Source organism: Geospiza fortis, unplaced genomic scaffold (genome assembly GCF_000277835.1).
Source record: "Geospiza fortis unplaced genomic scaffold, GeoFor_1.0 scaffold54, whole genome shotgun sequence".
NCBI classification, from domain to species: domain Eukaryota; kingdom Metazoa; phylum Chordata; class Aves; order Passeriformes; family Thraupidae; genus Geospiza; species Geospiza fortis.
In genome coordinates, this window is record NW_005054301.1 from 9,710,047 (window position 1) to 9,777,309 (window position 67,263).

The 67,263-nt window shown below is 36.6% G+C and overlaps 1 protein-coding gene across 1 annotated transcript; it reads right to left on the reverse strand.

The window, feature by feature from the left end:
• Positions 1-20,585: 20,585 nt before the first annotated feature.
• ARHGAP5 (Rho GTPase activating protein 5) lies at positions 20,586-60,583 on the reverse strand. Its single transcript, XM_005417494.3, has 7 exons — positions 60,462-60,583; positions 53,032-56,931; positions 43,425-43,572; positions 31,462-31,539; positions 30,369-30,500; positions 28,617-28,722; positions 20,586-24,384 (listed from the first exon to the last, which is right to left on the reverse strand). Exons 2-7 carry the CDS (start codon positions 56,752-56,754, stop codon positions 24,054-24,056), a joined length of 4,518 nt encoding a protein of 1,505 aa, XP_005417551.1. The 5' UTR covers positions 56,755-56,931; positions 60,462-60,583; the 3' UTR covers positions 20,586-24,053.
• Between the last annotated feature and the right edge of the window lie 6,680 nt (positions 60,584-67,263).

Sequence of the window (67,263 nt, forward strand, 5' to 3'; positions counted from 1 at the left end):
AATATTAATCCCCATGTTTCAGGATAATCATTTCCAGGGCTCCAGAAGGTCAAGATGACATTTCCTGCACAGTATATAATTGCTCCCCAATTAGTACAAAGATTTTTGTCTAAAAAGTGCTTGTAAAGTCAGAATAGACAAAGCAGTGATAAGATATTCTGTTGCAATAAAAAGATTTTAGGTTTTAGGTTTTAATTTTGAAAATTAGAACCATCAGACTTTAAGAAAATTAGTTTTAGTTTTCTTTTTAAATTAAGTGAAAAGGAATTTTTTTAAAAGTATTTTTACTATTACTGATTGATTTTGTAAGAATCTGAAGCAGCCTTTTCTGATAAAGGAAAAAAATAAACCAAATACTTAAAATATTTTCAGAAAAAAAAAGGTTAAGAAGGCAGACAAATATTGTTGCTGATTCAGGAGTAAGTTGACAAAAATATCATCTGGGAAAAAATATTTTCACTAGAAAAGAAAACGGAACAAGAGTGCTGGAGATAATTCTGAAAGAAGACAAATTTACAAAATGTTGCCAATTTTCACCAAGGAAAAGATGAAATTAAATCCTCATAGCTGACCAAAAAAAAAACCCCAAGCAAAACATGGTGTCAAAACGATGCAAAAAAAAGAAAGAGGCAAAAAAGATGTAAAGATCTTCATCATTATTATTATGGAGAAGAAGAAGAAAAAAAAGAAATAAATGAGCACCTGCATATTCAAGAGAAAAGAACAGGATATTTCAGTTTGTTTTGTTTCCTTGAAATATTAGGTGTCTTTCATTTAAACACCATGGGCCTGTGTGAAACCTCTGTGTAACAGTAACTGCCAAACAAGGTGAGGCTCAGAGGCTCCATCCATTAGCATTGCTAAACTTGGGAAACTCAGCTGCAACATCCTGTGCTGAAATGCAGAACTCTCATCTGCATTCTGATGTAATGAACAGACACGGTATGGAGGGTGCTTAGAATAAAAATTCAGAGCAGGGTGAGACTGTCTTAAAGCTGTGTTTTCCAGAGAACTGGTTACAAAAGGCTGGCAAATCATGGAAGGTATGAGAGCTTTCAAGAAGAAAGGTTCTTTTATGGATCGATCACAGCAGTTTCTTTTGGCAAACATTAAGGCTCACGTGCTTTGTTCGTGCATTTTTCAGTGTTAAAGTTTCTCAGATATTTCAATAGCAACATCAGATGCAGTTGAATTCGATCACCACAAATCAGATTTGTGATCAGGAAAGTCAGTCACCCATATGAGCTACTCATCCTGCCAGTACCATCTTTTTCAGTACCATGGCAGCAGATGCTGTGAGCTGCATTCTCCCATTATTCTCCCCGAGCAAATTTTCCGCAAAGTCTTGTTGAGTTCAATGCATAAGTGAATTTTATTCTCACAGGCAGGAGATCTGATTGCAGTCTTAATCATAGGCTTTTCCCTAGCTTCTATCCCCTATCATTACCCATCAACCGATGATCTTTTTCTGAGAGCACTTACTATTGTTGGAAATAGTAGTCAATACTTACATTTGGAAGAGGTGCTTGTGAGCACCTGTGCTGTGCTGCAGAACAGATACCATAAGATAGAAAGGAAAGAAATGTGGTGAAAAAATGAGCAGTTTCTCTAATAGTTGTTTCCTTTTGGGGAAAAAGCCTCTTCACAGCCTTGTTCCAGCTGTACAACCTATCTTGCAAATAAAGCATCAATTGGATATTAGGTTGATTGTTTTGAGCTAATTAAATTTTTTCCAGGAAAGAGAGAAATGTCAGAGCATTTAGCCTACTGCATGTTTTTCTAAAATATGGTGCCAAGTGCGTGTGTGTGTGTATATATATATATGGTAAAAAAAAAAGGATTCACCATATTCCTGTGTTCCTCTGAAACTTGTTTAATTCATCTTCCAGTACTGAATATTTTTAATGTGAGATTCCAAGATTCATGTCTTTGTATTTCAATTGTAAATGGTGAAAAGATGCGTTAACAAAAAACAGGAGTGTACCACTAGAATTAGTCATAATGAAAGTTTTATAGCTGAAGAAAAAGGTAGGGGGAAAATGAGGTCAAGTTCCCTTCTGAATTAAACGCTCCCACATCACCCCACACACTAGCAGCAAAGCAGATAACCTATCTGCAAAGCTACACCTCAGTTACTTGAAGGTTTCTGTCTCCTCTTGTTATAAAAGGCAAATGGAAGAAAAATTATAGTTAGATGGCAAGTGAGTTTTGAAGGATAACATGAAAATGAAAGAATAACTCACAAGCAAGACTCTTCCTTTTCTTTAAAACATTTGAGACATTTTTTGAAACACTAGAAACATTTTTCCCCCTAAATTTTCGTTGTCTGCTGAAGCATTCACATACTACAAATCAAAAAACAGCAGTAAGTAGATCCTGGCTCAAGATTCAACCTCTGACAAAGAAAATTGTACACAAAATGTATAGTCTGATTTAAACAACCCACTCAGGAACCTAAGCCTGACTGTGGGCCATAGTTTTGCAAACAAAAATCTTTTTCATGGGCAGGGATTACTGTTCATAGAACAGGTGGGGTAAAAACTATCTTTTCCTGCTTGGTTTTTGAGCTCACGCCTGTTACCATCCATAGCCCAAAAAAATGGTTCCACCGAGTGCCAAGGGCCTTACCCAGTGGGATGAGTCCATGGGTGGTTGCTCTGCACCAAAGGGGTTTGGCTGGGTAAGCCTTCCAAGACTGGAGTCTTTGTGAGCGGCTTGCTCTTCTACACCCTCTCCAGCCACACAGCTGAGGGGAAGGGGAGAGAGAAAAGCAAAACTCCAGGAAGGAGCCTGAGAGAAGCTGCAATTAAAATAGGCCTGGCCAAATGCCAGCCCTGAATGCCTCTAGATACAATGGGTCCTAAACCTAAATTAGGCCAACTGCCAGGCTTGGGGATGCATGCACAACCATAATCTCCCAAGAGCAGACAGACAGCAAAGTTCAATTAAGTGTTCTCAGTTCACCAGTCAGTCAGAGAAATCCTTAGGCATGGCAACACTTGCCAAACGTTTTTCATGTACAACATGAATAAAAAAAAGTAAATTAAAAATTTATTCAATTCCTATCACTTCGGATAAAAAGAGGGAGAAAATTTGAGATCTGGGAAGAGAAATACTAAAATGCACATATGGGCAGAGCTAGGGAAGAAGATTTTAAAGCTATTTCTTGACAAGGACACATGCCTACACATGAATGACACTGGTTTACCTTTCATTAACATGCACAATGCAAAAATGTTGGTGAAGAGGGAACAAATTAAATAAGAAAGCCACATGGCAATATAGTTTGGCTACAGTTTATGTTTGTTGCATTCTCAGCTTGTACGAGACAGACTTCCAGTAATCCCCTCTTTGACACTAACACCATGATCCAAGTTATTCTCTTCATTAGGCTCAGTTATTGGCCATCTGTCTGTGCAAAAAAAAATAGTCTGAATATAATTTCTTCCTCACAATGTGGAAACAATAATGAAATGCATTACAGGAAAAGCGAGCTGGAATTAGGATACTTCCCAGTTCAAACGAGAGAGAGCTGGAACCCATACTAAGGCTGCTGGACTCCAAGTCCTGCCACAGCCGCATACCAGGAGCCAACTGCAGGGACTGCCAGTGAGGGAAAAAAGCATTAAATCATTGCCAGCACTACTTTGGGTCTGGAGTCCAATGAAAAGGGAGTTTTAGTTATTAATAATGCCACTGTAAAGAAAACAAACCCTGCAAACATGCAAACTTTGAAAGCCCAGAGCAGCCCAGGGAAAGCGGCCCTGAGGGTGAGGTCAGTCCTCGCAGCCTTCTGCAGCACTGGGCTCTGCTCTCCTTCGCATTAAACACAGCCAAGATGCTGTCCCCAGCTTTGAGTGCCAGGATTGGCATCTTCCACCCATCTTCTCCTCCTTTCCACAGCACAAAAAAAAAGCAGGGATGGGTTGAGAGAGATGGTTATGGCTTACCTGGAGCCTGCTGTCCGGGAAGTGCCCAGCAAAGGGTGCGTGGCTGAAGCCAGGGACACGCAGAGGCAGGGCTGCTGGGGCAGGGGACAGTCCTGCTGGCTACTTGAGAGGTGGCCCTGCAGCCCAAGAAGGGAGAAGCAGCACAGCAGGTCAGCGAGGCAGCAACACCATTGGTCTGGGCCAAAAGGACAATCCAGGACCAGACACACACACCCAGCCTGCTCACTGCTCAGCCATGGGCCAGCAGGGCTGCACAGGGGGTCGGCAGCCAGGACACAGGGCAGAGCGCGAGCCTGGCCACCAGGAGATACAGGATACTGTAAGCAAAAAACTAGGGAACATTTTGATAAACTTCATTCTCTGACAAATTCTGAAGACAGGGATATAATACGTGAAAGCAGCTCCCAGTAGTTAAACTGAAAAATCTGGCCTAACTAGCCAAGATTTGCACCAACGAAATTAGGTTCACCTCATTACTTACCTTTGTCAGTCTGAATCACTAATTGTATTTTTGCCTTTGTTTTATACACAGTGTTTATGCAGACATCCTCATAAATAAAGCTGAGGACACTGAACCTCACCATCTAATAGATGAAAAATTAATTCTTATGCAATAGCTAAAAAAATAATTATCATCTTACTGATCACCAACATTTCTAGGAAATCAGTGATATCAAAAGAAAGGATTATGCAATTATTTCTGTGTACCTTTTCCCCAAAAGATAGAACCACAATAACCATTGTTTAGGGTTTTTTTTATGATTGACAGAAATGAAGAAAGTCTCCCAAAGGAGTATATAAATAATTTAAATAGCACATACAGTGGCTGCCAGATTCACCTTGGCTGTAATTCTGCTTGGTTCTTACATTTCATCTCCAAAGCAGATAAACCAAATGTGTAAAGAGAATCAAGAAAGATTAAAAAATACCAGTAACCCTCTCTAGTAACAGTTATAATCTGTCTTGATATAGATTGAAAATCTAAGCTGCATTTTCAGAAAGGTTATAAGGAAATTATGTGTTGAACTGCTCTGGGATCTTGGGATGGAAAACACTATATATATTCTAAATCCTTGTTAACTACCACAACTTGCATACCATTACTTTGAACACAACCAATCCAAAGTTAGTGTAAAAGGTGCTGTATGAGTGTTCTAAATCAGGCCATCAAGCCAGCAAATATTAAAGTATATAATCTGCCTTCCTGTCTCTAGGGGTTTTAATACAACGAAGGCTTGAAGTCCTGTTAGCCTTGTTACATGAATTATGATGTACTAACTGTTCATCTGAGCACAACCAGTCTATTGTAAACCTAAGGAAAAGGGATACTACCCTCCAGTGAAAACTAAGCATTGTTTGCTCTGATTTTTTTCTTGCAAAAATTAGGTTAAAATTTTCATTTCAACACTACAAAAATTTTAAGACCTTGGTTTTTGCGATGGTTGCAAGACCACATAAAAATGGCTTGTTTTGTTTGTTTTTTGTATCATTGGGGAGTGAAGGTGTTCTTTTGCTTGTAAATATTCTAGAGAATTAAATGTGTACACAAATTCATTTGGAAGTTGAAATAAATTTCTTTACTTTAAGGAAAACTTGGTTTGCTACAGGAGCCCAAGGAAAATCTGTGATCTGTATTTTCGTATTTGAACATCTTACCAGCTACAATTTGAAATAAACCTGTGCTGAGGGAGAGGAGAATATATACAGTTTTGCCTATCAAAGTTAAAGCACAAAGTACGAGCAACATTAAATACTTCAAAATCTTTGTCAGAAGTAAAAATGTCCTCTCTGAGAGGAAAACCAAAAGAAAAAATGAAAAATTACCCTTATTTAAATTCCTAATTTGGGATTTTACTTTTTCAGTCTGATAGAGCTCCTTCCTAATCCACAGCTATAGAGGCATTTGAAACAGCATCTCTCAAGAACTAAATGTTTTGTGGTTTCTTCTACATACAGAATCATTTACTTATCAACCAGATTGTTTGTGATATTAAGAAATAATTGTATGGTTCTTAGCACTACCTTCGGTATCAAGAAACCTTCCTTCCCCACGTAAAAATACTGCAGCTCATCCTGCACTGCAGTGGGTTTAGGAAGTCAGACAGATGTAAGTATCATTAGTAAACTTGAATTAACTGCACTACACCAACTACCATGGCAGTCCACAGTCATGTTATCTGTGGAAGGAGCTGCCTTTCAGAAAGTTCCAAAGAACACATCTGCCTCTGAACTAGCCACTGCTAATGGTGATGCTTCCCAAGGCTCCTTGGGGAGAGCAGTGTTCCTCCCACTCTGGTACATCCACACCACTCTGTGAACTCCACTAAAATCATCTTGCTGATCCTGCAGTAAGATCTTAGCTAGGTCTCAATTGTTGTATTATTATTTCTGTCATGTGTACTGCCTCAGTAGGTGTTCTGTCTGCTCTATCTTTGCCCAAGCTCTTCAAGTGTGTTCAAAATTCAAAAAAGGATCACAAGTGACATTCACTTTCTAAAAGTGTGGGGACACAAAACGTGGGCCTGGTATGTGCATATGGCAAAAGCTTATGTTTTTTAACATTAAAAAAAAGTTATGTACAAAACAGTATAAAAAGTTAAATCCAGCATGGATAAAAACCATCAGGGATGTCAGTGTGGGTTTTAACCCAGCAAACTCCTCAGAATTGGCTCCTTTTGAAAACCTTATAAAACAAGTATTAGATGAAACAGAAGTGATTTTACAGCATTCATAGAACCTGCTTTACAAGTATAAAGAACATGTACTATTTATCTGCATGTGTAAGTAATTAAAATTCAAAGCATTAACATGAATAGTAAGAATAACAAAGACTTTAATGAGTCCCTGTGGAACACAGGCCAAGCTAGTTTGTTTGGCTGAAATCTTTTATAAATATAACTGCAGTGGAATTGTGCACACAAGAACAATAAAGCAGAGTAACTGCCAGAAAAAGAAAACCAAGTAAAGGTGAACAAAGGAAAAAAGTACACTGGAGTTGCATGAATAAATGTAACTCCAGTGTAGAAAATATAAATGAGAATTAGAGACAACTCTATCAGGATGTAGTGAGGAAGGCAGTTAAACAAGCATTGTTGGCTCAGCCACTGCCTTTATCTCCCACTTTATGTTTTTTTCACATCACAAAATCAAGACAAAAGCAGTAAAAATGACTTTTGAAAAAATAAGAGATGCATACCACAGCATCATACTGAAATGTATGCGAAGACAAAACACTTTCACCAGATAACAACCGAACAGACAAAAGTGGACTCTGCAGTCCACTTCTGATGCTATAAATAGACCTGAGTTGGCTTGTTAGACAAGAGTGAGCATCAAAGCATGCTGTCCTCCCCCAGAGGAGCATCTTTTAACAACCTCATAAGTCTTTTGAGCATCAGTTTTCCAAATACGCTCCAAGGACACCAAAGAAGTCAGTCACTCCAATCCTTGTTTTAACTGAAGGATTTGATCAACCATCCAGAACATATTACCTTGGGACACCTGACAAGGTTACATCTCGCTAACTCCATTGCATGGATTTTCAAACTGTTTGTGAAAAACTCCCAGAGGGTTGTATTACAGTACAGCTTTAAGCACATAGAAATGAGAGTTCTCTGTAAAATATTACATTTTAACATAAAATGAGGTCCCTGAATCATAACCAACTTGGACATGGACAGAATAGGGCAGAAAGCCTGGAGAAGTTAGAGTGGAAGTTGTTCCAGCACACACCTTCCCTGCTTATTTTCAGAGGCCTGAGAATAGCCTTCATTAATCTGGCTGGATCCACAGCTGGCTTTCACAGCATCTAGCTTTCAGCACTTAGAGTGTAGTACAACATGTAGCTTTTAACTGGGACTTAGACTGCTCTTATGATGCGATGAAAGGCACGAGAAGTAAAAAGGGAATGTACAAAAAAATTGCAGCACATGTTGCTGTTGAGACAACCACAGAGACTACACAGAGTATTATCATACAATTTCAGAAAGCTTCAGCCCATACACAGTAACTATCTTACCACTTCAGAAGGCTTCAGGCATCCACCCTTCCTGTTCTTTAGCCCAACCTTTCATACCCCTGGTGTTGATGCATTGCACCTGTGTGCCCTCTGTTCCCTTTGGTGGCTGGTCAGTGCCCCTGGGCACTCCATGGCTCATTGCTGTCAGTGCTGCTCACCTGCTGCTCACAGCTGTGCCCACTGGGGATGAGGCTGCGCCCAGCCCCACTCCCAATCGCCACAAACTGTGTGCCTACACAAAAAAATAGTCCCTGGAAGCAACCAATGGACCAAACTGAGGTGTGTGAATCATGGTCTTGAGCCTGCTTCTGAAATTCAGTGTCTCCAACAGCCATTGCTCATAAAACAAAACCAGGAGAGCAAGTGGTGGTTCTTTAGTTTCATCCTATCATTAAATGTCATTTGAGACACAGAAAATTTGCATCTAGATCCATTCTGCACTTGACACATTTTGAATTTTTTTTCCTATGCAAACTGTTTTAATTGCTTTTTAAAAACTGAGTTTGAATATTTGCCACAATTAACATTTATGTACATAACATTCAGTAAAGCATGAACAGAAACAAACAAAAAAAGGAGTAGAAATGTTATTTTAACTTCTTGGAAGTCAAAATATTAAAACCTTTTCAGCATGTAGTAAACGTGTATGTATAGACATGAAGTCACAGTAACAATGTCTGCACCAACAAAAAACAAAACCCAATAATATTAATTTCAGTTATCTATAGTGAAATGCACTGATGCAGCACTGGAAGGCTTCTAAATGGAAATAATGTGCTTAGACACATCAGTTTATTATTCTCTCTATAAACAGGATTTTTGCAATATTTACTTTTGTCAGCATCAGCTTGTCTACTGACACTTGAATTGCAGCAGGTTTCTACAGTACAAGAGCCTGAAGAATAATAAAAAATGGCTTCCTGATTCAAGAGCTTAGCCTCTAGCACACACAACATTTATTCTGGCTATAATACAATTCACATCTGGTTAAAAGAGATGTAATGCATAGAGAGGGTCTGTCTGTCATGCAGGCCTGATGCATTAAGTCTTTATTTTTCCTGTTTGCTGAGCTCCAAGGTTCAGTGGTGAATGTGAATGGAGGTCTCACAGACTTTTCTTTTTTAGCTTAGAGGTCAAACCTAGTGCATGAAATACAGAAATAAAACCCTTTTTTTTTAACCTACTCACAGAAAGAATTGTTATTCTTATGCATTCTGTCAAACAAGGAGAGTTAGTTTTTACAGTAAGGTCATTACTTAACAGAGAAATTTGAGTGATTTGCCTCAGTTACTTTCCTGACAAAATAAAGTAACAGTAGCAACAGCAAGATGACATTTGTTTTCACAAAAATAATTCTTTAAAATGTCAGTAGTGAGCATCTCACAGTGGTAGAGAAAGAGAAAAGCTGCTTTCTTAAGAGAACAGACTTGGAAAACTACACGCACAATAAGGATTTGTCAAAGTAACAGCCAACACAAAACCACATATAAATGCCATGAGCTCTGTTTTACATCCTAACCACTACACATGCTTATTTTCAGACCATGAACAGGCTCAAAAAAACCTTTTTTTAAATGAAAAGGAGGAGTAATTAATTGAGAAACATGAAAATACTTATTTATCTGTGCATATTGGTCAAATTCCAACGACCAGTCAAGTTCTCATGAACTGAGTGAAGAGATTAAAGAAGGTTTTGATATTGGCAGAAAAAATATTTTTAGCCAAGAAAAATGCAAGTAAATCCATCATCAGCGAGAAAAGAAACTGAAACACAGTGTTAAAATATGAGCAAACGTTCAGTGGAGGCATGTGATCACAGGCGAAGTGGGACAAAGCAAAGAAAGGAGCAGAGGTGTTGGAACTCTGCAGGGGTCACTTCTCCCAGGGTACTTTGCTCACAGGGCTGGCAGTGTGCCAGCTCCCAGGTGTTAACCTGGAGATCTGAGCCATGACATCAAACCTCTGAGGGAAAGCATCCTGTCCTCCTTTCTGCACAACACAAGAACTCAGGGCTGTGTGCCTCCTGGCCTCAGGTATAATGAACTTGTCTGCTGTCTTAATGCACAGCTCTCTGCTGGGCCATTGATTCAAACATGTCCTGTCCCCTGGCACACATTTTGGGGCTGGAGGCTGCAGCCAATACAAACCATCACCTTAACAGAGTGACAGCCAAGTGGCAGAGAAAGAAGGAATTCCTGGGATGTTGCTCAACAGCTTCTGTGTGCACAAGGTCTGCAAGAGTTCTGCTTGATTTGCTGTCCAAGTTGCTGATCAGCATTGCTGAGCAGAATCTCTTAAGGGAGAAAGGAGGCAACCATTCAGACTGAAAACATGAGCATCAGTCCTACACCTAATTCAGCCTGAGAAGACCTGAAACAATGAATGCTTTCAACGATGAACACCAAGTTGTGCGGATTGAGAGAAGAAACCTGAAAACTGGCCACAATATTTTAATCAAATAGGGAAGTAAGTAGTTTTTTACAATGGTTCAAGCAGGTCTGATTTTTCAAAGTGATAAATTAATTTTAAAAGAAGCAACTTTCATTGATCAAACAATTAGGTAGTCATTTTTAAATAAATTAAAACTTAACGCTTTATCACTGAAAGCTTGTGTAGTGAAATATTTCACAAATCCTATTGTGTTCCTGAAAGCATTATGGTATTTCATGGAGAACAAACACATTTTGGAATTTGTTTTTGATCTGCCTAGTTCTATGCTTTCTTTTGCCTGCTTCATTATTAAAAGAAACTCATGCACTCAGCTCTGAATTTCAGCTGAAGGCAGCTTACTTGTGGTCCATTCACAATTCTTTTCCTTCCACTCCAAACACATGATCTTCCATAACATAAATACTTCCATAGCATGAAAACTGAGAGTAAAGCCTCTCAGTTCCCAGACACATATTAAAAATGTTCCAGTTATGTGACATAATTCGGGCATGGCAATCCAGAGACACCAGCAGGCAGCACAGTGCAGATGGTCAAGCTTCCAGGGGGGTTTGTCAGGCCCTGGTTCCTTGGGCTCACCTCACCATATTGTCTTCTGTCTGGAGGCTACATGGGCAACACTATATTTGGGAGGTGTTCCTTTTGTTCCCTGCAGTGAATGCCCTTCTGTGGGTAAAGCACCCTGTCTCTTTGAGAGGCTTTTTGCTCTTGGTAGTGCTGTGGTTTTTGTGATTTTAGTAAATTGTTATTCCTGCTCCTTCATTGGCAGGAGCAGGAAGGGGCACAGGGAGAAATGGAGCAGCTTTAGTGGGGTTGAATTTTTCAGCTGGCTTTTAAACCATCACAATATACTAGTGCTTTCTGAGTGGCTTTGCAATCAATTGATCCTATGGTTATCCCACACTTTTGATAATAAAACCTTCACATTCAAACCACAAATTATTGCAGAACAATATACAGTAGATGTACTGTATACTGTTCAGATCCGGTGTGCACAGCTGAACATAAATATATCATGAAGAACATTAGAGAAATACATTTCCTAATAGGATATTTTTCTTAAAGCAATCCTTTCATGTTATTACCTTTTACAGCTGTACAGTAAGTTGTTTGTCTTGTCATTTACCAAACTGCTGCTTCAAGACTTTGGAATGCACTATCAACACTGAAGGGAGTGATATTGATATCACATTCCAAAACCAGCAAAACTTGATTAATGGCCTCTATTGCAACAAGGATTCACACTGCAGTGCTAGTGATTTACTTTCCTATGAATGTAAAGAAAGTGAGAAGAATGAGAGGGATGTGTGTTTAAAAGGCCAGATCATGGACCTTCAGACAGTGGTATTTATTCCACAAATTAAAGTTTGTGGATTTGGGGGTGGGGCGACTGTTGCTTTTATCTAGCCCTCGAACTGATGAAGGGAGCCATAAAATTAATAGTCAATAAATCTTATGGAAACATAACATTGAGTCTTAAATTAGCATGTACTACACGAGATATTTATTACAGGATTCAGTGCCAAGTATATTTGCATTGTTTGTAAAACATCGCATGTATCTTTGCAGACACAGCTAAGAACACTGCAAGAAACTTTTTCAATTTTAGAACCAGGAGTTATAAAGTGTTGATTAGGTACTCTGATAAATGGGAGGCATTTAAATATTTTGGATATACTGAAGTCATTCAGCTGTGAAGACATCTAACTTACATCACCCTACTATATTTCTCTCCTGAATGTTAGAAGCATCCAATAAAGAACAAACATTAATTCTTGAATCCTCATTGAACAAACCAATTTTTACATTTCTAAGCAAGGCAGCCATGATAATGCCATTTGCATTAAGTATACACGCCTTAAGAGGCACATCTGTTCTCATCACTCAATTCAGTAACCATTTTTAAAGGCTGCCTTTGCTCTCACCCTGTGTCTTTTGTGTTTTCTCTATCATCCTTCTTAATGACAGAATTAGATCACAGAGTTGTAGCATGATTCAATAGCTAGTGTTTCAGGAGCAATTAATAAGAAAGCCACCTGCCTCTCCACTTCTTCGAAAGGCAGAATGCCTCACCCCACATCTCCCTGTCACCCACGTGCCTACTGAGTGAGGAGGGGCCTGTAACACGGGTTCACACCAACTGAGCTTCTCCAGTGGACAGAAACACCCACTAAACTATGCAACAGGGGAACAAGCCAGCCCCACAAAATGAATGGTACTATTTTAAGATGACACACTGGTAATTCAATCAGGGCACACAGCACATTAGCCACAGGGTTAATCAGCCTTACTTGTTATTTACAAGACACAGGAGGTATTGAACAGGTTTCGTTTGTACTCATAGAGTGGTCAGGACTGCACCCAGTTTGGACCACCAATATACTTAAAAGAAAGGCAAAAAAAATACATTTTTAAACAAAACTACAAAAAAGCTTAAGAGACTGTGTTACTTGGACAAAGTTAAGGGAGTCATGAAAAGCAGTGAGAGAAAAATGGGCCATAAAAGTCTTCTGGCATCTAAAGATCACCATAAAGGTGACAGTAATAAATATGCACCATGTCCACTTGCAATAGAACTACAAGAATTTAGTATATCTTGCAGTAAAGAAGATTTAGCTTGTCTACCTGCAGAATCTTTCTTCCCATAAGGCTACTGAATCACTAAAATAAGACACAGAGAGAACAGTGGAATCTATTTCACAGGTTGAGAAGAAAAACACGGATGAATTTCCAAACCATAAGAATGATTACAACCTACATTTGTATATTCAATGACAACATTTACTTTATAAAATCTCTAGTGTGTCAATTGTTTCATTTCAATACTAGTGTAAATTTAAAAACCTAATGAGTGTATTGTATTAATAGTGATTAATGAGCGTGATGTATTGATTAAACAAGACAACTTAAATACATAGAAATAGTTAAAAAATCCATTTGCATAGCGTAGAGGTAGAACTGTTACATTGACACATGCAACCATTCCCCCATACAGCTTATTTTTGCATCTTCCCCTTTATTAACTATGTTCTTCCCTCTTTGAAGACCTTTGCCTTAACTCTAGTTCTTTTCCATTTTCATATTTGAGTCCCTATTTTATGGCCTTTTAAATATTATTATTAAATGTTATATAACTCCACCCCTCTGCCTCCAACCACACATTTCTTAAACAATCTGTGCAGTCTCCACAAATTCCAGAATTTTGTTAGCAGAAACAACCAAATGGCCATGGACGTCTACCACCTAGCAAGGGAAAACAGAAAAAAAGTAAGCCGGGGGGGAAAAAAGTGAGCAAAGATAAAATCATTCTAAGGCCTCTCAATACTAAATGCAGTTCCTATTGTATCCTTATTCTTTCTACAAATATACACAAAGATATTACTATCCTATTGGTATTGTATCCAATTAAATGTTGCCAATATGATTTACAAATCTCAGCATAATCCCAGCTATTGTACACTTACTTTTTTTTACTGTACAGGTGTAGCCCCAAGAAGGTGCCAAATACCCCGCAGCCTGAAAGGTTCCTTGTTCCAGAAACTTGTAATTTAAGCATAATGCAAGAGAGAACAGCTGGCTGTAATAAATGGGCAAGGCAACAGAGAGTGCAATAGTGGGTGATGCGCGTTGGGCAAGGTCACTCTTTGCTACTTGTTTCATTTGGGGAAGTAGGGAGGGCCAGAGAATTTTTAGCAGCAAGCTTGCTAAAAATACCATTTGCAGTTCTTCCAATAAACTAAAGGGTGAGATCAGATCCCTAGATTTGAGAAGACCGCCATTCTCATGTCCATGCATTTTTACACACATTTTTATAACCATTTTTTAGTCAAAAGGGAAGTTCAATTATTTCCTCAGTATGTGCACATGAAGATGTCATGCACATATGTGAATTCTTTCTTCCGTTTACACAATTCATTATCTCCTACATCAATTAAAATCAAAAGGATGAGGGAAAGTTTGCAGTTGAGGAATACAAGTGTGTTCCTTTAAGCCTTTTGAGGAAAAGGGCAAAGACTCACATTGCTGATGTGAAAAAAGAGGATAGTTTTCTAAATTTTATTTTCAAAATCAGAGGGACAGAACTTTCCCTCTGCAATATTTAAAGAGAACAGTACACAGCCATTTACCAAAGGTTTCAAGGACCCAACTGCATATGAAATGCCAATCTTTGAGACTGTGCCCTGCCTAGAAACAAAATACTCAGCTACCCTGAGAGTGCCTGTAGGAACAATGCAGCTGGATCTCTTCCACAGACAGAGAACAGGGGCAAACTCCCTAAACAGAAACTCACAGATTTTTCTGAAATTCATTCACCTTTATTTTCTTCTCTGCTTCTTAAATACTAAGTATATTGATAAAGCATGGATGCTGTTCAGGAAACAGACTAAAAATGCATGCACTTACAGCAAATTTGAGTTTCCAAGACAAGCTGGAAAACTCAACATGTTGTGCTATACATAGCTGAATCTGAGACATTTGGGGACACAGTGTTCCTAGATTAATGAGCAAACAGCAGTGTCAGGGAGCTCTTTTCATAACCCCCAATGCACATATGCGAGACTTCCCCTGATCACATCGGAGCCGTCTGCCAAGGACTTCACAAGTAAACAAAAACTTTCATTCCCTCCTCACTAACTGAACCCACACCAAAGCAGAAGTGCAACATTGCCATCCTCACTTAGCTTCTACTTCCCCTTTAAGGTGAAGACCAGCATTTTAAGAATAGCACATGACTTCCTCTACCAGATTAACCAAAGACTGTTTTCTGACAACACTCACTAAACCTTTTAATCTGAACTAATACTGCCATTGTGTTAGTATGATTTTGGGCATGTGTAGGCATCACCTCTTTTAAAAAAAGGAACTGGGTACAGTGAGAAATGAAAATATAATGAATGCAGGAACCCAGGTCTGCTAAATATTTTTGAGAGACAGGTTAGAGAATGCATATCTGGCATTTATATTCAGCCAGATTGTGTCCTAAGACTATAAAACAGACTATGACAGTCATTCTTGCAGTCAAATTTCCAGTAAGGAAAAAATAAAGACATGCTTTCATCCGCTCTACCTAAACTTCTCTCACTGAAAGTTACATTCACGGAATGGTTCTCTTTCCTTTCTACATGGGTGCTCCAGATACTGCAGTTGCATTATTGCCAGCTGCAGCTGAAAGGAAACTTCCGCCAATCCAGGCAAAAAAAGGTCACCCTAGTTGTTCTTTAACAATAAAGAATGTCAGCTGTCTCATTTTTATATTCTCAGGAAGAAATCTGGATTTCTTTCACTCACCATCAGAATAATTAATAATCCAGGGCCTCCTGTATACAGCTACTTCAACACAGAAACTACTACATGCAACTATAGTTTTAAAATGGCATTATTATCCCTGCAAACAAAACACACTTAAAGCCTTAAAAAAGAATCTAGTTGCAAGTAAGAAAATTATGAGGTCACTAGAAAAACTAATCACAGATGATTGCCTTTAATTTGAATACTTCACTGGTATTTCCAGGTTACTTAGCTAATTCTAATCCTTTCTTTTAATAGTAAATTCCAACACCTCTCATTAAAAACAATAGGAAAAATTGTTTTCAATTCAATTTTTTTTTTCTTTTTAAAAAAAAGGACAACCAGTCAAGAAAAAAAAAACTCCATAGAAACTGTTGGGATTGTGGTTTTTGCCAACAATTACATTCCTGAGAATTTTGTCAAGGTGGGAAACTCCCTTATCCTACATGAAACCTTTTAAAGCTCTTGGGTTTTACGTTGAAAGGGAAAAGGCTGATGCAAACTTCCTTCAGCATCTCCTCATCAAGCACACGGCTAGATGTTTCTTAAGAGCACTACAGTGCTGGAAATGGAATGTGTCAGGATATGTCCTCATGTATAAACACAGACAGAAGCCACTGAAAACCTAGAACGGAAAGAACACCCACCATAAACATTTCCTTCCTGTCACTTTAAAACTCAGCTCTTAAAATCCCCAGTCTATCTTGGTTTTCTTCTGATGAGCTAAGCTATTTGCATGTCCCATTTGCTCATATTTAGCACACTTTCTAGCAGTCCTTCACTTCAGCTGGACATGCAATATATCTGCAAGAAGACAATTGCTTCCTTTTTTTTTTTTTTTTTTGCTAGACAATTCTGAATATAGAGGTATTTATCATCCAGATGAGTTCAGGAACATACTACTATTCACTGCAAGAATAGCTGTAGGCTTCCTTAAGAAGTACATCAGAAGGAAGAAGACTCAGAAGTTTTAAGTTACTCTTTTTTTTACATTTCAGAAGAAATTTTGCCATCCTAGGGCTCTGGGCAAATGTCCCGTAAATTAATGCACAAAAACAAATAACTGCCCGTAGACATTCACTTTGGCACACTCATCCCCAACAACTTTAGGGAGCAGAAAAGGTTTGCAGCAAGTCCAGAAGTTAGCAAACAAATTCTTGTAGTGCAAAGGAAGAGGGCCAAGATCTAAAGCCAAGTACTCCCAAATGATCAAGCCCTGCAGCCTGCAGGAGAATCTTTTCTTCATATTGACAGAACTCTAGCTGAACAGCTCTACTGTTTTGGGGACGAGCAGGAGGTGTATGGGAGAGAAAGAAAAGAAAGAAAAATGTAGGGTGGAAAAGGACTGCATTTCAGGTAATCAGACTCAATACATTCACAGATCAGTACCTAAAAACCACATTTATTACAGCAAATGTTTTAAGTAAAATAATGGATATGGGGCAGCAGTCAAAATCCAAAGGGAGGTTAAGAGATCCTTCCCTTCACGTAAAGCACATGGTCTTGGAGAAAAACAGAAGCATCCAGCTCCTCCCACTACTCTGTATACAGATATACATCTACGACAGGACATAGATGTCTGCATTGCCTTTTAGTGTGTTTGATGTCAAATTTTTTACTTATTTCCCAGCAGGGTCAGAGCTCAGCTTTGACAATCACATTACATGAACACCAGGTTATCCCCCTCCTGAATAACAGAAAACAAAACAAAAAAACACAAACCATTACGTTTCCTTCAAAGAACTATAGCCATGACTGAGAATTTGTTCTACAATTCACTTACTCTGCCACAGACAGTCTTCCAAATGATTGAAGCACGAATCACATCTTCTATGCCTTCATTGAATGACCTGGGCATTTACCTCATGGTGTCACTATCATGCTACAAAAACACACCTCTGACAGATAACAGTCCAGTCCTCTGATTTTTCTTAGAAACTGCTTTCTTTGAAAAGAAGAAAGAAAACAAAATAATACTTGATAGTACTGTGCACAATCCCAAGGAGAATAGAGCTTGATTTCTACTTCCTCAGAAATATTTCAGGTCAGAGAATCATTGTATCCTCTAAAGAACACTCTGACCTGCAGATCATGGTGGTAATACCACTCAAAACTATTTTAAAGTAAAAACTGACAAAACTCAGGGCAGCATGCTTCAGGAGCAAAGATGCTGATTAACAATTTAAGGCTTGCATGTATGTCCCCACTGCTTTGCTGTGCCAAGTTCAGTTGAAGGCCACATGCTAATCCATGACTCTGTGGGGCCAAAACTCCACACTGGACATAGAGAACTTTGTGCCCCAAACTCTGTAAGACTAACACTCACCCTACAGGTTAGAGACAAGGGTATATAGGAAACAGTTTTCCATCACCTCCTCCCTTTCACACGGTCAGTGGAAGGCTTAAAAGCACCTTACACACAAATTTCTAGCACAGAAAGGAAGCACAGTTGAGATGAGCATCTTCACCTCACTGATGTACTGAGAGCTCAAGTTTATCCTTCACCATTTTTAAATGGTTTCCTTGCTGGTCTTTCCAGCACTCTTTTATAAAAAGCAGGAAAGGGATCACTCTGATATCTACCTGCTAGCAATCAGAAATCTCCAGACATGAACAAGTGCATCCCTGAAACTGCAGTGCAGACATAAAAGTACAGACAAAAAGAGACAAAAAGAGTATTGTCAGATTTTATAAACCTTAGGTGGGACCTGGTCTGTTTTATAGGAGACAAGTAGTATGATCATGTTATGAATTTTAAGTTCTGGGTCTAAGTCAAAAAGAAGAGTAAAGAAAGCAGTTATCTGTGAAAAGAAACTTTCCAACTCATAACAGTGATATAAAAGACATAAAACCAGGCTTATTTGTGTGACCACAAGATAACAGGATAACAAAATTAAACTCATGTTAGAGCTAGACAATTCACCAATACAATACCAAAATTAGATAAAACTGTTGACATTAATTTTTCAAAACTCTACATCTGAGTTGTAACCAATATTTACCTGTAGCAGGCTGACCGCCTTTACTGTTAAAACCCCTGCATCAACATCCATTTCTTTACTAAGTTAAAAAGCATGCATATATACATACCTATTTCAATATTCAACCACAGACATTTAATTCCCCATATTTATTTTATTTACTACACTCTATGTTTAGTAATTTGATATAAATATTTTCAGAGACAGCTGCTCCAAATTGTTTTGTTGTGTTTTTGGTTTTTTTTGAGGTTTCTTGATCTCTTCTTCATTCCCAACTTGCACGGGATTCATGTGACCAAAGGCTGTTACTGCAGACTCAGGTCACACTGTCAAGTACTGAGAGTGGAGCCTTCAAGGGGAGACCATAACACCTGCACTTTGATAGTGCAACTTGGGTTTTTTCTACATGCTTCGTTAACTGATTGCACTCAGTGTCAGTTAATTCAAAACCTAGTACTCCATGTTTACTACTTCAGTAAAACACTGCAAAAGCAATTTAGGAGCCCCTGGCAATTCTCAGCAGTGGCAAAGCTGAGAACTCCAGGAATTGATGAGGACAGCCACTTTGCCCTCCCTTCACTTGAGTTGTGAAGCAGAAAGACCTGCAAGAACAGACAGATTGTGATACCATAATTTTGGGGAAAATATAACCTGAAGCTGCACTGCAGAAATTCGTCAGTCGCATAAGCAGCCAGAGGTACTTGGCAAGTCATTGCATCTAACCCTGAAGCACTGACATGCAGCTGTCAGCTAGAGTCACTACAGCATCTCCTTTCCACCCTTTCTCAAACTCAAGCAGAAGCAACAACAGCTATCACGCTGTAAAACGGAAAAAAACCCACAGCTGCTATACTGCAGGCACTCAGTAAACAATTTCATTTTCTATTTTCTAAATCACACCAAACAAAAAACCCGTAATGGTCAAATTATTACTGATCAAATATACTAAACTCTATTCTGCAACATAAAAGCACTATGTTGTCTGCTGGTTCAGCAACAAAATGTCAGCTCTAAACACACATGCATTGTGTTCTATAAGGAAGACAAGAAACATATGGGAAACAGCCATGAGATGCACTAGCTACACACTTAGGAAAGAAATCATCAGTAAGGAAAGGCAGGAAGTGTTCAGTTCACTAATGATGACAGATTAACTTCATCCTTTTCTGATTCCATGGAAACCATGAATTAGTTGAAGGACTGAATCTGACAGAAGTGACCACTGATGTTACACTTTGGTTCTCTGGGACAGCTACTCATCAGAAACTGGAGTCTGAACAGTGCATTATATTTCAGTCAGATTCAGCAGAGCTGTTGTTTGATAAAGCAATCTAAATAACTGAGATTTGCACACTGAGGAAATTACATGTAAGATGAATCCCATTTGACATTAAAGCACTCCTATCTGAATGCATTACTATATATATATATGTGTGTGTGTGTGTGTGTGTGTGTGTGTGTGTAATAAAACCTGAACTGTGTTCAGATTTGAAGACCATCAGGAAGGTTTTGCAGTTATTTCTGCACCAGCCATATGACTCAAGGTGTTCTGAAAAAAACTAAGTGAGCACAGACACTGCAAACATGAGAACTAAGAGCAATACTACTATCAAAACTGTGTTCATCCCATATCGTTAGCAGAATTATGACCAATAATGTACAACTCTGATGACTTAAAGCTGACCTTAAAAGCCCACAGTTTTTACTTCAGGTTTAAAAATTCCACAGGAAAAACAGATTTAAGAGACCCAGGAGAGACAGCCTCCCACCCAAGAAAAACTTAAACACACTGCACTCTTACTTTAGCAAGACTTTGTGTGAAATTTCATTTCTGTGTCTGTGAAAGATAGGGTGCTTTTGCCTTTAAAAATTTAGTAGGCAACTAAACTGAACATTATACACAGTAAGCATCTTAGTATTTTATTCATTGCATCTTTTATACAGAATAAGCTTCACTGATACTTAATTCACTGCAGTATTCTCCTGATGTAGCAATAAAAGATTACATTATAAACAAAGAACAAAATTTTTACTTGAAATTTTTTTAAATGTGTGCAATTTTTGCAGTTAACAAACAGCATCACAATTACTGAAAAAAAATGAAAGAAGCACATAAACTATGGGCTGTTTTTTTAATCTCCAATTGATAGTTTTTCTATGTTTATCATAAATATGAGAAGCTAAACTCCAGTAACTAAAAATAAACATACCTATAAATTCCTAGCAACCAGGATTCAAATAAAGGAGAAAACATATAACAACAACAACGTTTCTTTCCACTTAAGTTGACATCTGCGATCTATTTACACTATATGAGTTCAAATTCCACAAGATCATGAAGGGTAAGGATTTTTGAAACAACCTGTTAAAGCATTACTTAAAATGGCACTTTTGTAACTCAGGTCTGGGATTTTAGAATTGCTAAAACAGTGAAAGACAATGCACTGCAGTATGTCTATACCATTCTATAACATAAAAAAAAGAAACTACTCCATAAAGTGTCACTGAGATGGCTCAATCAAAGTAATATACATTTGTATCTTTATCAAGATAGATATTATGGTAAAAATGCTCACATTAAAAAATATAGTTATTATTATTATTTGGATTTTCATTAAAACTAGAAGGGTCTACATGAGCCAAAGTATGAGGAACTTGGATATAATAACATGCTTCCTCATTTTATAGCACTAATAAAAATAATAATAGAGAAAGCTCTATTAAAAATCTTTAATAACCACAGTTTAATTTCCTAGCATATTTTAAAAACTTTACTATGTGGGTGTATGTGCATGCATGTCTGCATAAACACACAAACAGATAAAAAAACTCCAAGTGTATATATTACACATACACACATGTCCACATTCCTGCATACAACTGTTCCATAATGCAAACAGTATGCAGGGACTCTTCCATGTGACAAGCAGGCACCACATGCCATGCTTTCTTATTTCTCTATGTTTATCCAGTAAATATAATAACCCTTTCATATTTGGCTGAATGGAAGTGTTAAGATTCTTAAAAATAATGGTGATTTAGCCATTTAGCCACATCATACATAAAGAAATGGAACTGCAAATACTGCTGATCAAAAGTTCAACATGAAAGTTCATAATGAAATGGAATGTAAATTATTCTAAAACTTATTATCCAAAGATTAGTTAAATATTATGGCAAAAAACTTGGAATTTATAGAAAGTTTAAAATGTAATTCACATTACAAAGACTGGAGATACATTATAGATGGAATTTTTAAATATGGATATGACTGGCATTTATTCTTAAGCTTCCTTCTATTAGAAATAGACTTGTTTCCTGTACAGGTGATGCTTTGTCTATGCCATATACAGTAGAAAAATAAATTCTTTAGCAACCTAGAAATAGTTTATAAAACTCTTGAAGTTTCATTTTCTTTGCTAAACATGCCAAGATTAGACTGAAAACTATAAATAAATGCTAGATAGACAACAGGAAAAGTAGAACAAGTTAGGAATACTACAATTTACAGGACAGACTTTATTGTACTATTAGTTCCTGTGTGCTTTGCAGTAGGAATAGGGTTGACTTTTCTTTTTTGTTTGTTTTCTTAAAAAAGATAATTACTTGCAAGAATATAACACGATATCAAGATAATTTATAATATACATGTACTTCAAAGAGCAGCCAGGTTTATGGTATTTTAGTAATCTAGAATGATAATCCAAGTCAGTAGAAGTACAATACCTAGGACATAAGTGGGAAAGGCAATTTTTATTTTGGGAAAATGGAGCAAATCAATCTCTTAATAAAAGCCTTAATTCTCAAAATCATCTATTTACTATAATACATACAAGACGATCTTAAATCTTGTTATAAGTGAAGATTACAACAGTGACCATCATAAAGCTTTTTTTTTAAACTACACAAAACATTCTAGCAGCTGAATGAGCCAAAACGTTCTTCTTTGCAGACCTAAAAAGGTACATTTTGAGCATGAAAGAAAAAAGCTGCTATGAAGAGTCTCACAGGTAGTGTTTATCTATGGTCTCCCCTTTGCTACAATTTGTAACCTTCTAATTAACCACTATCAAAATATTTAACCAAAAAGATTTGTTTAAATTAAGCAGCATTCTTTTACAGCAAAATTTGTACCAATATAAAAGTAAAATAAATGAAAAAAAGATAATTTAAAAATACGGTGAAAAAAAAGTCATTTGAAATTTTAGTACAACATACCACAGGAAAAAAATATGAATACAATTTCATGTGATTTTATATATACACACTCCAAAGAGGTTAATTGTCAGTACCCAAAGTATTTATTGCCATGTATTAGCAATGCATTTTTGTATATCTTTAGAGGGTCACATAAAAATAGATTTAAAGAATAGATTAATTGAAGTCCTAGATTAAAACATTGTTTGGTTTAGAGAATTTTACTACAAACAAAAGTCATGTTTATGTATGAAAAGTTATATAACCTTATATGAAAATGTCATGAACTATTTTCTAAACACTAAATGTATTCCCAAGTGGGAAAAATTAAAATATCTAAAATATATTAGATTAAGTTTACAAGACCATCAATGATCTTTTAAACATGCAGCTGTTTACAGAATTAACAGTTTTACAAAATGTTTAGTTCGGTAATGGAACATAAAGAAATAAGTAGGCAACATCAAAATTTTTGTACAATATTTGAAACTCACTTTTACAACAAGCATGTCCTTGGTATTGTGCTGTAAGAAATAATAAGCAAGTTCACCCACCCTTAAACTGTCCACAGGTTTACTTATATGTAAAGATGGATGGTGAGGGATCGTAAAATTCTCAACAGTGCACTTTGCATTCTTCCAAACCACCCTAAGCATAAAGTCACATAAGTAGCCAGGAGATTACAAAATAAACTATAGCTGGGTTTTAGTTGTTTACACAGAATGCTTGAATGTGAAGAAAATTGCCAAAAATAGCATGTTAAATAACAAAAACCAGCCATAAAGCAGGCTGTAAGCACTGAATGTTTCATAAATGTAATTTTTTAAATCATTTAATTTCTATAGAAAAATTTTTATTCACAATATATTGTGACAAACCGTCACAGGAATGATATAGTGATTGCAATAAGGTATCATGCAGCAGCAGCTTTGTACTTTATAGCTATTTTTGCTTTTAAAAATTAAACCTCTCCAGTCATGCTTATCACATAGTTTTTATCTGCAGCGTGTACAAATGAGGAACACAGTACGGGATATAACAAAAAAGATGTCCAATCAGCTGGATGGGAATTATTTTTCATAAATATGAAGTACATTACTGTATCCTGAAACATGCATGTCTATCGCTTGTCTCTACTGTCCAGCGCCAGGCTGCCTGCAATCATCATCTCTATATAATGCCCAGAGGGTCTGCTGGTAACTGCGACTGGATCAGCTGAGGCTGCAGCGGGGGCGGCAGCTGCAGGGGTACCATGGGTTCCACCATCTGCACTGGGTTGGAAGGTGGTGGCTGACAAGCCACTGGGTTGGGTGCTTCTACAATCTCCCCGTTGTAAAAGAAAAACTGACATTGTTGAATGAAGGTCTCTATAACTGATTGGTGGATTTTGGTGGTGGAAAGAAACTCTCTGTTTTCAAAATCGGGTCTCATCAAAGTAGGCCAGAAACAAATCGATAAGTTATCAGCAGTCATATAGTTGGTCTTATATTGCTGACTAACCCTGAAATGAGAATGATACACACAGAGTGAATTAAAACCAGTATGCAATGAAGTAGAAATGTTCTTGAATATTTTATGCGATTATACGGAGGAAAATTTAGAAACCATGTCATTTCCAGATTTGGACAGTTAACTAATATAAATCTGATTAAGCTTTTAATCAAGAAAGAAATTCAACAGTCCACTAGTATTTTGAATTGACAATAGCAAACAAATGGAAACAGGTTATTCACTTATTATCTAAATTTATTATTGCAATACTATTACCAAAAATAACCTTCAAAGGATAACAAACCATTCTGTTATCAAATTTATTATCTACAAGTAAATACCTACTCAGAAAAACAAAATCATTTCCACAGCAATAGGCTAGAAAGGGCCAGGGTGTTTTGTTTTCTAAAATATTCTGCATTCTAAACTGACATCACAATTTTATCTAGAAGTAATTATTGAGAAATACATGAAAAATCATGTGTTAGTACATCTGGCAAACACCTAAGATATGCATTCAGCTGGGAACATGCATTTCCTATATTACAGTAGATATCATGAAGGCAGCAGAGCTACAACTGTCATGCAGAAATAGGCAGAAAATAAAACTTCAGAAATTTGTCGGTTAGAACTCTGATGATTAACAAGAGCAGCCCACAAGAATTTCTGACAGCTGGCTGTAGTCCATAGACTGAAGAGCTGTGAAAGTCATAGTAAACACTAGAATTAACACTATAAGAAAATATTTCCACTCATTTACAATGCATGTATAATGGTAAAGATAAAGTATAAAAAATAGTGTGAAGGTATACAAATACTGCCTCTCAATCTGTTTCGAGTAAGTTTGGTCCAAAGGACATTTGGATACTATTTCTGAGTGGCAGTAAAATTCATAATCTCTTTGCAAAAAAAATTACATTTTAAATTCATTTATAGATCAAAGAATCAATGTAAGCTTCATTTTGCTTAGCATTGTTATTAACATGCTGTATCCTCACAATCATCAGACTAAATAAAAGAAGTAATGGGAACGTAGGACTAGATGTGAGAAAAAAAAGAAAGGCGTTGCACCTTTTCCCCAATAACAGCTCACAACCAGATTAAACAAAATGAACAATCAACTGCATCCCCTCCTGTGCTTCAACTTTACCTTTGTACTTTCTAAGAGCAAACAAAACCCTACCAAACCTGTATGTTGGTCTCCTACCAAACTTTCTCTAACCACTTTAGAATCTTCTTCTAAGTGCTCAGCTAGTGCTCATTTACCTTCTATGTTCACTCACAATTAAAAATAACGTATCTCTCTTGATCCTGCCCACTTCCTCCACTGCCAAGTCTCAGGAACTCTGATCAGACTTTAAAAGCTGCACACTGGTGTGTTCCCAGGCCTCAGAAGCATATTATGCCATCTAAGTCCTTATGTATGAAGGGTCTTGTTACCAAAGAACATGTATAAAACACAACTAGTATCAAAAGGCCCATGTCAAGACAACACTATCTTGTTTTAAAAGCTCACTTCTGCTTACAGTTAATTAACCACAATTACCTGAAATGCTCAGAAAGGTGCTTATAACACTAATGAAAAATTCATCTCACTGTTGCCATTTATTAAATTCTCATGGTTACCGGTCTCATACTATGTGGATAATACTTGTATTTTTTGTTTCAACAACCAGGTCTTGTGCTTGTGGACAAACCGAAATAATATAAATCACCAATCATTACTAACTATACAACAATAGCACATATTTTACTGTAATTATGTAGGATGTAAAAACAAAGCATCTAAAACATTAGCTTGTGATGAGAGCTCTTTCATCATGTAGAAGACTGCTTTACCTCATCAAATGAACAATTCATTTTGCAAACAACACTTCCATTTTAATTATATACCAGCAATATTTTACCACAAATTAGTCTCTTAAAAATAAATACAGACTGTCAAGAATTTAGCAACAAGCTGCCTTTAAGATTCTGTACACAGCTGTAACCACCTCTTTCTATATATGCAATTGCTTACATCCCAGCAGATTTCTTGCTGAATGGAATGCAACTACCTGACACTACAAATGAGACAAAAAATGACAGCCTTTCTTTAAGAAAAGATCATTTTGTTACTAGTAACCTGCAATGTAAATCACGCATCATTAATAGAGAGAGGACCAGACCAGAAAGTTCAACGTACATCACTTATGTTCTCCAGTAAATTCCATGATTAAGATGTTTCATTTGTTTGTAGATATTAGAATTACTCAGGAATTTTTAAAATTATGTTTAGTTCTTGTACTTGCAGCAATCCAGGCGCTTGACATTGTACATTCAGCTGTGTGTGCTATGCCAATAGATGACCAGATGAAAACTTTTGACAGTTCCGAGACTGCCATTCTTCCACAAAATTTCTATCAGGTTGATTAAGAATTAAATTTTTAGGTAAGTAATAACTGTCAAGTCTGAGATGTTTAGTTTTACTTTAGATACTTGCAAGCACATCTTTAAGTTCCGTAATATGGGCATTTCATATTGATACGGTTTTATCTATTTTAGGGCTGAATTTGTATTGGAGAAAAGTAAAATGGAAAATTTGCTCCATTTCCCTGACAAGGAAAATGGACAATTTTATAAAGGTTAAGCATGCTGAACATGTGAAAGAGAGAAGTGTAAAAGTAGGCATCTAAATTCCAAAATTTTACACCTTCTGTGAAAAGTGCAAATAGAGAGTACCTACATTCTCCCTGTTGACAAAGTAGGAAAGTTAAAGGTTCTTATTTCTACCCCTGTACTACAAGCTCAGTTAGATCTTTACAAATACCTGTAGAAACACAAACACACAAACAGTAGTCCAGAACAATTAAATGTCATGAAAAGCTTATATATGTGTTTATACACAAAATTGCCTGTCTGAAAAGTAACATTGCACAGAGAGACAAGAAAGTCCTGACGGACAACAAACTGAGCAGGAATCAGCCAGGTGCCCCTGTGCAAGGGCAGCCAACAGCACCCTAGGCTGCATTAGGAGGGCTGCCAGCAGCTCTAGGGAGCTGATCTTTGCCCTCTACTCGGCACTGCAAAGGCCACATCTGGAGCCTGGGATCCAGCTCTGGACTCTCCAGCACAACAGACATTTGGAGTGAGCCCAATGAAGGGACATGAGGAAGAAGATTATTAAGAGATCAAAGATCCCTCAGATGAGGAAAAGCTGAGAATGTTAAGATTTGTTTAGCCATGGAAGGTCTTATCATTGGTCATAAAGAAGATGAATTGAGACTCTTCTGAGTGGTGCTGAGTGACAGGACAAAAGGCAACAGGCACAAACGTCCACAGGAAATTATCTTAGCATAAGAAAACACTTTTTATTGTGAGGATGACTGAGCACTGAAACATGCTGTTCTGAGAGATTGGAGTCTAACTTCCTGGAGATACTGAAAACCTAACTGGAAACCATCCTGGACAATCTGTTGCAATTAACTCTGTCAAAGCAATGGGGTTGAACAAAACAATCTCCAAAGATCCCTTATAACCTCAACAATAATATAGTTTTATCTCATTCTGTGGATTTTAGAGAATAATTTCATTTTAGCTGAATAAGAAGCACAAGTAAGCTGGTCTTTTTCTCTCTTTTTTATGACAATATTCTACACGTCAAAGCACAGATTATGATGTGATATACATCTATGAACACTATTTTAGTAAATATGGAAATAACTTTTAAATATAAAAACATTAAATTTCGTGCAAGAAGCAAAATTTAAGAAGCAAGTGTAACCAGTTTACTGTTACTTACACCTTGTTCTACATTTAACCATTCAGCACAGGGTTTGAGCTCTATATTTTAGATTTTGATTTAAGCTAGCCCTGTTTTGACAGGAGGGGGAAAGGGGGAGAGGGTGTTTAGGCCAAATGACTCAAATTCCTTAAAACCTAGATTAGTTTATAATTTTAATAGCTATTACTTCCTGGGGGAGAGGGTCTATAATAGTTATAATTAGGTGCATAGTTATTATTAGGTGAAGTTATTCTTTCAAGCTTTTATTATGTACAGCATTCTTATAATTTTATAGTAGCAATGATGCCAGATAAATACATGTCAAAAATATGTCAGAAACAAACCGATAAGGCTTTAATAATCAACTGTAACTCCTAATTTCTTTTTCCACATTTTCAATTCTAGTAAATAATTCATTGTTAAAAACACAATCTTTTTTGCAACTGTTAAAACTTAAACAAAACTGAAAAATACTAAACCTGTTTAGATGAGTTATTATGTATCTGAAGACATCATAGTTCACTGGGTGGAATTTCTTCACAATCTCTTTTAGCTCGTGTAGCCGTTCTGTCTTATCCATGATTTCTATAGAAATAAGTGACATTTTCTGACACATCTAGAAACACATACTGAATAAAGTGTTGCCAAGTCTTTTTCCTAGTATAATGGTACAGGTAACCCACAGAGAAATATCAAGTGAGAAAATATTTAATAAAATTCCTATTTCCATAGAGTAGCTTTTTTATGATAGAGTTTGTCCTGGTTACTCTAAGCACACTAAGTACACCCACTGCAAGTTTAACTAAGTACAAAAATATTTTTCTGAATTTTAGCAGAATTATTTATCTCTGTTCAGCAAATAATTACTTGACTAGCTTACTGCTTGTGGAATTACAATGTAGCAGGGTCATTTCTTGTTAGAGTTCCCTCTGCTTGCAAAATGTTGTGACAGAAAGACATTGACATGAGCTTAGAATATCCTTAAAATTCAGCTTCAAATAATAAAAAAATTACAAATAGGACTGGTGCAGCTATTTTAAATATGCTGCCTAAAGAAGAACAGGGATTCTTCACATGCCCAAAGGACATTATTCATGCTTCAAACAGGAAATAGCCAACATGTAGGAAAGAAATATGAAATGAAGCAACAATTTTATTTTAAAAAAACACCAACTAATGCTGTGGACCCATACATTCTGCAGAATATGCTTCCACCAATCAATGATTATTCATATCATGAAAAGGAATTTAAGTTCCCCTCTATTACCTGACTGCATTGCTAAAAAGAACTTTGATCTACCCTAATGCCATAGAAAAAATGTTAAATACAGTCCAGTATATCCCAAATATAAATTTAGAGTAGTATTAATGGCATTTTAACACAGTAGTTACACTTATATTCTAAGTTATTTTATGTTTTGACTGGAATTTAACTATTATACTTTTAAGAAAACAATAAAACCAAAGTAACTACATTAAACAAGCAATATGCCTGAAAAGCACAGCAGAAATACCAGAAATAGTTATTTCAAGATATCATCAGAAAATACAACATTTCTAATGGGCTATATGTTAATCAAGTCCAGGCCAAACCAGGGTTTCCATGTTTTGAACGAAAAATACTTTGGAATACTGTACATCACGTATTCTTAAGAAAGCGTGGTGGTCATTCTGTGGAACAGCTCACTGCCAATATGAGACACCAATTTCAAAGACAGGAATGCTATGAAATGCCTGAAGTATGTTTGTAAGGCAAAGGCAAACAAAACTAAGCATCTTACAAGAGTTCCAAAAGAATTTGAAAAAAAATCTAAGTGAATTAGAAAATTACCATAATATCCCATAGATGTGTCTGATTTTTAAAGTCTACTTTGAATGTAAGAACTCATTAATTCAAGGGGTTTTTTCCATTAACAACTGCAAAATGGCTCCAAGAGCTTTCATCATTTTTATCACTTAACAAGAAATGGAAAAAAGTAGATGTCTCTGAATTAAATTTTCTAGGAAAAGGAGAAATAAGATATAAACTTATTTTGAAAAATAAGTGTATTACATTCATCTCATCATATATAGTTCTTCTAATTTTAAAGAACGTTAAAAATATGTGTGTCTAAGGAATTTTAAAAAATATTCAGTGTAGATAGTCCTTTCAACTTACAATGAAGTAAAAATTGCAATAAGGGCAATGGAAATAACACAATTAAATCAAGAAAAGGTTGTTAATTACTTACTTGATGTTTCTAACAACTCTTGATGCAAAGAGTAAGGAACTAATGGATCTGGCAGATCTGCAAAAAAAGCTTTCAGAGCCCCAGCCACAGCATTCACTGTTACTCCCATTGATTCTAGACTGATATTATGATCTGCAAAACAAAATTTAAAAAATAGCAGTGTAAGTAAAAGCTACTGTTATCATTCCTTATAATACTTTATGAAGACAATTTATTCAAAACATTGAAAACTAAAATTTTGCTAAATGATTATTAAATAAGGAAGAAAAAGGCGAACCTATTGACAAGCTGCTATCACACCAACCCACAAAAAATCAAATATAAGAAAATCTGACAGCATTACAAAACAGTAGAAGATCAGAAAAATAAAGCTGTCTAATTCTCCATGAAGACTTGAATGATTTTGTATTTGTCATTAACTGGCTTCTGATTAATCAATTTTGCCCAGTAAGGAGTTATAAATTCTATCTCTCAAAATGCTGCTAAACAGCAAAGCATAAATAAATAGCACATTTATTTTCTGTAACATCTAGGAGATATTTTACAATTTTTCACAGACTCAACTTCATGATTAATGTTCAAGAACTTTTAATAAATATTTTCATTTTAAAATATAAAAACATCAAAGTGAACAGTCTAAACTACCAATCACATTTCATTATAATCTACAATGACAAAGGCTGTATAAGAAATTATTCAGACTTAATTGTTAATGTGTGTTATTCAAGAGAATTTTCACTAAAGAATTACTGTTTGTGGGGCATAAGAAGCAGGAGTGAATGCCTTAATGCCTACGAGTGATGAACTGTTAACACAAGGAGCAGCTAAGACTACACCTAAACTCTTTCAAACCTTCAAATACCACCTAGATAGTATTTTAACAGCATTTAAGCCAGCTGCAACGAGATCCTCCTCCTATCCTTGGAGCTTCACTGGTAATAACCTGGACTATACCAATACAACCCACCAGACCATTAAGGACACAGCGCTATGGAATTTGGTTTGAAAGAGCAATCCTTTCATACTGCACTGTGATAAATCCATGGAGAATTCATGTTCTGTTTTAGCTTTAAATAATAAAATCTCTGATTACCTTGATCAAACTGTTTTTGAATGTTGTCTTGATCTGTTTTATTCCCACTAACACGGTACAGGCCTTCAGTACATAATCCTTAGAAGAGGAGGAAAAATAAATATTAAAAAGCAAGTTTATATATATAAAGTAAAGCAGAACCAGTTATAACTACTAATTCAGAAATCAAAACTAGGAATACATTTCTTAAGTGCCTAAAAAGTTAACATATTAAACATTACAGCAATATAGGAATACCAAAACACAAACTGTCAGTTGTCTATTGAGTCCATCATTCCATTTAACACAAATCAGAGGAAATTACATTGGAGGATAACAAGATTCTGATGCAGATATCAGCTGAATAATGTAGACAAAATTATTCTCATACTGCTCTCTATTAGACTGTTGTTATTTGCACAGTTTTTTTAATAATCAAAAACCTAAATTCTGTGGTACCCCAACACTTATGTTTTTAAAAACTGTCTTCACAGTTTGGGCTTAACAATTTATTATGGCAAGCAACAACACACTAAAAATACTCTACAGGGTAAAAAAGACCCAGGCATTTGTAACTGAATCCTGATCTTTTGATTTCATGGTGTAACACACTCCTGTATATGACAAGAACTTAATCTTCCAACATGCTTTCCCTTTTACCATTTATATTTTATAAACTTTGAATCCATTTCTCCTCACTTCTTATCTAAGGCAAACTATCCCATCATTTACAAGTCTTTCTTTAAGTGGTGGGGGAAAAGCAGAAAAGGTGTTAGGAAGCAGAGGTTTCCCAAGCTTCTCATTATTACTTTGTTTTACCACATGTTACAGAGTCATCGTAATTCCACCAGCCTTTCAAGGTAAACATTGAACAGTCCACCTTAATTATGCACACACACACTCCACTCCAGTGATTATGCTTCCTACCACATTGCTATCTTTTTTTTTCCCCAGAGCTACTCACAGAATGAGAGTCCATCCTGATAATCACACCATTACCAAAGATATTTTTGGTTTTTCATTTAGAACCTATTAAGCAATATAAACAATTTACAGTTCCTTAATTCTTCAAGTTACCTTTATGGGTGCAAAACTATCTATACACTAGATATTTGTAACAGTACATGGGTTTATTAAAAATTCACAGCTTTATGAAATCTCTTGGCCTTCTGCCATCATAGGCCAATAACTGAATGCATTTTAGATCATCAGATCAATACTTAACTGTTCTGTCACACTACAATGCGCCAAAGGTGTCTTTTAAGTTACCAAGAAACATTAAGAATCCTATGATAATGTTCAAAGCACAAAAAATCACTTGACTGGTTCATACAGCTGGGATATTTTTAATAATTTCACATGACTCTTCTAACTCATAATTTCCTTCTTAATGCCTCAACAACTCAACATGTCTCTTCACTGGCTGCATCAAGGCTTATTAGTAAGCATTTCTTCCATGAACTTGCATGTCCATCATTTAGCTTTCTAATTCCATAGCCAAGGGTTTTCCTCTTGTAAATATACACCTGAACAGTCCTTTCAAAAAACCTGAGCCTTGTTCACTGATACCTTGAACACTACTAAAAGGTAGAATTTGGTGGCACAGAACAAAAAGTGGCTTCAATGATTCAGTGACTTCCACATCTTGAAAGGAGTTTCAAACCTGCCTTCAAAAAAAAATCCCAGATGTGTTATATGTGATCACAGCCAGAAACACTTTACACTCCTCTTCCAAAAGCTGTAAATAAATACAAAAGACCACGGGTAGATGAGAACAAGCTATGATCAAGATTCTCTTTGTCTACTATAAGAGAATTCTCTGTTGGAGATCCTACAGCTCCAGGATAGTCTTTGTTTTATCCAATTGCTATTCAATATTTTTCTGCACAAAGGAAACTGCATGTGCTGCAATAGTATTTCTGAGAAGTCTGATCCAGTCACTGTTTAGAGTAGGAGTGTATAAATCTCAAATACTTGAACTGGCTGCTCTGGAGACATATGCTCTAGTGTGCTATCTGCATTACAGTTTTAAGAAACAAAGTAAGACAACTTACAGTACTTCAGAAAATTTTCAGGTTAAACAAGGAGATGCCTACTGAATTTAAGCATCTTCCAAAAATAATGAAGTGCTGCAATTCTGGATTAAGCTACTAAATTTGTCTTCTGAATTCCTGAAGGAAAAATTTTCCTTGCTTGCGGATGTTCTAGAAAGTCATGCTCCATGAAATGGTTGGTCAATTGTCATTACACTTTCTCTAAGGCACATCAGGAGACAAGCTTCATCTGTTTGTGTGCATACACAAAGCTAGAAGTCTGAAAGTATTCTTTAAGTAAAGCTCCAATTCTCTGTTGCTTTCTATTATGCAACCAGGTCTCTCAAATGCTTCTTACATCAAGATCTTCCATCAAGTATCAGACATTCTAGTTCATTAGTTTTAGCTTTTAAACTCCTTGCATATCTACAATATGTATCTATAATAAAAGAGGGAGAGATAGAGAGCCTTCAACATTTCTTTTTTCTGACAGCTTTTTAAAAATTTGGTTCTTTCATCTGCATCCTCTCAATTTTTCCAAACTTTTTTCTATGTTCTTACTCTGTTTGTGTTCTGGTCCAGTTGTCATTTTGAATATATCCTTACCATACACAATTGCTGCTGCAGTAATATATATCAGAATCATATGATTTATTTGCTTCTCTGTCCTGCTAGTTTTACAACACCTCTAGGTTTAAATAACTAGATCCTCCTTATGTGACATCACAATAATCTATATTTATGTCAAGACAGTGCACATCCCCTTTGCCTAGGCTACTCTTCTCAAAGTCCCTCGTAGTGACTAATAAATTCTCTTGCACCTTCTTTTGTGCTGCCAGTTGTGACCAGGGCTCCACCCCATCTAACTGGAACTTCACCACATGGTGAAGTTTTTCAGAAAAGCATTTCAGAAAAAATGAGCAAGGTGGATCTGCACCTATATGCATAATAAGTCTGCAGAACACTTCCATTTTTGCGTTCCAACATATTTCCACAACTCTTGGTTTCTCCACAGAACATACTAACTTCAGCATAAGGGAAGATCAAAGTCTACCTGGTACAATATTCATTTTCTGTATCATATACTACACCATGCAGTTTATGCTTGAGGACAGTAAAAAGGGCAAGACAGAAAAAAAAAAGAAAACCTACCAGCAATATTTTTGTGGTATATCCTCCCAGCTTTCTGCAGATGGTGGCTTACGTAGGCTTTTGCATAAGGTGTTGTAAGAGCCACCTGGGGATTTATCCTTCACTAATTCACTCAAACTCCTTCAAGTAATGTACTTGTAGTCTTTACATCATGGTGAATGCAGTTTTGGCATTCCAGAATGTACATTATGAAAGCACACAGAGTTTATGCTCAGTATCTAAAGTTTATATATTTTTTTTCACTCAACAAGAAGCAGTAACTTCTCTACATCTTTCCAGCATTGATTTTGTAAATTTATGTAATTGCTCTTCCTGAGCAATGTTCTAAGCTAATCAATTTGGTGCTTCTTTATCCAAGAGTTACTATTATTCACAAATATATTATCTTTTCCAGTTCTTTCCTATTCTGAGAAAGGCTGAACCAAATGGCAACCAGTATCAAAACAGTGTATATAGCATCACATTATGTAATGGCATGATTTTTCTTCCTCCAGAACATTTTTTTTGCTTGCTTGACAGCAACAAAGAGTTTAAGTTTTCAGAGAGCTGTCTATGATGATTTCAAAGTCTCTTCCCAAGTGACAACAGCTATACTAGCATTTAGACTGCTGAAAAGTCATAGTGTCTGCTAACAACATCCACAGCCAGGCTCCTATCATGTTCTGTCTGTGTTTCTGAATACATGCCACAGCCACAGTAAGCCCATCTCTCCCAGTTCAACACCTTCCTCTACAGTGGTCAATGGAACTTCTCAAGACACATTCTCCACTACAATAGGTGAGACTATCATTCCCACACTTACCTTTGTAAATATGGTGATCTGTATATTTCTCTAATTTTATTCTATGGATTGATCTGGTGTACCTCTTTTCAACTCCCATGCTACAACACAAGACTAAAGGAACTCCCAACTTACTGATCCAAACCAGTAATTTCTATGTACACCTAGAATGTATATAATTACTGAGCAAAGAAGCCAATCTCTAAGCAAGAATCTCACACTAACTTTACTTACATAGAACACATTTAATGTGTCCTCATCAACACTGACATTTAAAGTCCCATGACATTCAATTCGCACACTGAAAACTGGAACCAAAAATAAGTGTTTTACTGCTTCTTGTAATAAAATAATTTATAGCATATTGAAATGGTCAATAAACAATAAGCAGTGGAAGGAAATAAGCAGTACTTTTACAAAGACCCTTATATTAGGAAGCTCTCTAAAGCTGAATTAACATTACACTAAATTTACACTAACTGATTATTAAACAAGGTCTCAACCATTTCATGAAGTGTCACTCAAGCCCGTATTTTAAGGCCTGCCCATTTCAAAAAGAGAATACAAGACTACAATTAATATGACACTATGAAAATGCCTAGGAGAAGGCAGGCGCATTCTTTGCTTCATTAAAAATGGGTGACAACTGAAGCATTGTAGTTTTCCAGGCATACAGCTGTTTGGTCACTTTGGGTCTGGAGAATGCTGAGGGAGTAAGTGGAGCAGGATAACTATTGTACATACCCTGGCACCTTGGTCCTACCTGAGTTGTTCAGGAATTCTTTATATAATTCCCATGATGTTTCCTTTGAACAGACACCTCATTAGCAATACAACTCAAATGCACAACATGTGTTTTGTGAGTATTTCAAAACATCTTTGTTTACAGTTTTCGGTGTCTCTCACACTACTAAATTAATGCATGCGCTCCTCCCTTGTCTGGTAGTCAGTCTTCCATTAGGAGAAATGACTGATGCCTGTTTTACCCTCTTGAGTTTGTTTCCTCTCTGTTGATTAATTCCAAAGTTACAAACACAGACTGGTGTACAGTCTCCTAAACACTGAAACCTATTCTATGCCAATTTTGAAGTGATCACAGAAGAAATTCTCAGGAGATCATCTAGTGCAACCTTCTGCTCAAATAACAGTCAACACAGAAATGAGATTTGGGTGCTTATCTAAATTTCCCTTTAATATCTCCAATTTATTCTACAATCTCTCCGGATAACCTGAACCAATGTTTTAATAACTTCAGAGCAAAAGTATTCCCTTTCTTTCTAATCAGAACCTCCTATGTTAATGACATTGTACTTCAGTTCTTTAGCCTGGCTGCACCTTATCAGTAATCTCTTCATAGGAATGGGAAGCCTCCTCTGGTACCCCCTCAGCCTCTTCCTCTCCAAGCAGAATAAACCCACATATTAGGAACTCCAGCCCCTGACCCTCTTTTGCTAGACTCAAGTTTGTCAACACCCTTCTTGCAGTATTTCAGATGACGTCCAACGAGCGTAGAGCAAAAATTAGTAACTGCTTCTACTGCTGTAGTGCCTGCCCCTTCTACTGGGAAAATCCAATACAGAAGGCATGATCAGCCTATTCTCCACCACGACCACAACATCCTTTCCATCAGCACTGACATGGACCCAGTCAACTGCTCAGCATGTACTACTGCAGGGGTTTAGTCCTTGCAATTCTAGTTTAATGGCCTGGCTTTGTCCTCACTGAATTCCTTCAGGTTCCTACTATCCCATTCCTCCAGCTTGTCTACGTTCCCTTCAGCAGAAGCCCTGGTCTTAAATACATTAACCACACCACCCACTCTGGAATCACTCACCACCTTGATGAGTGTACAAAATGTGTTGTAGAGCTATTTAAACCAGAATCACAAGTAACAGAGTCATGGCCTGTGTGCATTTTTTGCTAAACAAAGTTTCATGGGCAGTTGAGTCAACTTAACTAAACAATATGACTGAAAGCGATGGTCTCACTCCCCACCTCACCAATCACTCCCTCCTTGCTCCTGCTCCCTGCCTTGCACTTGTTTTGGCACATATTTGACTCTTAACTTAGCAGCTGTAATACTACATAGCAGAACTTTCACCCTTTTTGATGATACAGCTTTTCAGAACAGTGAATTCCACTGATTCAGAGACATCTGACAACTGTCCAAAATGAAAAGTAACAGAAACTCATACACCAGGCCAAGGGGGTGTCCAGGTCTGTTCTCTCTGTCCAACACAACAGGTTCCTAAAACCCTCCAGCTCTCCCAAGCCCCTCTAATAAAAAGGGGAGGCAATCAATCTTGAATTTCTCAATTTTCCAGCCACTAGGAATATATTTCAATGATGTACCTGACATTTTTACCACAACGAGCACTGCTGACTCATTTTCTTTGCCTATTTCTACCACACCTCATTCTCTCGAGACAAACTTTGCCTTATCTATACTGTCAGTGTAAAAATCTAGCCTCACAGGAGATTCAGCATAAAAGACCTAAGTAAGCTAGGTTTGAAGGAAATTCGAAGAAGGCAATATTCTTTTACTTGAATTACCTCCAAAACTGTAAATTTCCCAGCATTACAAAAATAGCCTCAATAGCAAAAGCAGTAATTATTGTACGTATACCAAGTACAAAATTTTTAATTTGTCTTACAGCTCTCCATAGGAACCATGTGAGATAGCAACATTTAGCTCTGTCAAATTCCTTCCCATGTCGTTATTCCATTCTTTGTCTCACAACTGAGTAACTGAATTATTAAAACACAGATTATTATAATAAGCATCTCTTTGCTAAATTATTTAATGTACAATTAACACTCCATGAATGTTATCAGTTTTCTATGAAGTATGGAATCTAAAATTTATAATCTGGTCAATGAAGTACATGGATAGTAATATTCCATAAAAAAATAAAAACATTTGAAATCTCAGAGAAAAAAAAACATTAAAATACTGATATAAAAGCTGAATATCATCAAGAACTGTACGTACTCAATGGCAAAACTGCTAGTATTTGTAATGTTAATTTGATGTCTCCTTCCTTGGTAAAACAGAATGAAATGTAATCTATGTCAAACTTCTCACCAATGCACGAACAAATACAAAAACTAAACCCAAAACACAAAAAATTACTAAAATAATAAAAAACCCTGATATGCTAATAGTACCAGTTAGTATAAGTCATCTTGCCTGAATTATTTTAAGTTTGGGAAAACTTAAAAGTCAACAACAGTAGATGTTGACTAGTACACAAACAGTCCATGGAATAGTTCATCACTAAATCTGAAGCATGTGTAACAGCATAAAAACATTACCAACAAAACACTCAAGCTACAAAGTTGGCATAAATATGTACACTTTTCACACTTAAAATTGGACATTCAATAAATACTTTTTCCATTATACTGCAAAACAAAATTCAAACCATATCAACATTTTGTTGAAGACATTAAGTTACCCTTCAGAAATCTGTTCCTCTCTGTCAGAGTACTGAATATCTACCTTATTCTCTCCATGATAATTCTCAGAGAAACACAGAACTCATGCAATTCATACACCATAGTTCAAAAAGTATCTCAATTCTGCTACCTGTATTTTGAAAAAAGGTAACAGTCTACATTGGATTTTCTGATTTAAAAATAGCAGGTAATATTTTTTTCTAGCATATCTTAGCATAGCACCATTACCTGTATACAAAAACAGCCACTACAATTTTCTTAAAAATCAAAACTCTAGTTGCCCTGCTAAATACATTTCCATAAACCTGGCTTACAAAAAAACGATACATTTTAAAAGTTCATTTCAAATGATGCAACAAAATGAAATTCTCTTCAGTCCATCAGGAGAAAGCAAAAAGCAGACCAGAACACCTATATAATCAAAATACTCTTTTGGAAGCCCATAACCAAAAACAGCTACCAATGATAGTCAATTGCAATAGTTGTCCTCATGGGCAAGTTACAAACCAAGTTGCAAAGGGTGTGACAGATTTGTAAAAGCACACAAATATCATACATGTCACTAGTGACAGGAAAGTGCTCAAACAGTCTGTAAAAAGTTACAGATAAGACCACAATATCTTTACAAAAATCCGTTTTTTCTGAAAACAATATATACCAAGATATTTAGTGGAAAACTTGGTAATTCATCATTGGCAAGTTATTTACCTGAAAGGAAAAAAAAATCTTTTTATCATCTTGTTCTGTGAACCAAGAAAGAGCTCTGACAAGCAACCAAAATATTACTCATCCTGCGATAATTACAATGTATTCAAAAATTAAAGGCTTGGATAGACAAAAGGCTTTCCTATAATCATGGACAATGTAGAAACAGAGAAGCAAAGCTTGTTTACAATATTTAGCAAATCTTTCCTCCTTTCTTATCCAGAAGTGACAGTAGTATAAAATTTAAAATGTTCTCACATGGTATTGTGATTAGTTTTTAATCAATAGATTCCAACAAAACCAAGTATTATGTGCTATTGCTGCTTTGTACTCCCAGTACCAGTGACAGTGCAGGTGGCTGTGAAATGGAGGTTCTAACACATATTTACAGCTTACCAGCTTCACATTTACTCAGGTATTAACCTGAGTTAACTGCCCCCCAGCTTCTGCCTCCAATACTATCAAAAAGATTACAAGGGGATCCAAGCTCTGTACTTTATTTCAATAACTACTTGGTTGGCTACATAAAGCTAAACCAGTTTAGAATAAAGCTTTTTGTTGAAAAATACTGAAGAGGAAGAGAGATAATAACCTTCACTCACATGCACAGACTTGGGATCCCTTTTCTTTACCAGATCGCCCTTTACCTTGACAGGAACAATATGGCTCCTTCAGAAGAAAAAATCTGTTGATTTATAAAAGGCTAGAAATTTAACCTCCTGAATTTACTTTAGTTTTTCCAAATGTCCCTCTTCTACGGATATACACTTTTTTTTTGGTGAGGATATTCAAGAACATTATGGTAAAACAAAAATCTGATGGTATTTTCTGCATGTGCTCAATTCTTTAAGGTTTATGGTGGAGCAAGAATCTTCAAAAACACTTTAAGGTACTATTGTCTCATCTAGGCATCTGAAATAGAGAAAACTGTTTTTCACTGCGTATTTTCTAGCCTCAGTCAAAATTTATATGAGAGGGTACAAAGCATTGCCTTGTATAATTTCATGAGAAAGAAACAGAGAACATTAAAAATTAAGATTAGCCCTTCAAATCGAGATTAATCACAAATTCAGCCACAATTTAAATTACATAGGAAGGAGCTGAACCCCATGAAAGTACCTGAAGAGGAAACGCTAAACAATTATATCCTCTGTAAGAGAAATAACCAGATTAGCTGAGCTGGAAAAGACTGCACTTCTTGATTAAGGAGACAATGATAATAAACACTGGTATTCAGTGCAGTTCAAACTGACAGCAAGCAGACTGACCGCTATGAGACAGATGAGTACTGAATGACTCCCCAGGGCCAAGCAGCTTTATCATACAGGAATGGTACCATTCTGAACTCCAGCCTGGAGCAAACAGCTCCTGACTTGCCTTGTGCAGGCTGATAATCTCCAACACCATATTTGTGGAATTTCCTCAGACAGTCACAAAGGCAATGATGTGACTGTATCTCAGTACAGGATTTGAAGGCAATGCAAGTGAACATTTTTTTCTCTCAAAGGCAACAAATACATTCTGCGAGAACCCTGCTTGAAACTCAAATATCTACAGCACATTAATTCAATATAAAAATAATACACACCAGAAATAAAACTCTCACAGCCAAGTATGGAAGCTGAAAACAACACTAAAGCTACTTACACATAATCCAGAGCAGGAGAAAGAAAACTGTAATATAGATCAAAAGCAGATGTTTTGTTCTAAGTGTTTAACGAAACTAAGAAGACAACTAGTGACATCACAGTCACAAACTATACAGATGGCACAATGTTTGTCCAGCTCATGTTCAGGGCCAGAATTAAAACTCTCTAGGTGTATAGTAGCATTCCAGGATGAGCTAACATAACACAGTTAATGGAAAAGTTGTGCCTTCTGGGTCACCCCTTCTGAGGAGACCCTACATTTTGAACACATAGCAGCCTAACCCAACATCTTATTTTCCCAAGCCAGGTCATGAGAAGAGAACAGACGTACAAAATGTTTTGGCTGGTAGCATGGTTTGACCATTACGAGGAAAAAAGGCACAAATAATGTTCCCACACTTTTATAGTTCTCTCTCTCACCACACATGCTGGTGAAAATTCTTTGTGAGAAATACTTTTCTTTTGAAAGTTCACCACAAAGACGACAATATTTTTAAGCAAATAAAACTTCTAGAATTGGACTTAAAAATTCATTGTTTGAAAGTATTCTTAAAAAGTGGAACATGCTCAAATTAAGTTATTGCTAGATTCTACAAACTCTTGAAAGTGAATACCAGTCAATATCTGTTTTATATAGCTATGCATAGTAGCTGTACGTAGCAACTTTTAAAGAACACCAGTGTCAGTGACTCACCTATAAATTATGCTAGTTTGTTTTGGGTTGGGGCTTTTTTTGCTACAAAAAACAGAAAACACAACATATATATATATATCAACCTGCCTCTGCCACTCTATTACTCCTTGCCTTTCTTCCTCCTCTCCCATTTTTAACTGGGTGAGGTGGAAAAAGCAAAAGTAAGAGGGCAGAAAATACAACTCTTACCTTTAATCCATAGAAAGTAAAGGTTAAAGACAGATCTATACTAATATCTCTGACTCCAAAGAGATCCGTGCCTGAGGTTTCACCTAATTTCTTTATTGCAATAATGGAATAATTATATGCAGCATGTAAGTCTTCAAAAACACCTATAAGGTTTACCACCTGTGGTAGTTATTTTGGAAACACTATTCTTACAGATGGCAGCAAAACTGGATTTTACTATAAGAAAGAAAACCCTTTAGCTTTATTCTTGCGAAAACTGCTACTTTCATCTTCAGCCAAAACTTTATTAGAGATCTAAGCAAATTTAGAAAAAAGATGATGTTTTACTTTGCACTAAACAATATTCCCATGGCAGAGACACATCAAAAGATGGTCCTGCACATGCCTCAGTTCAGTCACACTGTCATTTACTTCAAATACAGCAATATAGCATTTATAAAACTTCAGAGCAAGCACGATCTACACACTAGATGAAAACTAATGCTCACAATCTTTAAAAACAAACGAACAAAAAAAATCCCCCCAAACCCCCAAACAAAACCCAACTGCAGATCACTCCCAAACCTCAAAACAAATCCCCACTCCTAACTGTAGTCTTCTGTTTGACCAGCAAAATCATCCTACTTGCCTCATGGTCACACACTAAATAGGCTGAAAGCAGGGACAAACACACAACCAGAAAGGCGGGGAGAAAAGAGAGAAAACCATACTGTGAATTTTCACTCTAGTGTAACCACATATAAATGTTAATGTTTTACATTAAACAGGGAAATTACATCTTCAAAAGATTAACATTTTTCATGGAGTATTACACTGTATTTAGAAAGTGTTTCTGTCTCTGCAAGAAGTTAAAATGCAAAACTAGGTTTACCTTCAAAATCAAGAAAGCAAGCAGACTAATCATACCAAGTCAGAAGCCATTTCAAGCACCTGTTTTCTACAACTGGAAAAGGTGGATTTCAGAGCTTTTAAATACATGAAATAAAACACAGTGGCAACAGTGAGACATGTAAGACTGGACTGCCAGGGGGTTAAATGTCATTTGGCACTAGAAAGTGATGTAAGTTTTATTAATTGCAGGGAACATGTCAAACCTCAGACATTTGTCAAAAGGTATTAAAAGTATTTGTATAAATAAAGTAAAAAAAAATCACATATTACGCATAAAATTTAGAAAACACATTCTACTTTTTAAATGCGCCTAGCCCACAATTAGTTATTTCTAGGATAAAAGTCTAAAAGTACTTTAAAACAGAAAATGAGAGGTATTACTCATTATGCAAAACGGGAAAGTCTTTCCTCTAACAGTCCTCCTATCTTACCTGTATCTTCAATGAATTGCACACATTTTTCAACAAACAGAGGTATGGGTTTCTCAGGTGTAACCAAATCCTGTAGGGGCATCCCAAAGTAATTACTTTCCCAGTTTCTACGGATTGGAGGATTGAATGTCTTAGTTTTCTTTTTCGGCTACAACAAAACAGAGTTATTTAAGTAATATTCAAGCAACATTTTAACCAACTCATATTTCAAGCATTCAGTAAACACAACCATATCATACATCTATTAGACATTAAAATTCCTCTACAGCAAACTGAATGAATAAAAATTAAATGTACTTTTAAAATTACAAAGTACTTAACTATAAAGTAATTATACATTAGATAAAAAGCACTAAACTTCTGTAAGTTTTGATCCTTTTTGCATTACATTAGGAACAGGATTAACCAATATATCAGTAACTGAAAGTATTACAGGAAGAGAAGTAAAAATAGCACTTGTTTAGAGCGCTGTGATTTGTTTAGAGTCTTTCAGCACTGCTCACAGGAAACACATCTGAACCACACCTCTTTAGAAATTGTCAGGGTAAAACTCTGGTGGTCATATCACCAAAACAAAGTTGGTGTCTTCTGCATATACTAAATAATCTTTATATTGCAACTACAGAAGAACATGATGATGGAGAATGACTAACAGGCAACAAAATCTTGAAGTTAAAGTTGCAGCACTCATACTAAGCATGAATGCTTTGTTACAGGCACAGGATTTTAGCCAAAAGGAGGTCTGCACACAATCAAGTCTAAGATGGTGAGTTTGATACAGAATTTTCCTGGTTTTATTTTTTTTTCACTGAGAAGGACTTTTCATCAGTGGAACTGATAAATCAGCCTTGGATGATTACAAGAATTGTATTGTACCAGATACCATAATTCATCTCTGAATACTGATGAAAATATAAATCACATCAAAAATACTTATTTAGGTAGCATCCAGTTCAGATGGGCAACAGCTGAAAGGGTCAAGCTGAAGCTAAACAATGTGTAAAACTCAGTGAAAACATCTTTGTCAAATGATACTGTAAGATCACTTTAGATACATATATCAAGGCAGTAAAGAAAGGAAAAACAATTTTATTTTTTTCCCAAGGTGTTCAGTACACCATCACAGAATAAATGAAGGAAGATATAGTCAAGACTGTAAATCTAAGATCAACAAGACAAAAAAGGCTCTGTGTGTCTCTTGGAAAGCAGTTGGGTAAATGGAATAATAAGCTAAGACTCTACAGAAATTTTATTAAAATTACAAATATTATCTGTGTAGAATACTGGAAATGGTATGAAATATTGGACACAGCTACTCTATTCTTTTAAAGTAAAGAATGCTCTTTTCTAATAGTTGTCCTGCTTTTAGAAGACAGGTTGCAAGGGAATGCCATATCATATCTGATATTATGCACACAGAAATGCAAAAGATTTCTCAGATGAACTCTTTACCTGAAAACAGTTTAATACCTAATTTGGAAAGTGAGAATTTTTTTCTAAAGAACTTAATGAAGCATAAAGAATGAAAGAATAAAGAGAAAAAAGAAAGAGAAAACCCCAACCCTGAAGTCCTTTGCAAACTGCTCTAAAGGCAGAGTAGAAGAGACGACCACTGCAAAACTATTCCATAATCATGAAACTACAATTTCACAAGGCAGATACAACAGTAAGTTTATCAGCTATTTCTCATTATGTATAATTATGTATTTTGCATCTCTCCTGTCCAATATTTATTAAAATACCTCTCTCATTATTTTCCTTTCTTTTAGGGTGTGTGAGTGCATAAACTCTCCACTGACGGCATAAATCAAATCCTCCACAAATAACACTATCTACATGATCTTTACAAAAAATACTTCTGTAAACCAAAAGTAAAATTTTAAGGCTTTAAGAAAAACCAACAAGCTATTTCCTGATTTTAGACTTCCATACTTTCCAGAAGTCTAGGTTGCTTAAGTGGAGAACTTGTGATGAACAAAAAGGTGTTCTGTGCTAAAGACCTGATTTTGCCAGAAGACCAACTGACTTCAGGGAAAAAAATATGGGTCTTATTGCTAACAAAAGTAAGTCTCAGTGAAAGCTTTTCTTTAATCCCTGTTCCCCACTCTGAGAAAACAGCATTTTTTCTGATCCATCAGACATAGAATGGAACTTTTAGATTTGCTAGTCAAGACAATGACTACCATAATTTTTTCTGTGTAAAATTAACTTTAAAAAGATCTCTAAAGAAACAATAAACGGAAACTGTCAAACATTAAATTATTCATTTAGTTGAACAGCACCTGAGTAAGGTGAACCATTTTAAAATTCCTAGATTTTGGCAGAGAGATTATGATTTTGCCCCAGGTATTTTTAGTGCAATCATTCTCCCCAGTACATCTACGCCTTCCAATGCAGCAGTCACGTAATACTGCATGCAGCAAGTACCAATCTAGGCACAGCCAAAACCAATTTTGTGTGCGTCTCCTACATCATCATAAAAATGGACTAATAGGCATCAAGTTAAAGAAGACAAGAACCAGCACAAAAGTTTTGTCACTTAAGCCTTGCAAAAAGCTCATTGTTCACATACCACTGTTTTCATGCTAGTAATTAAAACACAAGCCCAAGACCATAAAGTTGAAATCCTTAGTTTTCCTAGAGATCTGTGGGGCTTTGTATAATTGATTGCTGCACTTATGTTGAGCTTTCAGCATGGGTTTCATCACTTGCTTCTTGCCAAAGACAACTGCTCTTCATACCGTAACAGAGGTTAACGCCAAACCTCCAACTGATCCTTATATATTTTGGCAGGAAAGCATTTTAACTCTGAGAATTCCAAACTCGCCTTGCATTGCATTTACTTGCAATATTGCTTTATTTTGCAGTACTTCAAACATCAAAATACATGTTGCAAAAGATTAGCTAAAGTCGTCTTAACGTAAGACAAGGTAAACACAAAACCATTTACTCTAGCATGGTACAGTATCCAAGTCTTGATTTCAAAACCAGAAATATTATTACAAAGAACATTAACTTTAAAAATACAGATATAAAGAATACTAAGCTTAACCCTCTTGACTACAGGTACTAGGGAACCAGCTAAGCAGTACTCATCATCTAGAGAGAAACTAGGCTAAGACTTCAGCCAGCTGTGAATCTTGAGAGTACACCACACTTAAAAACAACCTTTTAAAACTAATCTAGAAAACTAAAAACTGCCAAAATCCTATCAAGCCTCTTTATGGATGGGCTGCTTACTTTAGCAAGCCTTCTGTTCAAGACAGGCTTTTTTTCTTTCATTACCATCCCACCAGAACAACCATTAATTACTTATTTATTAAAGAAGAAATTCAGTCACTTCTCTACCTCCAAAAGACTTCACTACTACTTTTGATGCAAAGGAAATTTTCTGCCTACTTCATCTGCAGTCAGCCCTAGGGTCATGGAGGTCAAAGTCAGTATTTTCAGGACCAGTAAAATACTTCATAAACCCACACACCCTGAACAGCATTCATTTTATAGGCTTAATAAAAGTATTTGTAATCTCTAATTCATAGCTAGCTCTCCAGAAACTGTATGATATATGAATCATGCAGATCATTGTCCCTAACATGCTCTTCCTTCCCTTCATGCCTTCTGCCATTTTTAAATTCCAGTTTGTTACACTGTTTTAAACTACAGAGGTTTAAGAAGGCGTATGGCTCTAAATATGCATATTAAGAGTGCTAAATTTGAACAGACAAAACCTGAAAGTACAGATTCTGATATTTCCTATAATTCTCAGGAGAAAAAAAAAATTCACAGCACATTCCAGTCTGACGTAGACAGTATTTTACTAAATTAAACAGTGAACTTACACAAGAACAGCTGAATAAAAATATAAGTTGATCTCCCATTGCTCACATGTTTACCATAGTCTTACTAAAACTGAGATCAACATACATGGGTTCTATGGTTCCGCACACTATTTCCATAATAGTTTTAACATTAAATTTCATACAGTGTTGAAATTATAACGGCAGAAAGCAAGTTTAAGCATAGCAAAATAGATGACAAATGCACTGCTTCATATTCTAAAAAGCCAGAGTAAAGTATGTGAGAATTCATCAAGATGCTAGTGGATTTTTCTTGCTAAAATACCAAGAAAAGTTTTCAGATTAATTTAAAGTAAAAAGCATCTTACAATCCTCTTGGTATAAAGGAAAATGGAAAGAAGTAATTTACAAACTTCTCTGGAAGCAACAAGTGTTGTCTGCAAACAGGGTTACAAGATAGAATGTTTTAAAACACTCTTTCTCAGATTTAATTTAGCAATATGGAAACTCCATTCACACCAGAAAAAAAAAAATCAGACACTGAATAATCAAAGGTTATTGGCCAAATAACCTAAATAGTGAAACTTTTTTAGATTTCAACAATGGCATGCCAAAGAATTATCACTATGCAGTTAATTTACTATATTGTTTACAAGATCTCTCTAGTTAGGATTTGTTTTCAGAAGTACTTAAAAATTCAAGATAAGGCTCTGCCTCACCCATTGCAAAAATTCATTCAGGATATTTACTGTTCTTTATATGTTGTGGAGAATAAAAACCAAAACAATTATTCTCTCTATAAGAGGTGAAAAAAATACAGCCTAAATCCAACACTGAATATATCTCAAAATGCTCACAAAGATAAGAGGTCTAAGGTGGGTAAAGTTTTAATACTCATCAATTCAATTGTAAAAACAAATAATAAGGTTATTAATTGTCACTATATGGAATGGCTACAGGTTTCCACATCAGGCAGGCCTCCTGCTGGAGAGGGGATTAATAAATTATGACAAAGGTCAAAAATAAGTACTTATTATTTCACGGTAATAATAACAATAATTCTTCCATATTAACTTACAAATAGTTTTTTAAAATATTTACATTGGGCTTGTTTACACAGTGAGACAATGGAAAGCCAAGGACTACTGTGGTTAGGGCTTTACATTAATGCATAAAAGGCGTCAGTTGCAGCTTCAAGGCTACTGAAGCGGTTCATCCTATCTAAGATATCAGAAGACTTCCTTCAGCAAGATCCTTTTCCTCTAGGAACCCTCATGCCCCTTCCTGACCTGAAATTCTCTGCAGTTTCTGTTGTTTTGTATCTCCAAACTCATTAAGTGAAACTGAAAACGAAAATAGTTTATGATACTGCTGGCAAGCCCTCTGCTTTTCACGTGTACCAACACCAATAATGTTTACACTAGACCTTAATGTTAAAAGTTCTAATTGAGACAAGCATCTAATTGTAAGCGCCACTTCCTAGATAAAGACACGTAGATGAATGAGCACACATCTCAGCTGGAGAGGACTAACTTGGCAAAGAAGAAACAGCTGAGGCAAAGCTGCATTTTAACATTTCAAGGTGTGCTTAGTTCCTTGTAAGTTTGTGAACACCATGAAAGAAATAAATAATCAAACATGGAAAGCGTGCCAATATAGGGGAGAATTCACTCTGCAAAATGCACTTTTTTGCTATTTTGTTTTACAGCAGAAAGGACAAGGTGCTTTTTTCCTCGGAGAAATTTTACAGAAGTTCTATAGGTGAAGAAAAGAAGGCCACTACGGTTAAACAAATATTAGCACACAACATGCACTTCAAATACTGAACAACATGCACTTGAAATATTTCAAGCTCAGTGTACACACACAACTACACATGAACCTGGCTAACAAGTCCTGTGATTCAAGCCAGTCTGCTTGCTTTCTTCTCCTCCTCCCTATTGCTCTTCATATTTATCCCCACCAGAAAAAGTTCAAGGTTCACTTGTTAATGGCACATGCAAGGTCTTCTCACAAATCTTCTCAGAACATTTAGACATGTGCTAATAAAATAGGATAAAGGCGGGTGTATCACAAATTAGATCATACTGATTCAGCCTTTTCCACTTTTTCTTTTCTAGAGACAAAGACTGAACCACCATCTGTTGGTTTTACCAATCTAGACTTTAGTAAGGCACCTGGTGATGGCATATAGGAAACTACAGCCAAGCTGGAGGAAAAGAAAAAAGATGATATTCAGCAACAAAAAGGACAAAGTCATAGAGTAATGGGAAAATCCTGCACTGGAATGCACAACTAACGAAACTTATGTGCTGTAATGTGCCTGTAGCACATGCTGTAATGTACAGGTACTTCACATGCATACATGTACAATAAACCACCTGTACTGCGCAGTATGGAGTCATTACGTGGAAATGGACATCAAGGACATAAGCAGGCCAAAGGTACCTAAAGTGACAGCAACTGCAGCTAAGCAAAGGTTGGGTGCAATCACACAATTGTGCTGGGTAGTAATTTCTAGTAGGTATCAGCAAACACTAAGATTACATGATGCACCGTTATGACATTCCTTGCAATACTATGCACAGTTTCAGTCATCCTCACTCAAAAACAGGTTCAGAGGAAAATTCCAATTTTTTTTTGATCTTCTAAAACTCAGGCCAAGAAGTAGCCATTTTCTCTTCACAGGTGACTGGCTAGAAAACATTTCAGGAGAAAGGATACAATAAGGAAGGGTGAAAACTAGGAATTGCAAGATTCCTCAGCAGTACAGAGAAAATAGAAGCTCTGGATGAGTTTTCCAGAGTAGTAAGAATGAGGAGATAAAAGTCTTCAGAGGAATTATTTCTGCGATAATTGAAAGAAGAGCTCAAGGATGATGCTCTTCCAGTTCTGACTACCAGTATACTGAAACAAGATCTAAGAACACCAGCACAGTGTTATGAACAAAAAATAATGGGCAAATAATTCAGACCAAAGCACACTTGCTTAACTGCTCTGAGTTTTAAATTGTTTCTTTTGGCAATAAGAAACTTTATGTGACCTTGCAAGTAATGTTACCTGCTTGCTACAGGTTTGTCATTGCTATAACTTTCCACAGTAAAACATTTTAATTTATGCTTCCAAATAGCAAGAAGTAGCACAATTCTGAGTATTTACTTCTGTCTTTAATAACATATGTCCTCAATAGATTTTTGAAGTTTGATACATATGTGTTAGCCAAACTACAGAAGTTCATTGTCCTACTCTGCTGTTTGTCAAATCTTGCTTCCGACTTATCCAACTCTTGCCTTTTTCCCTTCAGTTTCTTTACCTGAACCCTACAATCACTTTACATCCATTCTCTGCTTCCCTATATCTGTCCTAGTGCCTTTTTTTTTTTTTTTATGTGATTCTATCCTGAGTAGGGACACTGGATCTGAAAGGATCAGGACAGAATGAGCCTCCTCCAGCACAGTCATGTCTCTCCTGAGACACCTTACAAGAAACCCACCCAGAAACACCAGATCTCAAATCAACAAAAATGCAAGGAGTATCAAGAATGTTGAGCTTAAAAGAAAAAACAATCTTGGAAAAAGAAAATTAGGAGTTCAGACTTTAAAATTCAAGTTTTTCCAAATAAATTCATTTTGTTCATAAGATTTCTGTACTTCAGAATCACTATAGTTAAAGCAAGAATAGTTACACATGTACCCTATTTTCCCTTTACATAGAGCTGAAAAATTCAGAAAAAGCATCAGTAAGAGATTTAAGAAATAGCCAGAAAGAAGTACACAAGCTCTATTTACCTCTTTCACATTCAAGGGGTCACAATTCTCAAAAAAAAACAGCCAAGAAGTCTGTAAATAGTGGTGCACTAACATATCTCACATGGACCAAAGAACACTTGACAAGGACAATATAATTTGAATAATTTTTGTGTTTCTGTAATAAAAGACTACTAGTTGCTCATCCAGAACAACACAGGAAAACACGCAGAAAAAGCTCCAAAACTAAAAATCTGCATCTCTTCTGAAATAAAATGAACTGTTGAAAAACCCAAAGAAACAGATAATGAACTAGAATGACTCACTTGAACTGGTACTCTCACTTCAACTTCATTCAACACACAGACAAGCCACTACTTATCAAAAGCACTGAGCACTCAAGACACTTTAAAAACTTGCAAACATTTGAGCTATCAAGTCAAATTTGTTTTCTCAATTACAATAATGTCCACGATTATTAAAAGTTTAATAGTAGTAGCTTTGCTACTTGTGAGTAAAATACAGCACCCTCCCTCAGAAAAAAAAACACTCCCATAACCAACAAATCACCAACCAACCAAAATTTAAAACAATTCTACTCTTCAAGAAACTTATCCACTGCAAGAATTAAAACAGCCTGAAACTCCCAACTCAGGCTTCTCAACAGGCCAAAACCAGAAGTAGAGGCTTTGTTAGAGTAATTAGGGGATTTCCTGACAATTTTAGGAAGAGAAGACCCCCACTACAGTAATCTACTCAGTTTAACACAAATATATTCAACTCAGAGTAACTTGCTCTCAACACAGCTGCGACAGTAGGAAGATTATGCAACTGCATTTGATTTCTATGTAAAAAGATTATTTCAAGCAAAAGGAATCCAGAAGCTGGACTCAATGATCTTTATGGGCTCCTTTCAACTCTGGATATTATCAATGATTCTACGGAAAGTATAGATTTTTAAAGAAACTATAATTTATAAGTTTCTCCAAAAGAATAACTTCAAAGTATTTTTAACCATATGATTTTATATCCACAAGACATCATTATCCATGCATATGAGTAAGCCTTGAGAAAATTTAGTGGCCTTTAAATAAGTCAAGTGTAATTCAAATCACAGCTGCATACCAGCAAGAATTTTATCTGTTAGTTAAATTTAACTATGCTCTACTTTAACAAAACTTATTGCTGCTATTCAAGTACCATCAGATTTAAGCTAAAAAAGTGATATTTTAAAAATGCTACAGAAGATAATATTACAAAAGTCAGATTATTTTGAGAAAAGAAAGAAAATATCTACCTGATCAGGAACACTCCTGATTTCATGTCAATACTATACCTAAAACAATGACTGCTGGCCTAAAATGAAAATCTAAACTATAAATAATGTATATCTAGAATCCACACCACAAAGCTAGTCAAAAAATAAGTAACACTCAGGCATGAAGATGAAACATTTTTCAAGTAAACTGCAACTATTATTTCCCTGTTTTGTTCCCTTTATTCTGTTTTTATAGAAAAACATAAAGGTAGTACAACTTTCAACTTGATTACCTGTTTGCCCACACCAGGAAAATGCAGCAATCAGCAGAACTACTATATATGGGGGTTTTTTTAATGCACTTGCTCTAGAGTTCCAGCTAGACAACTAAGACTTAAAAAGAAATCACTCCTTTGATTCACCAGCCCTAAACATCATTCCAATAGCAAAAATTGCAACAACTGAAAGAACCGATTCTACTCAAGAACTCACAAAGCAGCTTTTTCCTTAAAAAAATCACACCATCTTACTGAAATGGAAGGAAGCCTCCAAATGTAAGCAGAGATGAAAATAACTGACATTTACTGAATATCTGACTATATTGATAGACAAACTGTATCATTCACTAAGGTTTGCTAGTTCCAAGCAACTTAATAGGAACTTAAGACAAAAAAAAATCAAACAAATATAGTTTGAAAATTTTAAAGCACCTGTTTCAAATGAGGGTGCAATTCTTGCATATTTTGTCTCTTCCCTTTTTACAATGCACCAGAAGTTGTAAATAAAATTTAAATTAATTGACTTACCTTCTTATCTTCTTTTACTTTGTGGGGTTTCTTCTTCATTTTTTTCTCATCCAATTCTTGGTCCGATGTAATAGCAGGATTATCTATGCCACCCTTCCATGTTTCAACAGGCGAAAGAAGTGGGTCTTCTTCACTTCCACGATGCCTTCCTTTTCTTTTACCTTTAGACATGGTAAAAGCCTCGTCATCACTTGCATCCGAATGTGTTCTCCTATAGTAAGACTTGGCTTTGCTGAACAGTGTCTTAGACTTGTACTTGTATTTTGAAGGTCTTCTTTCCCCATGACTTTTGGATACTCTATCAGAAAACCCATTTTCTTCTTCACCTTGGGTATTTATAACAATTGAGTTTCGAACTTTAATAATACGATTCTGACTATCCTCTGGAACCGCATAGATGTCATCTGCAAAGCCTTTATGTTTGTAAATCGTGTCAATAGGTTCAGCATAGTTGTCAGATTGGTCTGTATCTTCTGGAGGTGCTGCAGGCACTCGAGAAGGCTGCTTCCTGGGGTTTTTGCCAATACCTGCCTCAATTGTTTTCAGGAGGTTAGGGTCCAGTTTTTTCACATTGGTTCTTGGAACAAGCGGTTTCGGTTTTATCGGAGGAGGCACTTTATGGTTGCGTTCATGGTCATGACAATTGATTGGTGTACTGTGAACAGGATACTCATTTCCTTCCAAATCCAGTCGGTACTTTGAACGGTCACTAGGTGCTGGAAGTAACCTTACATCATCACCAATTGGACTGTAAGGTGGTGGTCCTTCAGCATCATCCTCTGAATCTGGGTAATTATAGTCAAGGGAACCTCCTCTTGGAGACCTTGGAAAAACATCTTCACTTGTATGTGTCGATTCCCTTGTGCTGTCTGACATGTACGAACTTTCAATCATGCTTTTCTTCTCTAATACATCACTGAAGAACAATGTGAAAACCTCAGTTTGACGATGATATTGAGATAATGAATATAAAGCTGTAAACTTAGCAGTAATTTCTGTTGCTATGTGTTCTCCTTCAGTCATGAGTTCCTTGATTGCTTCATTCTCAAAGAAGTCTGCCTGGCTATCAGTAACAGCCACCAACTGGACAGGAATTGTATCCTGAACTTCAGAAAGAAATGCCCGAAGCATTCCCATGGATGCCTTACGCTTTGCAGAATAGACCAGTATATATCCATGAACAAGTTCATCTTTCCTTACACCAATGGAAGAATGATATGATAATATAGTTATCTGTATTCGACGTCTCTTTTCACCTATTATTTTATCTAGCATTAAAGAATTATTCTGGCCAGCCTGAGCAGCACTACAGGAGTGAGAATCGAGGAAAGGTGAAAGAATAAGATCCACACTGAACGGATCGCCACACATGGCACACATGACAATCCTTAAGTCAGCTTCTGACAGATCTTTAATGGTGGGAACTGGACTTACAACATCAAAATTGTGTTTAACTGCTTCCAGTACTCCCCTCAGAGCTTGTTTTATTTGAGCCTCATTAAACTTGCGTGGGTATGTACCAGCAGGCACATCTACAAAAGGACACTGTAACTTGTTAGCCAATTGCTGTCCCTGATGCCTCAGAATAGGTAGATTCTTGCTAACACTGTCCCTCTGGTTAGCCAATATTAATGTAAATGAAAGATTAGCCATATACCTGTCTCTCCTTATCTGAGATGCTTCAGCCCTTATTTTTGCAATGCACTCCCCAATAAAAGTCAGTGATTCAATAGAGTTAAACACACAGAAACAACCATGCGGTTTGAAGGCTGAGGTCCACAACTGAGTCAGCAAGTATGGGGATTTGGCATCAACTGGCCTAAGATCTAGTTCATATATTTTTCCATCTAATGCATATTCATCATCAGTGGATTGTGTCCGAATTTCATTTGCCAATTCTTGTGCAAGGCCATCTTTGCCCAAAATGAAAAGATTGATTTTATCAATGTTGGCACTATCATGGTATAAATTTGAGCGTCCATGGTCCTGTTGCAGAAGACTGTTGGCAAGCAACTCTTCTACTTTTATGTCCATGCAGTTTTGGCCACTGAGACAGGTTTCTTTAGTTGGGTGATAAACAAATCCTATATGTTTAAGCAGAAGAGATTCTCTATCAGGTGCAAGTTTCTGTAAAGCTTTGTATCTAGGTTCTTCACTCAGAACTGCATGAATTTCACTCATTTTATCTGTACTTGGTGTTGCATTAAGATCCAGATCGTAAAATAACTCTGAATGTTCAAAAAGCATTTCCTGAAACTCCTCTTTGGCTTTTTCAACAATCTCCCTCTGATGCCTAGCATATACTTCCTTACTATCTCCATCAGTGATGTATTTGAATGCTTCATCCTCCACCACAAAACATATAACTTCTTCCCATGGCTGTCCAGGTGAAATGAATTGGATTTTCTCAAGAGTCTTTTTGAATTTCTCTTTCATTTCAACCCTCCTTTTTTCAGATATAAGATGCTGCACATGGTTTTGATAAACTTTTTCTGCCTCTAGGGTATTGAGAAGGTCAAATGGAATCCTTCTGTCATTCACTTTATCTATGTGGTCAGTTTCATCCCAGGGTGTTTTTTCAAGCACTACAAAACAGGACTGGAAGTCAGGCCTTTTCTCCATTACCTTCAAGGCTTCTGACCAGCTCAAAAGTTCAATCTCATCAAGATTTGATAGAAGAGTATTAAGAGCTCGTGGCAATGCATTAATGTATTCTTCTTTTCTCTTTCTAATATGTTCCTGTTTAAGTTGCTCTATGTGTTTTGAAAATGTATTTTTGGCCTTTTTTGTTCCTTCCAAATTTATGTACTCCTCATAATCAGGGTGGTTTTTCAGTTTGTTGCTAACAGTTTTCCAAGTTGCATGATAGTCTCTCACAGTTTGGACAAGTTTTTCAAACTTATCTGTTGCCGTAACAACTAACTGTCTTTGAGTTTTATAGGCATCCAGATAGGGGATTATTTTAGGTTTCCCACGAGTTTTATCCATCATTTGTACCAGTGCAGTAAAACATGTTTCAACATTGACATTGAATCTTGCTGATGTTTCCACAACCACAAGGTTCTTCTTATTTGAAGCAAAGGCCTGAACCTCTCGCAGATAATGATCCACACATTCATCACATTTTGTTGCCGCTATTATTATGGGTTTTTTAGATTTTGAGAGCTGGATATAAAGATTATTCACAAATTTAAGTTGATCATCAAACTTCCTATTGCATCCTTGGCTTACATCAATGCACAATAAAAACCCATCTATGTTTAATTTCCCTTCAGGCATTTGTTTTTGCTCAAAGTCTTGCTCCAAGCCTAGCTGATCTGTGCAAATGTACATTAGTTTTTCTGCGGACTGCAGTTTGGAGGCAGCTGCACGTTTTATGTACGGTTGTAAATTCGTACTCCGATGAGGCAAGAAAGTCTGATCATCAATGAACTCAGTCTGCTCAATTACATGAATTCTGCACTCAATTCCATCCTCGCCACTTTGTGTTACGTCACCCCAGTACAAAAAGTGATCATTGTTAACAACTCTTCCTCCAAAGTCAATTGTGCTAAGCACAGAGGTATGCTCAGGATAATATTCATCTGCTTTTGAACGAACGAATCTATTGCACAAACATGACTTTCCGACTCCACAATTACCTTTATCCTTTTCAGTTCCAGATAGTCCAACAACACTAACAGCATAAGATGGGGGGCGTGGCTCTTTGTTTTTTGCCATCATAACTTTCCTCTCATCCTTTTGCAATTATCAAGGTAACTGTATGTGGTTTTCATTCTGGAAAAGGTTCCTACAAATTTGAATTGTATATCCAGGGTTCCAGAAATCGCCTTCAGTTGTTCCTGCTTCAGCTTGTGATTACAAGAACCTCAGATAACCTGGACAAGGAGCATCATCTTCCTAGAAAATACAGAGAAAAAAAAATCAAGATTGCAGATATTTCTTTGCAATATTCATGAGGGAAAAGAGATTTTAAGAAGCACTTGTGCAGCTTGATGACCCCGACTTTTTGTGTATATGAAAATTCTACAACTACTTTGAATGAGATCATAAATTCATAATTCAGTAATGCTAATGCTATTTATACTACAGATTTAAAATAAACAGATTTCAGGCACAGTTTAGTAGTAGTTTGTCAGCTGTTTTGATAGCTGAGCAGCATACTTCTAAAAAGAAGAAAAGTCACACCCAAACTCCCAAATTACTGTTCTCCTCCTTAGCTTACAAATACTGGGCACTAAAAAGTAAAAATGCAATATAAAAACTCTAAACCCAACCCAATATTCATGTACTTCTATTCACACTCAAATTTTTAGTAGATATCATGCTGATCTGTAAGAATAACATTACTTTTGTGTGCATTTGTAGGTCTGAGCTTAGGTTGCAGTAAAGGAAATTTTAAAACAAGTAGCTGTAAAAGCAGGGAGTTGGCCACATGCTCCAGCCACTACCTATATCCAGAAGCAGACTACTTGATTGGTATACTAACAGCAAACTGCTTTAACAGAAATGTTTCGAACAGGAATTCTACAGAAAAACACAATCATACAAATACTAGGAGTAGGACTTGTGTATAGATTTTAAAACTACGATGTTGCTTCATTCCTTCTGTCTCTTTGAAAAAAAACAAACTTCTATTAACTGGAAACAAAAACTTCTATATCTACTTTCAGAGTTTCACAGAATTACTACAAGGTTCCAGTGGCTTTACTGAGGCTGTCATCAAGTATAACGATTACCACTAACTCTCAGTTATTAATCAGAAGACTTTACTTGCATGCATACTGCAAATGGAAATGCATTTGCTGGTTTTGAATCAATTACATTATGAGGAAGACAGAAAAAATTGAATAGCCAAATGACTGGTCCCAGTAGATGGTGATGAGTGACATGAAATCTACTTGGGGGCCAGTAACCAGGAGCGCACTCTGCAGGCCAGTACTGGGTCCAGTATTGTTCAATATCTTCATTAATAACTTGGATGATGGGGGAGAATGTATCCTCAGCAAGTCTGCTGATGAAAAAATTAGGAGGAGCAAATGATAGAGTCCTGCCTGCAGGGAGGAATAAGGCCACGTACCATTATGTGCTGGAGGCAGCCGCCTGAAGAGCAGCTGTCCAGAGGGGGATCTGGGGATCCCAGAGGACATGAACACCACCCAGCAGTGTGCACCTGGCAAACAAGGCTAAGAGCACCCTGGGCAGCATTAGACAAAGCAGTGCCAGCAGGTCAAGGCAGGTTAACCTTCCCCTCTTTGCAGCACTAGTAAGGCCACATCTGTGCACTGTGTCCAGTTCCACAGTACAGGAGAGATCCAGAACTACTGGAGAACGCAGCAAGGGGCTAAAGCACCCAGCAGCTCTCATTTAAGGAAAGGCCAGGACTGTTCAACCTGGCAAAGAGAAGACTCAGGGAAGGTCTCATCAATGTGTACAAATATTTGGAGGAAAGGTGAAAAGAAGGCAGAGCCAAACTCTTTTCCTGGTGCCCAGGAACAAGACAGGAAGCAATGGACACAGACTAAAATACAGAAGATGCCATACGAACATCAGGAAACGCTTTTTTTTATTGTGAGGGTGACTGAGCACTGGCCTGGTTTGCCCAGGGAAGTTGTAAAGGCTCCTGCACTAAAGGTATTCAAAAGACACCTGGACACAGATCTTGGCAACCTGCCCTAGGTAACCCTGCCTGAGCAGGGAGGCTAGACAAGATGACATTCAGAGGTCTCTTCCAACCTACACTGTTCTATCCTCTCTGAAAATATTTTTATAAAAGTACTTCTCATTTTCTTGGTAAAAAGACAACTATTACATGGCACTATAAAAGAAAGGCAGATACTATTGTACCTAACATATTTGCTTTTACATTTGTAGAGTGCAAAGTAATGACACAAATGTACTTAAATAAACCTATAAACAGTCCTTATCAGAATGAAAGTATAACAAGCATCAATACTGAAATTTTAGTGTTATATACTTTGTCCTGCTTAGCAACAATTAACTAATGAAAATATAAAATACAAACTACATACATAAAACCAACTGTTCGTTATGGAAATCACAGAAAAAGAAAGTACTTTTTTTAGGAAGAAAGTATCAACTTCACTACAAAATGAAGAGGAACACCTTATTTTTATACTCAAGAACTTCTATATTGCAAAAACTGAAACTTTTATGCCAGATTTTAGAATTCTTTTTCAGTTAAATCAGATTACTCAAAGACCCATTCAGAAAGACAAGCCGTATATTACATTTTGCTTCTCACTGTTTCCACTGTGTTTATTATAGTCTTAAAACACAGAATTTGGACCTAAAAGAAAATGGCTCCAGGAATAAAAATACTTAGCAAAAATAACATCCTTTACAAGCAGTATTTATATTACTACAAATAAACCCAGTGTTTTCTTTCTAAGGCAAAGCTTATCATAGTAGCATCATTCAAACTGCTAGAATGAGAAATTCAGTCAGCACTTTCACTATAAAATGTTTTCTGTTTGCCACAGCACAATACAGATTTCATGTGGACTAAACTAGAACACAAAAATCTTCATCCACATGATTACTTCATTTCATCAGGAAGACACTGTCAATTTGCAATTAGTTTATAAGAAACAATCAATACTTTCAGATACTCTACATCCTCAGTAGCAAAAGTTATTCCTCTCCCATCTACAAAATGTTTTGTGAAATCGATACATTTTTAAGCAAGTAAGTACAAAGAGTAAGGTGAAGGGGGACATTCACAAAAGGAAAACAAACACATCAGTCTCTCATTAAAGTTCTGACAAGAAATATTTTAACCATAGTAGAAGCTGAATCACTAAAGATATTTAAAACCAGTGTGGGTTTGGTTTTGGGTTTTTTTTTAAACACAGTTCCTACTTTGCACTGATTGTACAAAGTCACAGAACAAAATCTATGTTAATTAAGTAATAAAACTGGTAAAAATCTGACATTATAATGGCTTCACATTTATTATGTAATCATCATTAAACTGTTCTCCAAATGGAAGATTTTCCATTTCACTGTACCACAAATGTAAATTTACTTTATAGTTTCGTACTGTTTTAAAGCATGCACACTGGAAATTCATTGTAAATTCATTCCATTATCTTAGTTCAATCTGCCTAATTCAATTATAACAAATTGTAAACACTACAATTCATCTAACCCTCCTCCCCACCTTTGTTACAGATTCAAAGGAGGGGTCGTTTGATTTCCCCAACTAATTTCAATCTTACGACTGAAAATAATACAAAGCATCTGACATCAATGCAGGAAGAATCTGTGACCATCTACAGATGCACTGTAGGACCTTGTCTCTACAGACTTTTAGATTTCCAAGCATAGTTGTAAAGAAAATAAGGCAGCAGTTTGTATTTATTTACCCACCTTTACACACATTATAAAGGCCTAAAGCCCAAACTTACCCTTAGGAAAGAGGTGCAAAGCAAGATGACTCTCCTGCTGCGATCTTCCTGCAGTAATGTCACACATTTAAACAGTGCCCTTCAGTAAGTCCTTCCCTGAGGGATCTGAAAACAAAAAATAAGAACCATTAAAAGTTTCAAGTTTATGAAGGAAGAAGCAGCCATCAGAGAAGGTATGACACTTCACCTATGCATGAAGATTGTTTTCTTTATTTTAAACCCATTAACAAAACTCAAGCTGGTCTTTGTCTAAATTTGGAGGGTTTAAATCCTGTAAGCACACCTATTAATATTTGAGAGAGGGCAGAGTTCATAAGTGACTGTGATTTGAATTTCAACTTGATACTTCAACAATACCTAGGTTGCAGAAGCCTGTTAGGAAAAAAAATAATGTAGTTTCTCAGATAACATTTAAAATATGAGCTATAAAAATAACTAATCGCTGGTAGAATACTTTGGAATTCTAAAGTGTTTAGAACATAGGTTTACAAGACAAAGCTGGTATAGCCATAAGTACAAAATATATTAAACAAAGGTATGTCTATGTATATATATTCTATTAATAGGAAAAAGGTACAGTCTACATCAAAACCCTTTAACCTGTACTACACCACTTCTAAATTAAAAGGACTCACAAACTCTGACAAATTAGCAATTGTAAGTGTAACTGTATTTATTTGAAGATTTTGAATTCTCAACTAGGGTACAAATTATTAATATAACACTTTTAAGTGCTGATCTCTCTGCAGGGATGCTACTATAAAGTAATCAAAAACAGAACTCTCTTCCATTGTTCTTCCCTTCGCATCCACACAAAATCCAGACTTTGCCAGGCCGGTGATGCAGAACAGGAAAGGAACTTGAGGCACTTGCACTGGAATATTATGTAAGCCATTTTCAACTAAGGAAAGGTGTAATTGTTAAGCAAGATGCAGCACCATGCTGTATGTGTGCTAAATACTACATCAAAACAACATACCTATTCCTTGTTTTGCCATTTACAATTATATTCTTAATAATTTCACTTTGCTTTGGGAGTAACATTCACTCTGGTCTAGTAAATTTTCTTTTGGACAAAAAAGGTTTGGTAATACTCATAAACAATATACCAATACAACAGTACCTAATCTGGTGGTACCAAAGAACAACAAAATCAGTAGGCAGCAGTCTCAGCAGTCTATCAGTCCTGCATTAAGCCTGGCTGAGCTTCAGCGCTACATTCTATCAGTTGATAGAGAAGACCGGCACTAAGTCCTGTTCCCTGCCCTTACCTCCAAGCCGTGGCACTCCTCTACATCCACAGCTAGCTGAGCAAAGCAGATACTTGCTCATGAGGAAAAACACAATGGGACTCTGAAGAACTCCGAGTATGTGGAAGAGCAGACAGAGTGAGAGAAAAGTGTCTCCACTTGCAAGAATGCATCTGAGGCTTGAGGGACACTGCCACAAGAGAAAGCTCACACACAGGCCCCCAAAACATCAGTCAGAAACATTAAGACACCAGCGAAAGCCCTATTTACAAATACATGTTTCCCAAAGTCTTGCAAGCTGAACTCTAAACACTAGAATAGAATGCCACATTATTAGCAAGTAATAAATACTTGAAGAATTAATCATCTATCAGTATTAAGTAATTGTGGCTGCACAGGAACTTGTAGATGAGTCCACAGTCAAGAAAATCACTTACAGATAAATACCCTTGAGTATTTCTCAATATCCTCCAAAATTGCTTTCTGAACCTACAAATGTTTTAGACCTAACATAGCTGGAGCAAAAATGTTGTCTGAAAGAGTCCACAGAATTGCTTATGACCATCAACTATTTAAGCAGTCTGCCAACAGGGAAAATAAGGAGTGCTTTCCACAAGTCCTTTACTCACTCTGTAGTGTTGCCTAGACACAACAGTTTATGGATCAGTATTTTCTGGGGTTAGTTTCAATCAGCATGCTCTTGCAACTGTGTTTGTAAATTACCTGGCCAAGCAAAAAGAAGCACATGTGAATAAAATGCCCATCACAGCCTAGTCTGCTTTACAAGGTATACGAATACACCAAAAGAAACTTACTGTAACCTCTACAGCAGATCACCAATTAAATTCAAAGACATTAGGTGTCACTGAAATGGTCTGGAGGATGAGTTTGTGCACTCAAAATACATGGATCATGACTCCAAGAAAGGTACAGCTCCAGATTCAAGTTACTACTGACACCAAGTTTTTATACCAAGTCATTCCTCACTTCATACTTTTTGAGAACAAAAACTGGCATTGGAAAACATTTACTACAGTACCTAACATCTGAGATCTATCAGCACAGCAGTAACTATAGCCCTACCCAAAACAGAATAAGAATTCCACTGTTTTCTCTTCTAACAACCAGTTAGAAAAAAAAAGTTGATGTACCTTAACGTAGCATTGTCATTTCTCATTCAGTATTTACCAAGGGTAAATCTTTTTCACTCAAGAAAGTATAAGAAATCTTCCCTCCAGGTGAAAATCTTCTTTAGAAATGAAACCAAAGTATACCAATGTCACCTTATCAACAATTTCAAATCACTTAAGGCTGTTGAGGTCCTAACACAACGTGTCCTATCCACTTTACAAACACACCAATATTCTTGCCTTCACAAGTGCTGGTAACCTTAACTAACCATATTTGAAAACTTATTTATAAATAATGGTAAATACAGCAATTACCCACGTATCAGCCAACATGAGAAAAAACATTATTCAGATTGCTTATCAGAAATTAAGCTCAACCAGGAAACAGCAAGACAGTAAGGGACAACAGTGATCCTCTGGCTGAAAAGAAATTCAGTTGAAGTGGTATGCTGATTAATCGTGCTAGGGAAATGCAGGATGAGAATGGATGACTCCAACTGCTGTTCATTTCAGATTTGGTTAGTATGACAGCCAACTATAATCCCTAAAGGACTTCTGTAGCCTAGATAATTCTCTCAATACAAAAGCAAAGTAATCAATGTATTAAAAATAAAAAAAGAGAGAAACCGCAACTGGCCAACTTCGTATTATAAAGCAACAAAAAACTGTGTTTAAAAACAGAAGTTCAAAGCTCTTAGTTCCTACTAAACTCAATAAATGTCTTCTATTAATAATACACTGAAAACTGTCTATGTATTACTCAAAATTAAATCAGAGCCTAAATATTATTTCTGAACTCAAAACATCATTCTTTAGGTGGAATCTAGCAGTCCCAGGACTATCCCAGCATCTATTATCATTATTGCTCTCCACAAAAAAAAAAAAAAAAAAAAAATCAAACAAACAAGAGAAAAACCAAACCAAGCTACATAAATTAAATCAAGGTACAATAAAAAGGTAAAGTGGAAAGGTTCAAATTACCAGCACGGCAGTATTCTGAACTCAGGCCTCTCAAGTTACTTATTTTTAGATTTTTGACTATCTGAAAGCATTCAATATAGTTTCAAAGCCTGTATTTTAAGAGGGAAGGAAAGTGCAAGATCACAGAAGAAATAAATTCTTAATTCTTTTTGCATAGGATAAGCTCCAACCAAAAACATGCAGAGTGGTCAGAGAAGTTTCTCAGGGCAAGTCTCCCGATCAGGCTTGTTTGCGGAGATACTCAGGAAAAAGACAAAAGAACCTAATGGAGAAATTTTACAAAGCGGATCCATAAAAAAAACTTACAAAAATAGAAGAAAGAAGAGGAAGCAGACAAAAAGGAGGGATCAAAGCAAGGACAGAAAAAGGCCTAAAATGCATTTCCTGGGAGAAAAAAACCAAGAAAAATTTACATCCTGGTATGGGCAACTACAACTAATTTTACTGATCCACAGATCTGGATCATTTCATATGATTTTGCTTCATGAGCAACTGCAGTATAGAATCCAGGACTCAACACCATAAAGCTTAGTTTGTTGTTTGATCTTGTACAAGATGTATGTGTCATTTCTACCTGTGTAAAACAACACTGGTTAACCCCTTTTTAAAATTACTAAATGAGAAAGGGAAATGGCATATATAAGCAGCAAATAATATTCTGCATAAAAATTAGCCATCTTAAATGAATAAATGCCAAAATGCAACTACATATACTTTTCCAAAAATTGTGCATGCAGGTATTGGTTTTGCTTTTTTAAATGCAAACATTCTTCTGTCATGTTTGAATGTCAACTGATGCAGAACTGCAAAAAGGCGTGGGAATTTTAACTCAAAGCCAAAGAAACATCTCTTATTTACCACAAAATGTAATGTGCAGAACTAGCCACAGATTAATTATTTTGTTTTCCAAGAGATGTACTAGAAAAACACAGTTGACATGCAAATTCAAAATAGCTTCACAACTGTTTCAGATTTTCTTACTAGGAATTACAAACTCGTTTTTCTTTAAATATTTCACCAAATCTGTAAATGCATGGAAGTGATGAGATGGTTCAAACAATAATCTATAAAATGCAATACTCTTCCAGCTCACTTACACTGACCTTTAGGCTAAAAATTCCCAGAGTAAAAAAGAAAAAAAGAACCAACCAAACAAAGAGTGATTAAAGAGCGATTAAGTATTTCGTGTGCCCATTAGGAGAGACGTAACACGGACCGAGGGGAGGAAAAAGCCCCGGGAGCGCTAATCCGGAGCTCCCGGAGTGAGCGGGACCCCCTCAGCCGGGCGGGCGGGGGGCGCGGCGCGGCCGAAGCCCCCTGGCGGCAGCGCCTCCCGTGCCAGCAGCACTCCGCGATGGGTGCTCGGCTCCCAAAGGGCCACTCTCGCGGAGAAGGTCACCCCCCAAGAACGCCTTCTGCACAGAATCCTAAGGACACGACGCGGAGCAGCTACCAAACGGAGTGATGAGGAGTGCTTTGTGAAGTTTTATGAGAAATATTCCTAAAGGATGCCAGTACATGGGATTTATCTTGTGTCAAGAAAGTACTTTTGGAAGCCTTCAGATAGCGTCAGCATCCTTCTAATGTCTTTATTAAACATAATGGAATTATTTTTGCACTATCTACTCAAATAACAAGTCCCAACAGGGAAACTTACACAGAACAATCTATTATTATGATCAGTGCTTTTCTTTTCTACAAAGTCTGCACACGGAAAAAAATACAGCTTCAGGAAAGCACATAGCTTGAAAAACATGTGGAGCACTTGGTTCTGTTAGTGCTAAATATAGCATTTTAAAACAATTTAGTCTGAGCCTAAAGTATTTAATTGGATTATGTTACACATGCAACACCTTAGCTAAAGTAAAGTCCAATACCAGGGAGTGGTAGGCATTTGGTTGCAATTATTTACAATTTTACAATGGCAGCTGCTTTAGATAGGGATACTTCAGGGGGGAAACGCTATTTCAGCTCAGAATGTTCCACACTTATAAGCAACTTATGCTGAAACAAGTTAGTGGTAAGGTAACAAATGCTTAAACAATTTCCCATACTTCAGGTACTACAGACTTTAAAAAAACCCCTTACATTCACATCATACTTTTTGAGCTCTAGTAAGAGAGTTTTAATAGAGTACTATAAATAGAATTTTAAGAATTTTAGCACTTCTTAAAAATAATTTTCAAAGCAGCGCAAAAAATGAAAGTAAACCCTTCCAAAAATGCACCTGGATGAGTATTTGTTATGCCCTTACTTCAGATATGTACTATAAATAAGTATCAGAAGGCAGTTAACTCTGGTCACTGATGTCACTGCTGAAAACAACTGTCATGCGGAAGACTCTTCACAAGGTAAGACAGCACAACTGACAAAAATGCCACCTATTAACTCCTCATTCTTTATGAAGTAAGTATACAAGCATCAGTGCTGCAACTGGCTTCAATGCACAGGTTTAAAATGGACGGCCAATTGACCAGCTAATGCTGTTCTCTCTCTACTGCTTTTACTCTGCAGTGTAGAGTTTTCAAATTTCTGTAAAGGATCTTTATAAAAAAAAAACCAAAAAAACACCGGTTTATCTGCATGACACTAAACTAAAGAATACACACATACCCCCACAGGCCTATTTTGGTCTAGATTAAAATCGTTCCCCTCCTACTTATTAAGGAAATATTCCACGCTGATATCAAAAGCGATACTGGAGAGAGCAAAAGAGGGGGGTACAGAGGGGTGGGGTGTATTGTGGGGAGAAGGTGACAAGTATGTCTTCCTTTTATAACTATATAGCCCTGCTTCTTTTTTTTTAATTAAAGCAGTGTTTCCTTATGTCCTATAGCTACAACACCATGGCATTACAGCTGTATGTCTCTGGTGATTCCCTTGGGTGGAGAGAGTCTAAAGGTTATGCTGGTTGAACGGATTCAAAACGCTTGAAAGCTGCAACACTGCATCTGGCTACCCTATTCCAAAGCCTTAAAATCCACCTGGTGGAAAAACAGAAATGCACACACATCATTAGGAGAGTGAAGTTTTCTGAAATTTAATATCGAGCAATATTTGAAGGTGAAAGGAAGGAGGACGGGAATGGACAAGTGTTCAAATTTAGTAGAGGAAGAAAACAACAGAGAAGGCGTGAATGAGTATTAGGGGGTAATGAAGAGGAAAATAAGTACAGAGAAAGGAGAAAAGGAGGAAAGGCAGTGCGAATGGAAGAAGGGAGGAAGCTAAAGGACTAGGCAGAAGAAGGGAATGAGGAAGGAAGAAGAGAGGAGCAGGGAAGCTCCCCTTCCTGCCTTCCTCCCTCCCTAGAGAGCCGTGACCAGCTGGCAGCCTCGTACAGCAGGCTCAGACCCTCCCATTGCTCAGGCCTTCATCACCTGTCTGGGACCAGGCACCCCGCTCCCTGCCCTTCCCGCCTGCCCTCCGCGGCGCGGCGGGGCC

What these genes read in the sequence shown, in the direction of transcription:
- ARHGAP5 (XM_005417494.3), bottom strand. Translation starts at nt 56,754, where the DNA reads ATGATGGCAAAAAACAAAGAGCCACGCCCCCCATCTTATGCTGTTAGT. An exon ending in AAGTAAAAGAAGATAAGAAG is followed by an intron (nt 43,573 to 53,031) that starts GTAAGTCAATTA and finishes GTTTTGTTGTAG; the next exon opens with CCGAAAAAGAAAACTAAGAC. An exon ending in AGAGTTGTTAGAAACATCAA is followed by an intron (nt 28,723 to 30,368) that starts GTAAGTAATTAA and finishes TTATTTCTATAG; the next exon opens with AAATCATGGATAAGACAGAA.